The sequence below is a fragment of the Pinus tabuliformis genome, chromosome 8 (assembly GCF_031772625.1).
Source record: "Pinus tabuliformis cultivar Carrire ecotype Pingquan chromosome 8, CPIR1, whole genome shotgun sequence".
Classification (NCBI taxonomy): Eukaryota; Viridiplantae; Streptophyta; class Pinopsida; order Pinales; family Pinaceae; genus Pinus; species Pinus tabuliformis.
The window spans coordinates 1,897,294,096-1,897,366,184 of record NC_142294.1 but is presented as its reverse complement, the minus strand read 5'-3'; the positions used below and the strand labels follow the sequence as shown (position 1 = coordinate 1,897,366,184).

The 72,089-nt window shown below is 37.2% G+C and overlaps 1 protein-coding gene across 3 annotated transcripts; it reads right to left on the bottom strand.

The window, feature by feature from the left end:
- Positions 1-32,452: 32,452 nt before the first annotated feature.
- LOC149243973 (flowering time control protein FCA-like) lies at positions 32,453-66,873 on the bottom strand. 3 transcript variants are annotated; one of them, XM_089374692.1, is made up of 20 exons: positions 66,207-66,873; positions 59,087-59,157; positions 58,417-58,495; positions 47,624-47,706; positions 47,468-47,519; positions 47,092-47,159; positions 42,366-42,432; positions 42,192-42,271; positions 41,974-42,038; positions 41,816-41,878; positions 41,550-41,712; positions 41,334-41,417; positions 40,012-40,719; positions 39,830-39,868; positions 39,509-39,709; positions 39,136-39,411; positions 38,989-39,027; positions 33,299-33,367; positions 32,992-33,043; positions 32,453-32,898 (listed from the first exon to the last, which is right to left on the bottom strand). In XM_089374692.1, the coding sequence occupies exons 1-20, from the start codon at positions 66,478-66,480 to the stop codon at positions 32,891-32,893; spliced, it is 2,541 nt and encodes an 846-aa protein (XP_089230818.1). In that variant the 5' UTR covers positions 66,481-66,873; the 3' UTR covers positions 32,453-32,890. The 3 variants fall into 3 exon arrangements, with proteins under 3 accessions (XP_089230818.1, XP_089230817.1, XP_089230819.1); XM_089374691.1 differs by having other exon boundaries at positions 33,299-33,370; positions 66,207-66,872; XM_089374693.1 differs by having other exon boundaries at positions 33,299-33,370; positions 47,092-47,153; positions 66,207-66,869.
- Positions 66,874-72,089: the final 5,216 nt, after the last annotated feature.

Genomic DNA, 72,089 nt, shown 5'->3' with positions numbered 1-72,089 from the left:
AACTTGTCATGATTTTATTGATGAAACCATCCATTTTCACATCATTCCATTCACCCATTGTCATCATTTTTAACCACATTTCTTCATAAATGCACCAAATTCCCGCATACATGTTTACATGGTTTATTATTATTATTTCCATTATTTTTAATGAATTAAGAATAATTTTGCATGGTTTTACTAATGACAGTTTAGCAAGTTCAAGTTGTTGTAGTTTTTTCAAGTTTTTGTAGCTATCTCCATGGTTGAAATAGTAGCACCACTCTATAAGGAAATCTGAGACTTGGACTTGGTTTCTAGAAGCTTCAATATGGATTTTTATTGCTCAAATTCCACCCAGCTCGCATTTTCTAGGCAAATGAAAGCGAATTTCAGATTAAAAAAAAAAAAAAAAAACCAATGGGTTTTTTCAACACAGGCCCAATTAGGTTTTTAGTGGGTAGTTTTCTCAAATTTGTTACCATTTGAGATATTTTTGAAGTTCTTTGGAGCCTTATTTTGCAGATTACGTGGATATATGGTTTTTCAATTTTTCATTTAATGCACAATCAACAAAAAGGCCTGAACGAGTTGTTATTTAGAAAATTTGTGGCATAGAGATAAGTTTGATCAGATCTGGGTTGATATTTGATCCAAAAATCCATGAAATTTTATTTGATTTGATCTCATGACCAAAACTCAAGCAAGAAATTTCTGAGTTTGTTAATTGTCTCAAAATTCTATAAATTGTAGTCTCTTTGATGAGAGGGGGGATGATCATAGATGTTAAGGATGATCTTAATTTGTAATTGTTGTTGCTTATTGAAGGAGAAGAACTCTATTTGTTTTCATTGAATGTAATTTTTTTAATATGGCGCAGCTCTGAATGAAATTGGTGATTTAAATCTCTTCTCTTGATCTGATTTTTCAACACCTTGTAGTCCTCAGGAGGGCCCCCTGGAGATCTGTGAGAATAGTATAAATGTTTTCCATTTCTTTCATATTCTCATGAATGGTTTGTTTTACATAGATTAATTGTTTATGTTTATCATAAATTAAAAACTCATGCTTTCTATAGATTAAATGTTTATGCTTTGTATAGATTAAATGTTTATGCTTTCTTAGATTAAAATGTTCATGATTCCATAGATTAAGGTTTGTAAGTTTTAGAACAAAATATCCATGCTTTCATAGGATAATGTCTCATGTTTTCTTAGATCAATAATCTTTATGTTTTTTTCTAGTTTAACATTAATTTCCTTTCCAAAAACTTACCACTTTCATAGTTTATATTAAAGATTCTAATTTCCTTTTGAAGTTTCCAATTCACTTCGGTTATGCATAAATATTGAAAGCTAATCTCCTCGCACATATGGTGTAGTGTACTTCTCAAGCTCACGTACCCGGATTGACATATAAATGCAAGTAATTTAACAAACAATTAAATTACCCAACATTTATACTCATTCATTTGATTGATATGGTTAAGAAATTTAATAGCTTATTGGCTCACCTATAATATATTGTTTACTGGAGGGTCTGCAATTCCTCATGTATCATTACCAAACTTGTATGCTTGCACTGATGAACACATTATTTTGCACATGTTTAACTGACCTACAAGAGGTATGATCTAAAAATGCAGGAAAGCTCCTCCTATCAAAAATTGATCGTCCTCTAAGACTTTGCAAGTTAACGAAATGGGTCTTTAAAGGTAAAATAAGTTTCACAACCTCTTCAAGGTGGTGAGTTAAGTTTTCACATGAACTTAAAAGAGAAACAAATTCACATGTAACTCAAGATGATGAACATGAAGAGGAGAAGCCATCATTTGATAACGGAGTTCACCCCTCCTGAGCTATGTCTTCGGACCTTCTCCTGCTATATTAATTTCAGCAAAAAATGAGTACATTCAACTTGTTGACAGTAGAGTGGCTTGTTTCTCCTACAAAGAAACATTATCCTACAAATAATTATCACTCGGAAAGATGACTCCCTATAGCAAGTCATGAAAATGTCAACATAAAATGGACTCTCACACATTAGGTCCTTGAACTCCACCTAAAATCAAATGCATGAACATGCCACTCCTTCACAATGAAGAGTTAAAAAGGGGTTCCCTCCTGAACACATTGAGAAAAGACTGAAAATGGTTTCTCTACTAAAGTAACAGCTACTACAGATGAAACTGGAAGGTTGTAAAATCTCTAACTAGACTCTCTCCATGCTCAAATATGCCTCCAAACTACTTCAAAATTGTCTCTGCCTCTCTCACTAACATACTTAATTATACAAAAATTCCATCATAAGGTTCTCAAATCAAAAACTTTGAGGCTGCCATTGAGTCCAGGATGCTCAAAAACCCCCATCTAGGCTCTTCTTGAGATAAAAAAGGTTAACAATTAAGAAATATATGCTTCTCCAAGCCAAGCTCTGATATATGTCCTGTAAATTGGCAAAACTTGCTAACTGCATGAAAATTTCGCCTTTTACATAGTCTGTCGAGCAACAATTTCACCCAGGATCAGTGAGATTCCCTCTACAAAAAGTATAATTTTTTGCCTCATTAAATTTTCCAATAAGCCCTATGCACCAGATCATGGTCATGTGGCACCTATAGGGTCAAGGGTCGAGGCCAACTGCTTGCCCCTGCTGCCTTTGGCCTTCACTGCTTCGGGGATAAGATCGTATGGTATTGATGTGGCCAGGGGGTAGGGCCAACTACCCGCCCCCACCGCCGGAGCTCCTTGGTAATGATCACAACAGTCGATGAGAACCAAGGGTCAGGTCTTATCTCCCCATGCCTTCTGCCTATGCCTCCCTCCTGCGGTTACATGGGCTTCAATATGCCCAAGGTCGGAGCTTCGACTCTGCCTATCTCCCCTTCGTGGCATCGATGGTCTTATGGGTCAGTCGTGACCATAGCAAAGGCTTACAGCCTCGCCCTCTCCGCTAAGCGCCTCCACGTGGTCGTGTGGGTGTTAATGGGATTCGGGCTAGGGTCAAGTGCCTCACCCCTCCCACTAACTCTCTGATATGGTCCTGTGGAGTCCAATAGGTTCAAGGGCTAGGGCCAAGTGCTCAGGCCCACTCCTCTTCGCCTATGCCATGGGTTGTATGGTGGTAACGTGACCTGGGGGTCAGGGCTAGCTACCTGACCCCTCCTCCCAACCACCAAACAATATGACATTAAATATAAACAACGACCACTATATGTTAAGAACCAAAGTTGTGGTGTAACAGTAGAGCGCAAAGTTGTTGCACTATAGGTTGAGGGGTCGAACCCCTCCGAGACCTTCAGTCCTATATCTAAAAATTTTGGCTAATTATGGGGTGCCATGTGGTTCCCTCTCATTGGGCCATGTGGTAGCCTCTGATTGGGCCACTTAAAACTCAAAAACCAACCAAACTGTGCCACATGTACTCGTATGAAGATGCCATGTGTCAAGACCTAATTGTTCTTCCACCAACCATACCTTTCACAGTCAGTTGATGACGTCAATTGTATGGAATGCCCAGTCAACAGCCCAGTCAACCATGTTGTTAACTTTTTAGTTGTTGGTCAAAAACTTCAAAATGTCATAACTTCTTCATATGACATAGGATTGAGGTGATTCAAGCGTCGTTGGAATTAGGACGACGAATACTACGACTTGACACTAGTTTCGAAATATTTTGAGCACTTTCCTTTTTTGAGCCTAATTTTTATCTCTGGATCAAGGCAGGTAGAGTGGGAGTGGTTGGGGTAAAAATCCTTATGCAAATTTCCTTCCTACTTGGATTTGGAATTTGAGCCACGTCCCCCTTCCTTATTTCTAAAACAGATGTATTTTTGGGGCCCTAGCTTTGTTATTAACCCAAACTTTGTAGTGGAGGCTACAGGATTCAATCCCTTGTATCATGGACCATTGAATTTTGGCATTATCACCCTTACACCTTAACTCGCAATGGAATGGAAATTTTGGGAAGTATTTCCCTCCCCTATCTACTACATATTTTAATTGGAAATGGAGGTCTCGGGACCTCTGGCTCGTGGGCCTCAATACACAGAGAAGCGGCGAGGGGCAGTGGCACCTCTTTGTCTTGTGAACACCCTTAATGTGGTGTTTAGATCAATCCTTGGGACTGGTGTAACAAATTGGCATAATACCCACACTTATGGGAAAGTCCTAACAATGATGGTCCATTGGCAGAACATTGCCCAATGGAAACATTCCAAGAAGTCCCCGTGATGGCCATGAGCCATCATCCTATTGGACTGATTTGTAACTTAGTGCATGTGTGCAAGGAGGAAGTGGTTGGTCCAATGGTGGAACCTGGCCATCGAAAACTTGCCACTGGATCTTGAACAGAGTAAGAAAAAAATCTAGTGGAGAGGGTTGTTGAAAATGCAGCAAGAATATCTAGTTTTGACTTTTCCTTGGTCAAACTACACTAAAATTTGAATTTCTATTTCAATAGAATACTTGGAGGTACTTAATTGAGGTGACATGGCTCTTGTCACTCAGTTAACTTAGTAAATTCGAGTTGGGGAAGCTTGAGTTCAATTCCACATGATTGATTTCTAATTTGTAGCAATCTATTTCAGTTAATTTGAGTTATTATCAGTTTAATTAGTTCTAACTGTCATAAGAACTAGTGGAGGTCAAGTTGTGGAAGTGGAACTTCAACCACACTCAGTGGTCAACCATTTAACTGATCAATCAGCCCAAAATAATTGTTGCATGCAGAGAATTAGAGTTACCCAGTTGAGATGGAGATTCCAAGGAAGTGTATTATCAGTTGTAGCATATTGCAATGTGTACAGGTAGTGCATGCAGTCAGGTAATGAACTAAGGCTATTGCGCAATTACAAAGTGTGAAATTCCTAAAAAATAGGGGCAATTTCCCAAGGGAACGGCACAAGGAAATAGGAGCTTGGGAAGTCGTGAAATTAGCTAAGTGTTGGCCAGGTTCAGGTAGTCATGCAGAGCGATAGATTATACACTTGCAGGGTGTGCTCGGTCTTGAGAAAGCATTGTATTTCTTCTCTATTCTATGATTAATAGAATATAGATAGTAAGGGGTTTTGAGCAGCTGCTTTCCCCTACATAAATATTTTTGCATGTGTGATGTTTCCTTTTTCATGTCTATGATTCTTGTTTTAGATGTGAATTAACTTCCACATATCAGTAGAATAGCTTCAAGTCTTGTGATTTAAAAATTTCATGAGAATTATTGGATCTACACATTAATTTCTACATGATATCGGAGTTGGAATCACTGTATATTAGAGATTTCGAAGTTTTCATTGCATGAGATTCGAATTTGTAGATCAGGGTTGCAAGGTTTCTTTAGGGCTGAGAAGGTGGCTTTCAATTGAATAAGGATTGAGTATGCCATTGAGGGAAGATCGAATTATGTTGCATGGAAGGACCGTATGGAGGAAGTACTGGAGGATAATGGGTTGAAGGAATTCATTGATAATGATATTTTGAAACTGGTAGCATATGATGCAAAGGATCTAGCAGAATGAAATAAGTGTATTTCTAAGGCAAGTAGGATCATATTGGAGGGAGTACGATATGATATTGTCTCTAATATCCATGGGAAAGAGACTTTGTATGTAATGCGGCAAGCATTGATAGATTTGTTCTAGAATAGTAGTGACCACAGGAAATTGGAACTCAGGGAAAAGCTTCGAAATATCAAGTTGCAGAGGAATGAGACCATTCCATAGCACCTGAGCAGGTTCACACAGTGTCGTGATGAACTTGGTCAAGTTGGTGTTATTATAGAAAAGTATGATTTGGTGAGCCTAGCCCTTCTAGGCCTTCCCAAGAGCTAGCACAACTACCAAGATTCAATGAACAGGAGGGAGAAACTACCAAATTGGGAACGCTTGTCATCTGATTTGGTACAAAAGGAAATAAGGTGGAATACTAGAGATGGGACTTCATCCAAGGGAGAGGATGAGGAGAACTATGCCTTAGATGGAAAGGAGAAGAAAGGAAAAGGGAATAAATCACAATCCAAAGTAGAATCGATTCAAGGGGTAAGAAAAATACTTGTCCAAAATCAATTGCTTTCATTGTCATGAATTCGGGCACTATGCCACAGAATGTTCACATAAGAAGGCAAGCAATAAGACTACAGGAGGAGCAGCGAGTGAAGCTTTGGCTTCACAATTTGAGCTTTATTTTACTCTCATTGCATGCATGGCTAGCACGGGGATGGGAATCATGTGGTATCTCAACAAAGATGCCTCATTCCATATGATGGGAAATAGATATTTTTTCAATGATTTGGAGGAGAAGGATCTCCATATGCACATCAAGATGGGAGATGAAGGAAGGTAGAGTGCGACCAGGATTGGTACAGACACCTTTCAGAGGGATTCGGTCCCCCCTCTCAGGCTCAAGGATGTGATGTTTGTACCGCATCTAAAGAATAATCTTGTCTTCATTGCAATTTTGGAAGACTGTGGCTATGATGTGAACTTCGGTAAAGAAAAGGAATTCTTGAGACACATTGCCACAGGACAGGTGAAGCAGATCGGAGTTCGTGTGAAGAACCTCTACAAGCTAGATGTGGAGGCATTATGGGAATATTGAGGTCTAAAATGGGCCTCCTAAGGAAATTATAAAATAATAGTGGAAATAATCAAATAAGATAAGATTACATCATCAAATTTAAGAGGGAAAAAAGAAAAAAAATATTTTTCAGCTCATATTTTAACTTATCTCCATATATGTGTACTCAAATTTCGAGTGGAAACACTTGTTGGATGAAAAATTTGATTCTTAATCTAAGGAGTACCCATGTTTCATACTTTTGATGGACCCTACAACATGAAAAATGAGAAATACATGAAAAACGTGATTGTAATCACGTTTTTTCATGTATTTCTCATTTTTCGTGTAGCAAGGTCCATCGAAAGTATGCAACATGGGTACTCCTTGGATGAGGAATTAAATTTTGCATCCAATGAGTACTCCTGCTCAAAATTTTAGTAAAATATTAGGAAGATCAGATGAAAATACAAGTTGAAAAATTAGCTTTATTATTTTATTATTTTTTAATCTTTTTACATTTCTACTCCAAAAATGTTGAATCATCCCCCATGGTTGACATCATCATCTTGAATCCTATTAGTTCTTATAAAGTTTATTTTGGTTGTACATTTTTCTTAAGAGACCCATTTTAGACCTCAAATTCCCCTAATGCTTGTGCTACATTGAGCACAAAGGTATAGAATGTGCAGAGCCGCGATGTCAACGAACTTTGGTATAGAAGACTTGGCCATTTGCATCTGAGGCACTTTGAAAACCATGCAGAAGATTACCATAGACCTCCTCAAAGGAGCACTAGAGTAGAAAGACACATGCAAAGGGTGTACCTTGGGGAAGTACACAAAAACCACTTTCCATGATTGGGACAGAAAGGCACATGCATTCCTTGAAAGGATCCACTATGATGTTTGTGGACCTTTATCGACATCCTGCACTATCAGGCACAAGTATTTTGTCATCTTTATTATTGACTATTTTCATAAGTTCTAGATCTTATTCATGTGGAATAAGGATGAGACCTTCTCCAAGTTCTTAGAGTTCAAGGCACTGGTGGAGAAAGAAACGGGAAAGAACGTGAAGGCTCTCAAGAGTGATAATGGAGGTGAGTACATGTTGAATGAGTTTAAAAATTTCTGTGCAAAAGAACGACAACAAAATGGGGTGGCTGAGAGGAAGAACTAAAGCATTGTGGGAGCAACACGAACGATGATGCATAACAAAGTCCTACCTCTGCACTCATGGGATGAAGCATGCAACACAGTGGTCTATTTTTTGAACGAGAGTCCTCGTCAAATTCTTGGCATGATCACACGGAGGAGGCTTTCTCAGGGAGGAAGTCGGATGTGTCGTACTTAAGGATCTTTGGAGCCTATATCTATTGCCATGTCTCCAAAGAGGTAAGGAAGAAGTTGGAGCCGACATCAGAGTTTGGGATATTTGTGGGTTACACAGAAACTCCCCACAACTACCATGTGTATTTTCCATCCCTCGGATGACATTTGTGTGACGAGATGTCAAATTTGATGAAGAAAAATCCATGTGGTGCTCTCTTGAGAGGGAGCTACAGATCCCACTAGAGGAGGAGCTTTTAGCTCCAAACGAGAAGCCTAAAGATGATGCGGAGCAGCCACAAGTTGAGGAGCAGAGAGTGGAGACAACCACTCAAGAAGAATCATACAGAGAAGGCAAGAAGATAACCAAAGAAGTTGATATAATTTTGCACGATGCGAGGGAGAATGTTGGTGCTTCTTCAAATCAGCGCAGGCATAGGTCAGCAGATCGATACACTAGCTACATGGCTCTAATGACTAAGATAGTAGAGACTGAGCCATCCTCTTTCAAGGAAGCAGTAGAGAAACCAGTATGGATTGTTGCAATGGTAGAGGAGTGCAAATCCATTTTGAAGAACAATGTTTGGGAAGTGGTCCCAAGACCAGCAGACAAATAAATTTTGGGTTCGAGATGGATCTTCAAGGTGAAGCAGGCAGTGGGCGAAAGCATAGAAAAGTACAAGGCCATATTTGTGGCCAAGGGGTACTCTCAAGTGGAGGGGATTAACTATAAGGAGACTTTTCCTCTTACATTAAGGTACTCATCCATCAGATTGATCCTTTCTTTGGCTGCACAGATGGGGTGTAAGATCCACCAGATGGATGTGAAGCATTCCTCAATGGAATTTTTAAGGAGGAGGTGTATATCAAGCAACCAGAAGGGTTCGATACTTATGACTGAGAGTCTCATGTGTGAAGACTTAAGTGAGTGGTGTATGGTCTCAAGCAAGCACCTCGTGCTTGGTACACCATGATCGATAACTATCTCACTAGTTTGGGCTTCACCAAAAGTGGAGTAGAAGCAAACCTCCATCATCTTTGGTAGAAGGTAAATTGTTAATTATTATTTTATATGTTGATGAATTGATCCTTACTGGTGATGAGAAGTTGTTCATATCTTGCAAGGAGGACCTTGCAAGAGAGTCAAGATGAAGGACATGGGTCTCATGCACTACTTCCTTGGTTTGGAAGTATGGAAAGGTGATGGGGAATTGTTTGTCTCTCAGGGAAAGTATGTCTCTGAGGGACATGGGTCTCATGCACTACTTTCCTCTAGTGACCAAGTAGAGGAAAGAGGATGCCACTTCAGGTGAGGAAGTGGATGCGACTATTTGTCGGAAGTTTGTGGGTTCACTCATGTATATTATGAACACATGATGAGACATGTGTTATGCAATCAACCAGCTTAGTCAAGCTATGATTAGGCCAACCAAACTATTTTTTAAAGCAGCTAAACATGTTCTACCGTACCTCAGAGGCACTACCCAGTTTTGACTTCAGTACATACGGAAAGAGGGAGTGAAGTTGTGTGGTTTCACCAATGCACATTGGGCGTGGATTCCATAAGACCAAAAGAGTACATTAGGTGGAATTTTCAATGTTGGGTTTGTAGCGATTTCTTGGTACAATAGGAAGTATAGATCAGTGGCACTCAGCTCAGAAAAAGCAAAATACATGGTTGTAATTCAAGCAGCATGTGAAGTGATCTGGATGAGGAAGATACTTGTTGTCTTGTTCGGTCAGATGATGGATCCTACTGTGATTTACTATGATAATCAGAGTTGTATCAAACTCTCTAAGAATCATGTTTTTCACAATCGATCCAAGCATATTGATATATGATATAACCATCTACGGGATTATGTGTAGAGGAAGATTATGTTGTTGCAATACATTCTGACAAAGGAACAAGATGCAGATATTTTGACAAAGGCCTTGTCAAGAGGGGAGCTCGAGTTCCACAAGTGCAGGATAGGGGTGGTTAATAATCCCTTTCTTGTTGAGAGGGAGTGTTGAAAATGCAGCAAGAAAATCTAGTTTTGACTTTGCCTTGGTCAAACTAGATTAAAATTTGAATTTCTATTTCAGTAAAATACTTGGAGGTAGTTAACTGAGTTGACATGGCTCTTGTTACTCAGTTAACTCAGTAAATTCAAGTTGGGGAAGCTTGAGTTTAGTTCTACATGATTGATTGCTAATTTGTAGCAATCTATTTCAGTTAATTTGAGTTATTGTCAGTTTAACTAGTTCTAACTATCAAAAGAACTAGTGGAGGTCAAGTTGTGGAAGTGGAACTTCAACCACACTTAGTGATCAACCAATTAACTGATCAATCAGCCTAAAATAATTGTTGCATGCAGAGAATTCGAGTTACCCATTTGGGATGGATATTCCAAGGAAGTGTACTATTAGTTGTAGCATGTTCCAATGTGTACATGTGGTGCATGCAGTCAGAGAATGACCTAAGGCTATTGCATAATTCCAAAATGTGAAATTCCAAAACATAGGGGCAATTTCCCAAGCGAGCAGCACAAGGAAATAGGAGCTTGGGAAGGCTTGAAAGTGGCTAAGTGTTGGCCAGGTTTAGTCAGTCAAGCAGAGAGATAGACTATACACTTGAAGGGTGTGCTCAAGCTTGAGCAAGCATTGTATTTCTTCTCTATTCTCTGATTAATGAAATATAGATAGTAAGGGGTTTTGAGCAGTTTCTTTCCCCTAGATAAATCTTTGTGCATGTGTGATGTTTCCTTTTGCATGTTTATGATTCTTGTTTTAGATGGTGAATTAACTTCCGCAATTTAGTAGAGTAGCTTCAAGTCTTGTGATTTAGCAAATTTCATGAGTATTATTGAATCTACACATTAATTTCTACAAGGGTCGCCCCAACATATGTCAACCAATGGTGCTCGTTGAACCTTTGGGCCATTGGAATTCGCAAGAATCGCTTGGGAGATTCATGATCGATAGTCCCTAGTCTAACATGACATGGATCGGGGTAGGGCCTTTTAGGCTTTCGGCTGTCAAGTTTTTGGAATGATGTGTGGGGGAGCACAACCAGTGGAACCCAACCCGATACGACGTGGGCAAGCGTGGTCCCACCTAGATCATGGACATTTAGGTCATTGGGTTAACAAGAACATCACAATAGATGATTGGATCTGAGGGAACCCAATACTACTGGGTGGTGGGTGTCAACCATCGACTAGTTCTCGTGCTTGTGTTTCGAATCCTAGAGCAACCTAAACCATCATAACGTGAGAACTTATCGACCCTGCAATGATGGCATGGAAATTCCATTTGGGCCAAGGAGAGGCCATGTAGGTGCAACACAATGCCCTAGTGATGACACAACCCTTTTTAATAGGCCTAACTTTAATTCTGGGACTCAGATTGAGATAAAATTTATATCGTCATAAAGCTCTCAGTACGCTGAATGGAAGGGTGTTATCAGTTATAATTTCTAAGGAATTTGAAAAATGATGTTGTTGTAACCCCATCTTCATAACAAACCTTGGAGATTAGGTCAAATAAATAACCCTCCCACATCCCAAGATGGTCAAGGGGGTGGAGCCAATTCATAAATGATAGCGCTTTTGTCCCTACCCCATTTTCATTGCTAGAGTAGTTGTATCTCATGTTTAATTTCCTCTAAATTTTACAAACTTTTGAAATTATTTGTATTATTTTATCAATATTATTATGTTTTAAATTTTAATTACAAGATTTACTTGTGCATAATAATTTTGTTTCTTGTTTAATCATAGGATACAATATGAAGCTAAAATAACATTTTCACTACAATGTTTCAATGTCAAAATAACCTTTATAAATTCACTATGAGATCTCCCAGAATATTTCCAGTCTTAGGGATTCACAAGATGTAATAAATTAGCTACAAGAATTCACAATTACACCCTTGCTCCTTTATTTGAAAAGGATACAAAAGTAGACCTTTCATTTCTCTCATATATCTTTTCATCACATTTACAAGTACCAGAACTCAACGATAGACACCTTGTTAAATGCTGGATTAGATCTGGATGGAGGCCCATTTGAAGTCTCATGGGTCTAAGTGAATATCTCTTGTTATTTTTTGTAAAAATTTGTTTTGTAAACAAGTCTACTTGATGTAACAAGTTGGAAATATATATACTTAATATGTTTATTATGCTGAAATACAAACTCCACGATGGAGGAAAAAGGACCTACCTTACTAGATTTTGTAAAGGTTTTAGAGCTACTCTCTCCCTCATGATGGAAGGGATTGTATTTTTGCTTATAGGTCGTTGTTTTTTTATAGTGGCTATATAGTCATTAGAATGCCATGAGACATATATAAATTGTAATTTTGTTTGTCTTATAAATAAAATTATAGATTTTTTCCAAATAAAAAATAAAAAATCATTATGAATTCAACCTTTAAAAACTTTATAACTCATCTTCAGTGATATATCATTGAATCAATAGAGCATTAACATAATGATATTTTCTTACATAATTTAATAATTAGAGTCAATTAAAAACATTTTTTCATGGTTATAATTTATCTATCACTAGTATAATTGGTTCAATTCCAACAAACATAGTGATGGCTAGATTATTCCAATGAGATTCTAACAAAAGTCAATTAGTTTTCACTACAACCCATCATTAATTTTTCGAAGAGCTATGGAGCTTGCAACCAGCAATTTTAACTTTCCATTGAGATGTGGAAACATTTTTAAAACTAATTCTTAATCTAGTTCCTTCCAAATTCTACCATTACTGATATTAGTTTACATTCATAAGTACATTATCTTGGATGTGAAATGTTCATTGCCAAACTAAATATAATTTAAGTTATGAAATAGGGAACAAGAATCTGCCATGCTCATGTTTAAACATATAACCCAGTGACCAATTGTATGGTTTGACCTGACTTTTACAATAAATTATTAAAAAGTTATCACATTGGGCTTCTCTTATAAATCACTAGCACATTTTTTTACAAAATATGTTTGGATCACAATTAAATATATATATATATATGATCTCTCATATATATGTATATATGATCACAGTTAAATTCAAGTTAGTTTGATTAAATGACAAACCAGAAGCATTCTCAAACCTCATCATTAGATACGCTTATATGGACCACAAGTTGCTATCATGTATTCTATTTCTATTTTGATTGGAGATCATTTTTCACACGGGAAATAAAAATTTAATAGATTATATCAATCCAATTTAGATGTCGACAGCGTTACCAATAAAAAAACATGAAATTGCACAAACATACTATTGACATTTAACACAATCGAAACTAATAAGTCCATTAATCAATTTTCATATAAAAAATAAAGAGATTTTGTTATAAATTTTCAGATGATGTCAATTCAATTTAGATATCAACAATGTTACCAACGAAAAATATGAAATTGCACAAACATAGTATTAACATTTACACACAAGTGATTATTGAGGGATCAGCATTGGCTTGGTGGCTAGGGAACCCTAGCCACCTTTTCCTTATGGTTGATGTTGTGGCTTCCACTTGCCATGCTCATGTTTTCATAGCTTTCTCTTTTGTTATTCATTGGTCCGGTTTTTTTTGGCATATTTGTGTGGTTTATTATCGGGAATTTTAGTGGGTTTTTTGTCGTCGTCATTCCCTAATCCAAGTTTTTGTTCCTGGTTGCTTCGCATGTGAGGTTGTTTATGGTTTCTTTTCTCGTGACGCCACCCCTCTTCATTGGTTTGGTTTGTCATTTGCGATTGGAGTTTGATGTTGTTGTCGACCCATTGTGATGGGGCTATTTCTCGTTGGTCGATTTGCTTCGTGCTTGGGTCATGTGTTTCACTGTGGTTTTTGTGCTTCATTCTCCAGGGTTTTCAGTCATTGCCTCTCTTTCCTCTACAAGTTTTTATTTGTTTCCACCAACGCTACCTAATGTGTTGCTATGAGTTTCCTCCAATCAAGGTCTCCAAATACTTATCATGGAGTTTTTCTCAACTTCGATCTACAGTATTTTTCCGCCTATTGATTTGTTCACCACCCTATGCTCTTGCTCGCCTATGATTTTTGGGTTGGGTTTGTGGAAATTGTTGATTTTGTTGATTTTGTAGCTTGGGAAGTACTCCAAGCCCTAAGATTCGAGGTTTGGAGGGTGAAGCACCACAAAAGTCATTTGTGGGCTTGGAACCCAAGGTTGGGTTTTGCACTCATCAATGTTTGGGCCAAAACCATGGAGAATTTTAGACATGTGATTGATGGAGATGATAGAGGACGGAGAGGAGAATCTAACCCTTCGAGAATCATCGAAATTGGAGATGTCCTTGATGAGTTATGAATTTTTGAAGTTGAGAATGAATTTTGGGCATTCAAGTTATGTAGGCTTAAAGTGGAAATGTCCAAAAGAAGTGTGGTGGAGCCCTTATTATGCATATAAATAGAAGGTGTATGGATTTCATTTCAAGAAACAATGTGCATCCATTCATAGGAGATACACCTCTGAGGTAGCCGAGTTAGCTAAGGAGGCAGATCGAACTTGTTTGGGATTGTTTTTGTCAGTGTGTTTGTCTCTTACAGGGCCACAGTACTACAGGAGGCTACAACAATTGTTAGGGGAAGTTTTGTTGATGTTTTGGGACAGTTTGAGGTGGTATCTTCCTCCTAGAAGCAGGCAGCATTCCTCAGCAACACCTACAAGTAGGTCGCAGGGCTTATCTTCTTCAGATTGGGCACTAAAAGGCTGTTGTGATTACAAGAAGGGTCGCATGCCTAATTCCCTTGAAGCAGGTAGGTTGTGAGGCATAAAAGAGGGTTGGAAATAGCCCAAACAGCAAAAGAGTGTGGACATATTAGTGTAGAGGGAGGTCGTGCTCCAGGAAAGGGTTAGAGTAGTGAGAGGGTTGTTGCGGACTATCAAGAAGCCCTAACTAGAGCACCAAACCCACAACAGTGACATCAACCCTTCAGGAGTGCAGAGGTATGGTATTAGTGTTGAATTGGATGTTAGAGGACCGTTCCTAGTTTGGAGAATTGTTGTAGCCTGTGGGAGCCAATTGTTGAGGTTGACTTGGGTGATTGGAAAGCTCAGCAAGGAGAAAAACTTACAGTGGAAGGATTGGGTGCTATTGGACTAGTGGAGGGCAGCGTTTTGGCAAACCAATGTAGCCCTTGACTAGCATTCATAAAGGGAGTTTGACCACTAAAGTTATTGAGGCTATGTGTAGCTCTTCGAGGGACGAAAGAAGCTACTAGAAGGTAGATTGGAGCTCAGGTGTTGGCCAACCTATAAGCGCAGATTGGATCATCCTGTGTTCATTGTAGTAGAAGCGACTTGTAGAAGTGATAGGTGGCAGCCCTCGTGGAGACTCTATGTGTTGTCTCTTGATGGACTACGGGGCAACCAAAGAGTAGAACAGAAACGAAGGACCGGTAGGATGAGATATGACATAGAGGCTACAGTGAGATTGTCGTGATATCTTGTATTATTGCACTTGTGGATAATTGAGGGTCATTATCGCTTGTAAGGGATCCCTAGATTATTGGATTACTCAGTTAATTTAATATAATGAATATTGGGTTGGTGTACATATTTGTACAATATTTTTTAAAAAGTTGTATACACTTGTGCATGTGTGATTTATTGTTATTTATATTTCGTTGTGCAAATAGCTTTATTGAGATTCTTGGTTTGGTAGCGTCAGAGATTCTAAGATTGTATCCTTGACCCAAGATCGTAGAAATTCAACATGGTATCAGAGGGTGTCTGAGCCACTTTGGCAAAGAGTGAATCATCAAAGTGAACAGTGAAGCACATCTTAAGAGGAAGTTGGTCACATCGGAAGTGAAGGTCTCACTACAATGTCAAAGTTGTAGGTTGGTCTTCGGTATGAGGATATGTTGGAGGGGTTGTCCAACTATAGTCCGTGGAAGGAAAGGATCAAGTTGGTCTTGCGGGTCAATAGGATCTGGGAGTTCGTCGAGAAAGCCATCAAGAAGCCAACTGACCCAAAGGAGTTGGAAGTGTACGAGGGTTTGGATACGAGCGCGAGATTGATCATCCTTGATGGTATGAAGGATTCCCTAACACCTCATTTGTTTGGGAAAAACATTGCACATTAGATGTAGATGGCTCTTCAGAATTTGTTCCAGAATAAGAACGAGAACCACGTACTGATATTGGAGGATAAGTTGAAGTCCACCAAGATGATACGGGGTGAAGGAGTGACTTCGTATCTAATGATATTGTCTCAAGTCAAAGATGAGCTTGATGTCGTTGGTGTGACTATTTCATATTCGGATATGGTGAGGATTTCTTTGAAAGGGTTCATCGAGGGATGGAAGCCCTTCATCAAGTGGATCGTTGCCAAAAAGAAGTTGCTAGACCAGAATAAGTTGTGGGATGACTTCATTCAGGAAGAGTTGCGAGATGAGGATCTTCATCTAAAGAAGAGGGCTTCATATGATGACATGGCACTTGCAGCACGAATGAAGGGTAAGTAGAAGAAGGACTTGAGTAAATTCAAGTGTTTCAACTGTGGCGAGATGGGTCAATTTTCATCAAGATGTTCGATGAAGAAGGGAGATGATGAGAAGAAGAAGGGAAGCAGGTCACCAGTGTTGCCACCTCTGTAGATATAGGTGCTCTCACCAGGAGGTTGGAGGAGGAGGACTTTGCTATGATCTCTCATTTCGCGCAGGGTAATATCGATGAGGATGGATGGTACGTGGACGGTTATGCATCGAAACATATGGCAGGATCACAGGAGGTTTCCGAGACACTAGTTGAATGGGACTTGAAGTTGCACATGGTGTTGGGCGACAAGAGTCAAAAGAGATCTGAGGATTGGGAGTTGTGCCATTCAGGATGGAGACAGGATGTGTGATGCGGGTCTAGGATTTACTGTTTGTACCAGGACTCATATATAGGAAGATATTTGTTTGGATGATCGAGAAGAAGGGGTTTGAGGTCTTATTCCATGATTGGAAGGCAAGACTCAGACCCATAGGATCTCGCTCCGCGGGTATTATACTTGGAGTTAGAGAGCATGGTCTATACAGGCTGATGAGAAAGCCTATGGAGCATGGGAAGTAGGTACAAGTTTCAGAGAAGCAATTGTAAGTGCAAGCTTCAAAGGGGAAGGTACATGTTCCAGAGGCTCAAAGGGAGTCGAGTTCTAGCGGGAGCTTGCAGATTCAGAGGGAGACTTTACATCCCAAGAAGAGTGTGTGGTAAGTGGGGAGCAAGGGTGCTTCCACATCTGCCAAGAAGGAATCATGGAGGGATTGGAAAGTGATACAAGAGAAGAAGAAGTAGGATGCTTCCAATGATAGTGACACTTCCAAGAGAGACATAGTTCATACTACAGTGATTACTACAATGGTGAGCACCAAGAGTTGGGTGAGTGTTGCGAGTAGTGGTGATGATGATGAGTTACTTCCTAGTCTTGGAAGTACCTCCCTCGCTAAGAGGGAGTGTTGGATTTTGAGTAGCTTGGGAGGTACTCCAAGCCCTAGGGTTCGAGGTTTGGAGGGTGAAGTGTCACAAAAGTCATTTGTAGGCTTGGAACCCAAGGTTTGGGTTTTGCACCCATCAATTTTTTGGCCAAAACCATGGATAATTTTGGATGTGTGATGGATGGAGATGATAGAGGATGGTGAGGAGAATCCAACGCCTCAAGAATCATTGAAATCTGAGATGTTCTTAATGAGTTATGTATTTTTGAAGTTGACAATTAATTTTTGGGCATTCAAGTCATGTAGGCTTCAAGTGGAAATGTCCAAAAGATGTGTCTCTTCAAGAACTCGGTGGATCTTTTCTTATGCATATAAATAGAAGGTGTATGGATGTCGTTTCAACATCCAATGTGCATCCATTCATAGGAGATACACATCTGAGGTAACTGAGTTAGCTAAGGAGGCAGATTGAACTTGTTTGGGACTATTTTTGTGGATGTGTTTGTCTCTTACATGGTTGTAGTACTATAGGAGGCTACATTAGTTGTTAGGGGAAATTTTGTTGATGTTTTGAGACAGTTTAAGTTGGGATCTTCATCTTAGAAGCAAGCCGCATTCCTCAGTAGCACCTACAAGTGCATCACGGGCCTTATCTTCTTCAAAAAAGGGGTCGAAAGGCTGTTGTGATTACAAGAAGAGTCGCATGCCTAATTCCCTGTAAGCGGGTAGGTTGAGGCATAAAAGAGGGTTGGAAATATCCCAGACAACAAAGGAGTGTGGGCAGATTAGTGTGGAGTGAGGCCACAGTGCAGGAAATGGTTTTAAAGCAGTGAAAGAAGGTTGTTGCGGACTATAACAAGCCCTAACCAGAGCACCAAACCTACAGCAGTGACATCAGCCCTTAGGGAGTGCAGAGGTATGGTATTAGTGTTGGATTGGATGTTAGAGGATCATTCCTAGTTTGAACAGTTGTTGCAGCCTATGGGAGTCAATTGTTGAGGTTCATTTGGGTGGTTGCAAACCTCAACAAGGAGCAGATTTTACAGTGGAAGGATTGGGTGTTATTGGACGGGTGGAGGGCACCGTGTTGGCAACCCAAGGTAGCCCTTGAATAGAATTCATAAAGAGAGTTTGATCTCTAAAGTTTGGGTGAAGTTGTTGATCCTATGTGTAGCTCTTTGCAAGACGAAAGAAGCTACTAGAAAGTAGACTGGAGCTCAGGTGTTGGCCAGCCTAAAAGGGCAGATTGGATCATTACATGTTCATTGTAACATAAGCGAATTGCAGTAGTGATAGTTGGCAACCCTCCTGGAGACTCTATGTGTGTCACTTGATGGACTAAGGAATAGCTAGAGAGAAAAACGGAAGTGAAGGACCAGTAGGAAGAGATACGACATAGAGGCTGCAGCAAGATTGTCATGGTATCTTGTATTCTTTTACTTGTGGATAATTTAGGGTCATTATCCTTTGTATGGGAGCCCTAAACAGTTGTATTACTCAGTAGGTTTAATATAACGAAGGTTGGTTTGTTGTACATATTTGTACAATATTTTGTAAAAGATGTCTATACTTGTGCATGTGTGATTTACTGCTATTTATATTCCGTTGTGCAAAGTAGATTTGTTGAGATTCTTGGTTTGGTAGCATCAAAGATTCTAAGATTCTATCCTAGACCCAAGATCATGGAAATTCAACATGGTTTCAAAGGGTGTCTAAGCTACTTTGGAAGATATTGAATCATCAGAGTGCACATCGAAGCACATCTTAAAAGGGAGTTGGTCACATTTTAGGTGAAGGGCTCACTACAATGTTGAAGTTGCAGGCTAGTCCCCAGTATAAGGATAGGTTGGAAGGGTTGTCCAACTATAATCCATGGAAGGAAAGGATCAAGTTGGTCTTGCAGGTCAACAGGACCTAGGAGTTCACCAAGAAATCCATCAAGAAGCCAACTAACCCAATGGATTTGGAAGTGGACGAGGATTTGGATATGAGAGCGAGATTCATCATCCTTGATGGTGTGAAGGATTGCCTAATACCGCATTTGTCTGGAAAGAACACTGCACATGAGATGTGGATGACTCTTCAAAATTTGTTCCAGAATAAGAACGAGAACCAAGTATCGGTATTGGAGGATAAGTTGAAGTTCACCAAGATGATACAGGGTGAAGGAGTGACTTCATATCTGACGAGATTGTCTCGAGTCAAAGATGAGCTTGATGTTGTCGGTGTGACTATTTCATATTCAGATATGGTGAGGATTTCTTTGAAAGGGTTCACTGAGGAATGGGAGCCCTTCATCAAGAATATCGTTGCCAAAAAGAAGTTGTCAGACTGGAATAGGTTGTGGGATGAATCCATTCAGGAAGAGTTGCAAGAAGAGGATCTACATCCGAAGAAGAGGGCTTCAGATGATGACATGTCCTTTTCCGCACTAATGAAGTGTAAGCAAAAGAAGGACTTGAGTAAAGTCAAGTGTTTCAACTATGGCGAGATGGGACATCTTTTGTCGAGATGTCCGATGAAAAGGGAGATGACGAAAAGAAGGGAAGCAGGTCCCAAGTGTTCCCACCTTCGCTGAGATAGATGCTCTCACCAGGAGGTTGGACGAAGAGGACTTTTTTATGATCTCTTATGTCTTGTAGGGTACTATAGATGAGGATGGATGGTACGTGGACAATGGTGCGTCGAAACATATGACAGGGTCACAGGAGGTTTTCGAGACTCTAGCTGAATGGGACTTGAAGTTTCACATGGTGTTGGGCGACAAGAGTCAAAAGGATATCCGAGGATTAGGAGTTAAGCCATTTAGGAAGGAGGTAGGATACGTGATGCGGGTCCAGGATGTATTGTTTGTACCAAGACTCAGATACAGCGTGATATTTGTCTCGATGATCGAGAAGAAGGGGTTTGAGGTCTTGTTCCAAGATGGGAAGACAAGACTCAGACCCAAAGGCTCAATCTTCGCATGTATTGTACTTGGAGTTAGAGAGCATGGTTTATACATGCTGACAGGAAATCTTATGGATCATGGGAAGCATGTGCAGGCTCCAAAGAAGCAGGTGCAGGTGCAAGTTCCAAAGAAGCAGGTGTAGGTGCAAGCTTCAGAGGGGAAGGTACTAGTTCCAGATAAGAAGGTCCAAGTTCCAGAGGCTCAAAGGGAGTCGAGTTCTACCAGGGGCTTGCAGATTCAAAGGCATACTTTGTGGCCCAAGAAGAGCACGTGGTCAGTGGGGAGCAAGGGTGCTTCCACATCTGCCAAGAAGGAATCATGGAGGGATTGGAAAGCGATACAGGAGAAGAAGAAGTTGGATTCTTCCAATGATAGTGACACTTCCGAGAGAGGCATAGTTCATACTACAGCGATTGTTTCTTTGGTGAGCACCAAGAGTTGGGTGGGTGTTGCGAGCAGTGATAATGACGATGAGTTACTTCCTGTTCTTGGAAGAACCTCCCTCTCTGATAGAGTGTTGATTTTTGAGTAGCTTGGGAGGTACTACAAGCCCTAGGGTTTGAGGTTTGGAGGGTGAAACATCACAAAAGTCATTTGTGGGCTTGGAACCCAAGTTTGGGGTTTTGCACCCATCAATGTTTGGGCCAAAACCATGGATCATTTTGGAGATGTGATGGATGGAGATGATAGAGGACAACGAGGAGACTCGAACGCTTCGAGAATCATTGAATATGAGATGTCCTTGATGAGTTATGAATTTTTGAAGTTAACAATGAATTTTTGGGCATTCAAGTCATGTTGGCTTGAAGTGGAAATGTCCAAAAGATGTGTCTCTTCAATAATTCGGTGGTGTCCTTCTTATGCATATAAATATAAAGGTGTATGGATGTCATTTCAACATCCAATGTGCATCCCTTCATAGGAGATACACCTCTAAGGTAACCGAGTTAGCTAAGGAGGCAGTTCGAACTTGTTTAGGACTATTTTTGTGGGTATGTTTGTCTTTATAGGGTTGCAGTACTACAAGAGGCTACAGCAGTTGTTAGGGTCAGTTTTGTTGATGTTTTGGACATTTTGAGGTGGGATCTTCCTCCTAGAAGCAAGCCACATTCCTCAGCAGCTCCTACAAGTGGGCTACAAGCCTTATCTTCTTTAGATAGGGGGTCGAAACGCTGTTGTGATTACAGGAAGGGTTGTATGCCTAATTCCCTTGAAGAAGGTAGGTTGTGAGGCATAAAAGAGGGCAGGAAATAACCCAGACATCAAAGGAGTGTGTGCAAATTAGTGTGGAGGGAGGTCGTAGTGCAGGAAATGGTTTTAAAGCGGTGAAAGAAGGTTGTTGCGGACTGTTAACAAGCCCTAACCAAAGCACCAAACCTACAGCAGTGACATCAGCCCTTAAGGAGTGCAAAGGTATGGTATTAGTGTTGAATTGGATGCTATAGGATCGGTCATAGTTTGGACAGTTCTTGCAGCCTATGGGATCCAATTGTTGAGGTTAACTTGGGTGGTTGGAAACCTCAACAAGGAACATATCTTGGTGGAGGGCACCTTGTTGGCAACCCAAATTAACCCTTGACTAGCAGTCATAAAAGGAGATTGACCGCTGAAGTTTGGGTGAGGTGTTGTGCCTATGTGTAGCTCTTTGATGGACAAAAAAGCTACTAGACAGCAGACTAGAGCTCAAGTGTTGGCCATCCTAAAAGAGAAGATTTGATCAGCGCGTGTTCATTGTAGCAAAAGCGACTAAGGGATAGCTAGAGAGCATAATGGAAGTGAAGGACCGGCAGGATAAGATACAACATAGAGGTTGCAACAAAATTGTCATGGTATCTTGTATTCTTGTACTTATGGATAATTGAGGGCCAATATACCTTGTATGGGAGCCCTAGACTGTTGTATTACTCAGTTGGTTTAATATAACAAAGATTGAGTTGTTGTACATATTTGTACAATATTTTGTAAAAAGTTGTTTATACTTGTGGGTGTGATTTACTACTATTTATATTTCGTTGTGCAAAGTAGTTTTGTTGAGATTCTCTGTTTGGTAGCATTAGGGATTCTAAGATTCTATCCTAGACCCAAGCTCGTGGAAATTCAAAAAACATATTGTTGTTTGTTCTTGGGTTTTGGCCCAATTTATTTTTATAATATTTTATGATTTCTTATCAAAAGGTACTAAGATGTATCTCAATTCCTTTTTTGTTTTTTTTGTCCGGACCTCTAGGGTTAAGTTGTTAAGATGTGAGTCTTTTGTTGGGAGACTTGGCTTTCTTTGTGACACTACATGGATCTAGGAAATTTTGTTTGAATGCACACTCTATTTGTGTATTTAAAAAATGTAATTTTGTTTATTTCTGTCAGACCAGGAGTAACTACAGACTTGGCAGAAAAAGTGATTCATCTATTTCATTAGGTAGCTATTGTTATATACATGAATGTGACTGATCAGTTCATCTTCTTGATGACTGTTCACATTCCAAATTCACCCAATCGCAAAGGATTAGGTGTCAACATTCCCCCCTTAATCTGAAGGGATGTTGGTGAGTCCAAGCATCATTCTGAATCTTTCAAGCTTTTCTCTTCCAAGCGCTTTGGTGAAGATGTCTGCAATTTGCTCATTTGTGGAACAATGACGGAGATGGATTGTTTTGGCCTCAACATGATGTCGGATCAGATGATATTTAGTATTGATATGCTTTGTATGATCATGGAACTTTGGGTTCTTGGCCAACTTTATTGCAGAGGTGTTGTCAATCATGAGTGGAGTTGATTGTACTTGTTTTACCTGCAAATCTTCAAGAATTTTCCTGAGCCACACAATTTCTTTCGTTGCTTCAGCTGCTGCCACATATTTTGCTTCTGTTGTGGAATCTGCTGGAACTGATTGTTTGCGTGATCTCCAAGAGACAGCTCTTGATCCAAGACTCATAGCATATCCTGAAGTAGATACCCCTGTTTCTTTGTCTCCATCGAAGTCTGAATCAGAGTATCCAATCAAGCTGAAGTCCTCCACCTGTGTATACTTGATTCCAAGGTCTTGAGTTCCCTTCAAGTACCTTAGAACTCTTTTTGCAGCAGACCAATGTCCCTCACAAGGCTTTTGCATGAACCTGGAGAGGATTCCAACAGTAAATGAAATGTCTGGTCTGGTAGTAGTGAGGTAGATGAGACTTCCTACAAGCTGTCTATACCTTGTTGCATCCTCAAATTCCTTTCCTTCAATAGATGTGAGCTTTAAGTTTTGTTCCATTGGAGTAAAAAGAGGATTGCACTCTGTCATGCCAAATCTGTTTAACAAATCTCCAATGTATTTCTTTTGAGAAAGAAATATGGATTTTGAATGTTGGGTTACTTCAATGCCAAGATAGTAATGAACATAGCCCAAATCAGTCATTTCAAAACTTTTTCCTAATTCTTTCTTTATGGATGCAATATAGCTTTCATTGTTCCCTGTCATTAAAAGATCATCCACATATACCACAAGATATACAACTGTTTTGCCAACTTTCTTGACAAATAAAGTTGCATCATCAAGATCAAAATGATTGAAGTTGAGTTTCAGAAGATGCTTAGTTAGTTTTTCATACCAAGCTCGTGGTGCTTGTTTGAGGCCATACAAGGACTTCACAAGTTTGCATACTTTATGTTCATGTCCTTTCACAGCAAATCCTTCAAGCTGGGACATAAAAACATTCTCTTTTAGATCTCCATTCAAGAATGCAGTTTTTACATCCATTTGGACTTTCCAACCGTTCTGAGCAGCTAGTGCAAAGAGTGTCCGGATGGTGGCCCATTTTGTTGTGGGGGCAAAAGTTTCCTCATAATCGACCCCTTCCTTCTGTGCAAAGCCTTTTGCCACAAGCCTAGCTTTGTGCTTGTCAAGTGAGCCATCAGCTTTGTATTTGTTCTTGTAGACCCACTTGCAGCCAATTGGTTTGGTTCCAAATGGAGGATCAACCAGCTTCCAAGTGCCATTCTTTATGAGGGCATCATACTCCTTTTGCATCGCTTCTTTCCATTCATCATGAGAAGCAGCTTCTTTGAAGGAAGTTGGTTTAAAATCTATAGACAAGTTCAATTCACAATCATAAGTAACATCCATATCAACAGGTGAATTAGAGTCATCTACATCACCTCCATCTTGTCGGTTTGTATTTCTGGTTCCTGTTTTTCCAATTTCATCAGGATGAACACTTTCAAGTGTCTTTGTCACCCACTTTGGGGGACCTTTCTGAGATGGTCCAGGCTGCTCTGTTGATTGAGTTGGGACTGAATCAAGATTGAGTCTCCCAATTCTATCAATTACATCACGTAAAGCATCATCCGTTGTTGGAGTTTCATGCAGGGGAGATTGTTCTTCAGAAGAAGATTCCACATGTTGATCTAGTATAGGAATCCCCCCTTCAAGATGTAGAATCTGATTATCAAATTCTTGAAATGATTTTTTTTTTGCGAATCTATCCAAGCGATCAAGTTGCCGCTCAACAACATTGTCAGATTTGGATGATTCCAAAAAAATGACATCTCTAGATACAACAAACTTTTTATTTACTTCATCATAGAGGCGGTATGCTTTAGAGGTGTTTGAATGCCCAGGAAGATACACTTACGACTTCTAGCACCAAGTTTGTTTCTATGTACCTTTGGTATCAAAGCATAACAGGTGGAACCAAAGATCCTGAGATGTTTTACTGAAGGAACATGTCCATACCACAATATGAGATTGTGCATCATTTTCAATCCATTTATGAAAATTCTTGAATGTTTGAAAAGCATCAGATTTGTTTTTCAATAAATAAACCCAACACATTCTGGTGTAATCATCAATAAATGTCATGATATATTTATTTCCATTTGCAGAAGGAACAGGCATTGGACCACATAAATCTGAATGAATGAGTTCAAGCTTCCTATGTGCTCTTGAATGTGAACCATGAAAAGATTGTTTGCTATGCTTTCCTAGAATGCAAGCATCACATTGCTTATGTTTCCTAGGAATTGTAGGCAAACCAGCAACACCATTTTTCTTCAATAAGCGGAGATTGTCATAGTTTAAATGTCCAAATCTAGCATGCCATAATAAACTTGATGGAAGTGTACCTTCTTCATGATGAGAAATGTTGTGCATGAGCAGAGGTTCCTTGCAGTTTGAGAAGCCTTTCTTCTTCTATTCCCCTCATGACAAGTGAGTGGTCAGATGTTTTTCTTACCTCAAGCTTGCCATCAAACATATGAATGGAGTGACCTTGCTGGCGGATGTGGACCAAGGACATCAAGTTTCTCTTGAGCTGTGGGAGATATAGAACATGATCCAGAAGAAACTCTGGAAGACCAGGCAGTTTAAGCTTGATTGTGCCAAGCCCTGATGGCTTGATTTTTTACTGATCTGCAAAATACACTGCTCCATCAACATTGTCAGTGAAATCTTCAAAAAAATCCTTCCTATGAGTCATATGACAGGTTGCTCCTGAATCAAGCAACCAATCATTTTTCGAAGAAGCAAGTGAAGCATTAAACAAATCTTCATTTACTCCAATGTTACATTGTGCCTCAATATAGTGAGCGGATTCAGGTGCTTTACCTTTGTCTGTATCATCAGTTTTACCTTTCTGCTGGTTTCTTTTCTGCTCAATTTTGTCCCATGGTAGCTTGCATGTAGAAGCATCATGTGATCCATTTCGTTTGCAGCAAATGCAATGCAGATCTGCCTTTTCTCCTTGAGAATGTCTGCCCCCCTGCCTCTAAAATATCTTCCTCTTCCTCTTTGTCCACCTCTTCCTCTTGTAGAGTCTTGAGCATGATGCTTTTCTTTATGAGCAAGGCAAACAGTGTCTTCAGAAGATTCAGGGACTGTCTTCTTTCCAAAGGCTTTCTCTCTTTCAGCAAACTTTTTCACAAGAGAATCAAAGGTTATATCTTTAAGATTTCCATTTGCTTGTAGAGACTCAAGATAATTGGAGTAAGTAGGATAGAGTGCCTTGAGAAAAGCAATAAGAGGGATATCCAGCTCAACCTTAGTGGATTAACATCATGCATTATAGACTTTACTTCAGATGCAAGAGCAAGAGGATCATTATTTTTCAGTTCAAGAGTGAAGAGTTTAATCATGAGCTGAACAACTTCAAGTGTAGAATGTGAGTCATAGAGTTCTTTCAGCTTTTGTAAAGCTTCAAAGGCAGTTGAATATGATGAAATATGGCGACTTACTTCTTCATTTACAGATGTTGCGATTAATGCATAGGCTTTGTTGTTCTTGTTTTCCCAAATGACGAGCTCTTTGTCTGATGTAGGCTGCACTGGGTCATTTTCTCCTTCTCCGACACAGACTCCTTTCCACAACTCATTGAAGATGAGGGTGTGTTTTATCATCCGAGACCATTCAGGATAGTTCTCCTTACCAGTGAGAACTATTCCTACCATAGAGATGATTGAATGCATTCTGTAAAAAATTACTTCTGCTGATAGAATAATACTTCTAATGGCAAAAAGAATGTGCTTTTGAGGAAAAAAAACTTTTGCTGCTAAAAGAATGATTCTGATTCTGCTACACCATTTATATATTATTGACCATTGAAACAAATGCTGATAACATACTACCACTGTAACATATATCACCACATATATATCACCGCATAAACAATTTGAGTGCTTGTGTTAAATGCTGCCCAAACGTCCGCGGGACATGGTACTGGAACAAATAGATCGCAAACAATATGCTGTGATATTACCGTCGCTCTGGTTGATTAAAACTCAGATTGCCAACACAAGAAGCCGCATGACTGGTCCACATGTAATTACTGAAGAGACTTGGGGAGTGAAGTACAGAGCACTGAACGACTTATTTGAAATCTCTAAAAAGAGGACGGATGTATTCACGTATCAGGTTGGAGTTCAAATGATAGAGATATATAATGAGCAAGTGAGAGATCTTCTTGCCACGGACGGTTCCAACCGGAGACTAGAAATCCGCAACAATTCTCAGCAGAATGGATTAAATTTTTTATGGCGACGGGTGGCAGACACAAACACCGTCCAAGGCAAACACAAACAGCGTTGTATAGATTATAAATTCAATACAAGCAGCGTTGTATACATTATATATCCAATAGCTGAACCGACGGCATCCAAGGCATATACAAACAGCATTTTCAAAACATAAACAATGCATATACAAACACCTGATCTCAAAGAACTCCAGAAAGTGCAGCCCACAATGGAGAAGTTGACAGCGCCGTTAGAGTCGCAGCCTGATTATTCTCCACCACGTGATCGCCCTTATTCTTTGCAGGAGAAAATAACGCTGAGAGAAAAAATTGCAGAGAGCTTTAGATTCGAGCAACGGGGTGATGAAGTCGAGGCTACTCCGTGCCCTCAATATATCAGGCGAGGAAGGCAAGCACATGCATGTCGATTTTCGCTTTGATTTGTTATGTGACAATTGTCTTAGGAAGGTCCACAAATTCATAAATTGCGTCTTTCATCACAGCGGCCATGAAATGAGCAGCGGTGATAGCGATATTGATATTAGTATTATAAGTGAGTTGGGTGAAGAAACTACTGGTGGACGGTGAGAGCGTTAGGTGAGAGAACGTTAGGTGAGAGAGCGTCAGGGCAGCACAGGCTTGGCAGAGACGCAGGACAGAGGCAGTGGCAGGGAGTTACGACTATTTTAGGACTAGCTCTGATACCATGTCAGACCAGGAGTAACTCCAGACTTGGCAAAAAAAGTGATTCATCTATTTCATTAGGTAGCTATTGTTATATACATGAATGTGACTGATCAGTTCATCTTCTTGATGACTGTTCACATTCCAAATTCACCCAATCGCAGAGGATTAGGTGTCAACAATTTCCATAAATAAAGTTATAGTTTTTTATTTAAACATTTACACACAACTAAAGCTTTTCATGAATCCATGATAAAGAAATTTGGTTCCCAAATGCAACCAATGATTATACATTCTATTTTGGTTTAAGCTCATTTTTACACATCCAAATAGAAATTCAATAAATAGAAAAAATAGATCTCAATAATATTTCAACAGAAAACATGTGATTGAAGATATATTATTATATATATACAGTTGAAAACATGTAATTGGACATATATTATTATATATATACACTTGAATTAAGTATAACATCAGTGAAATACAATAACTTATAACAGAACATGAATGTTTAATTAAAAATCAATTGTAAGCAATTTATATAGTTCTTATTTTCCTATTTCTCCAAAAACACATTCATCAACATGAATGTTTAATTAAAAATCAATTGTAAGCAATTTATATAGTTCTTATTTTCCTATTTCTCCAAAAACACATTCATCAATCCCATTAGATACATCTACAAGAAATATTCAAAATCGTTGTGACAAATTTTACAGTGCTACAAATTGCCATCAAACACGTGTATTGTTGTGCATTCAATTTTCACACAGAAAATAAAAATTCAATAATTAATATTATTTCAATATACCTATAAACAATATGAAATTGCAAACATGGTATTGAGCATATTTCTTGAATCCATGATAAACAGAATTTGTTACAAACTGCAATAAAGCATTTTCTATTCTATTTTGATTCAAGATTATTTTTGAACATGAGGCATGAAAATTCAATAAGTGAAAATAGAAAAGTTTTCAAAGAAAAAAATATGATTGCACAGATATTATATATACAATTAAAACAAGTTAAATATAACATTAGCGAAAAACAATAATATATATAAAAACATAAATGTTCAAAATTGAAAGATAAAGAATCAATTGTAAGCAACTTAATTATTATGTAATTATTATTTACTTATTTCTCCAAAACCATATTCACCAACCCCAACAGATACATCTACATCCAATGGTCAAAATCCTTGTTAAACATAAATCAATGGACAAATTTTCCAGTACTACAAACTGCCATCAAAACATTGTGTTTTCTATTTTGATTGGAGATCATTTTCCCACATTGAATAGAGATTCAATAAGATGATATCAATTCAATTTAGGTATCAATAGTGTTATCAATTAAAAACATGAAACATGGCATCATTTACATTTGCACAACTAAAACTTACAACATAGAGGCTGCAACGAGATTGTCATGGTATCTTGGATTCTTGTACTTATGGATAATTGAGGGCCAATATCCCTTGTATGGGACCCCTAGACTGTTGTATTACTCGGTTTAATATAACAAAAATTGGGTTGTTGTACATATTTGTACAATATTTTGTAAAAAGTTGTTTATACTTATGCATGTGTGATTTACCACTATTTATATTTCGTTGTGCAAAGTAGCTTTGTTGAGATTCTTGGTTTGGTAGCATTAGAGATCCTACGATTCTATCCTCGACCCAAGATCGTGGAAATTCAAAAAACATATTGTTGTTTGTTCTTGGGTTTTCGCCCAATTTATTTTTGTAATATTTTATGGTTTCTCATCTCAATTCGTTTTTTTTTTTTTGTGCAGACCTCTGGGGTTAAGTTGTTAAGATGTGAGTCTTTGTTGGGAGACTAGGCTTTCTTTGTGACCACTACATGGATCTGGGAAATTTTGTTTGAATGCACACTCTATTTGTGTATTTAAAAATGTAATTTTTTTATTTCCATAAATAAAGTTATAGTTTTTTTTAAACATTTATACACAATTAAAGCTTTTCATGAATCCATGATAAAGAAATTTTGTTCCCAAATGCAACCAATCATTATACATTCTATTTTGGTTTAAAACCATTTTTACACATCAAAAATGGAAATTCAATAAATAAATAAATAGATCTCACTAATATTTCAATGGAATACATGTGATTGCACATATATTATTATATGTTGAATAAAGTATAACATCAGTAAAATACAATATATTATTATATGTTGAATTACGTAAAACATCAGTAAAATACAATAGCTTATATCAGAACATGAATGTTCAATTAATTTAAATAGTTCTTATTTCCCTATTTCTCCAAAACCACATTCATCAACCCCCTTGGATGCATCTATAAGAAATATTCAAAATCCTGTGACAAATTTTACAATACTACAAATTGCCATCAAATACGTGTATTGTTGTGCATTCAATTTTCACGCAGAAAATAGAAATTCAATAATTAATATTATTTCAATTTACCTATGAAAAATATGGAATTGCAAACATATATACAGTTGAATTAAGTATAGCATCAGTAAAATACAATAACTTATATAGGAACATGAATGTCTAATTAATAATCAATTGTAAGCAATTTATATATTTCTTATTTTCCTACTTCTCCAAAAGAACATTCATCAACCCCATTAGATACATCTATAAGAAATATTCAAAAATCCTGTGACAAATTTTACAGTGCTACAAATTGTCATCAAACGTGTATTGTTATGCATTCAATTTTCACACACAAAATAGAAATTCAATAATTAATATTATTTCAGCCTATGAAAAATATGAAATTGCAAACATGGTATTGACATTCACACAATCAAAACTTAAATCCATTGAGCAATTTTCTTGAATGGATAATAAACAGAATTTGAGCAATTTTCTTGAATGGATAATAAACAGAATTCGTTACAAACTGCAATAAAGCATTTTATATTCTATTTTGATTCAAGATTATTTTCACATGAAACATGAAAATTCAATAGGTGAAAATAACAATGTTTTCAAAGAAAAATATATGATTGCACATATGTTATATATACAATTAAAACAAGTTAAATATAACATTAGCGAAAAACAATAATACATATAAAAACATAAATATTCAAAATTGAAAGATTAAGAATCAATTGTAAGCAATTTAGTTATTATGTAATTATTATTTACTTATTTCCCCAAAACCACATTCACCAACCCCAACAGATACATCTACATCCAATGTCAAAATCCTTACTAAACATAAATCAATTGACAAATTTTCCAGTACTACAAACTGCCATCAAACATTGTGTTTTGTGTTTTCTATTTTGATGGGAGATCATTTTCGCACAGGAAATAGAAATTCAATAAGAATCAACAGTTACCAATTAAAAACATGAAACGTGACATTATCGACATGTACACAACTAAAACTTAAATCCATTGATATTTTTTGTGGATCAATAATAAACAAAAATTTTGCTCAAACTAAACTACCATCAACCATTGTGTATTCTATTCTATTTTGATTGAATATCATTTTCACCAGAAATGAATATATAATAAATGAAAAATATGGATATCAACAACATTTCCAGTGTTACGTTACTGCATAAATATGTTATTAACAAATGTACAAATTAAACTCGAATAGAATATAACGCTAACAAAACAGTAACACGTCAAAACATAAATGTCACAAATTGAAGAGTCGACAATATGTTATAAACAATTATATTGTTTTCTGGTAGTTATTTAAAAACCTTTCAAAAAACCCCTTTTAATAAATCTTCAAGGGAAAAATTTTAATTCTTTAACTTGAACCCATTGACAAACTTAACTTTTGATGGATCAGTAAAAATCTCTGATGTCAGGCGCATGATCATTAACAAAACAGCTTCTCACCTGTATCATATCTTCATTTCAAAATGAAGGAACCTACAAAGTTGATAACCTAATTGCTCTGTAAGATTTTTTATGTCTTTCCTGTACAAACGATGTACTGGATTTAAAACCCTGCAATATGCTAAACATAAAAGAAATATGCTATACTTCCTTTTTACTGAAAACAATGATACAGTCCCACGTGGAAAGCAACCAATTACATTTCAAAATCAGCCCTGTTGGAAGTCATAGGTGCAGCCCCTCGGCATGTGTTTCTAGGAATATTTTTCGAGAATGATAATAATAAAATAACTACAATTTATGACATCATATTTATTTTAAAAAACAATTATAATCCATTATTCCAACCAGCAATAAGAAACAATTTAAAACAGCAAAATAATTTAATACAAAACAAAACGGAACAGGAATGGTCACTTACAGAACATTTGTTTGCTCCAGGCAAAGACCAACTATATAACAAGTTTTGTGAAGCCACGCATGGATAAAGTATTTTTCCACCTTGGCAATATAAAGACATTGTACAAAAGCAGCATAACCCAATCTTTTATACCAAAAATAGATTAAAAAAAAAGTATTGAAAATATCCCTGAACCATATCAGTTGTGTTATTGATTGGACGGTCCATTCAGTTAAAACCAAACTAAAATTCATAATGGAGAAACCTAAATTTAAATTCATAACGGAGAAATCATGCATAGATAATTTCATAATCATCAAAATGCTAATTGCTTCCCTCGAAAACCACTTGTAAGAGAGATTAAGCAACGCATAATGAAACCCAACTCAAGTACATTTACAAGGCAACCTGGCCAGCTGGTTTCTCTTTTAACATTAATTCGTACAGATTGCCGATACACAGCTTCTTACTTCCAAGTTGCCAAAAATATTCTCGTCCTTACAAGGCATACATCATTGCAATTAATTTGTATATGTACCATCTGTATACCTCAATGCATGACTTGACCCAGACCATTGCAGCCCCAATTTTCAGTAAATTTAACCTGTGAAACCCAACAGATTTGACCTATTTCTTTAACGATGACACATATGTATGCCCGGTAGATGTAACAGGAGTCTGATTATGCACCTGCATCATTAAAATTATGTTAATTAACATTTTTCTCAGACCGAAAGAATTTTTAAAATAATACCATAATACAGGGAAGCAATACAACAATACCTGCAGGCTTTTGTTTCCACATATAATCCTGCATTGTTGGGATGCCTGAATGCTACACAAAGAAAGTGTTTGAAAAGTAAGAACAATTAGCTACTGACAAGTAACCAAAGTAAAATGACGTTCCATGCACCATTACGTATTTATTGACACACTCTATGGAATAAGGTATTTATTGAAACACTCTATGGAATTAGGTATGTTTTATGCAACAGAAATCTATTCTAAACTGCCAAACAGATCTTAGAAATCATTACACATCCTCGTAATTTGTAATTTTGTAATAAAATGTCATGGGTAGCTCAGACACCTGTTGCACTTGATGGCGGATTGGCTCAAGATTAGTATTTGCACCTTGCAGCTGCCCATAGCCAAGGTTCTGCTGAGAACCATCAGAATCTATGTTAGTCTATATTTAAAATCAGAATCCCTTCCAAATTCAGACATTGACCTGATGAAACAAGGAACTAACAAACTTTAAAATGAGGCTAGACTTCTCTTTTACCCAGAAAATTTTAATACCACTATTATTGAAAAGGTCCATTCCATTAAACATGCTTGATCATTTACCAGAATATCCAGAGGCATAGTGTTTTTGGGCTTCGAGCAGTCTAGTAGAAATTACAATTGGGGCATAATTCATCAACAATGACAACCAGAATATTTTTTAAGAATTCAAATATTATGCCTATGTATAGTATTTTAGGTGTCTATTCTGATTTGAAAAATCATACATATAATTTAACATTAAAATCTGTAAATTTTTGGCAAATATTATCAATTTAAAAAATAGACGACTTTTTAACCAAATGAGAGAATAATATTTTCAGAAAATGTCCAAAAAATAACCAATTGGCAAATTGTTGCCTCTTAAAGATTCCCTGATGATAGTGAATTGAACTATGTGAACTGTAGACGCTTACAACTACAGAAATTAGGCTAATAACAGGCCCTTTCCCTGGCTGGCAAAATCACATGTCCTAATATCCAAAGTCCACAATATTTTATACAGCTCTCATAATGTCTGAACCAAAAATATCCACAAAGATAACCTCCATTTTAAAAAAGATAACAAAAGAAGGAAGAGTCAACCGACTCAAAACCCTTTCCTGTTCCGCGAATACTCTTGTTTACCTTTCGCTCTTTTTGTCACTAATAAACAATCCAGTAACTGATGGGATGAGGAATCCACCTCAGACAGTAGATGACCAAACCAAGCAGTTTCCTACTCAAGGGTGCCAACAGCAAGAGCAAATACATGCCCCACTAGAGACCACTGTTAATGAATAGCCATTTTTTATTTGACCGCGAGGATTGTGTACATGTCACTAACCACTGCAACAAATAATAATTCAGAAAATGACAGACATACACTTACTGTTATGTGCCTACAACATAATCACCCTTCCAAGAATAAAGAAGATTAACTTCAGGACCCATGCTGACAAATACATAGTATTTACAAATACCACGCCATCTATGTAACCTTTTCATGGTGCAAAAACAGTTTAGACCCTTTATTATAGGCAAAGAATGCAAGCCGATGCAAGAAGATAAACTTCAGGAGCCATGCTGACAAAAACATAGTATTTAAAAATAACACACCATCTATGTTACCTTTTCATGGTGCAAAAACAGTTTAGACCCTTTATTATAGGCAAAGCATGCAAGCCGATGCTCCATGGTCAAATGAGTATGGAGAATCTCGGATCTAGCTTATCTAACTACTCAAATTTTAAGTGACTCTCTAGTCCTCGAGGTGTTGACTGATGAGGAATTGTGAAACCTTTAAACTGGATAACATAGGACAAGGAACTGAGCGGCCACAGAATGCTTGTAAATATATTCACCTAAATCTGAACTCTGGGTTGTGTGATATGTTGACCAACCGTCCTGGGTGTCCAATAATCATAGCAACTAAATTCCGTAAAAAATATGAGAGCAAATCCTTTGCCCCAACGAAAATCGAGATCCAATATGCTTGGGGTCTGGACGTTGCAACCAACAACCAAGCTAAATTTCTAGCTCTCTGGAAAAGCTTAGATCTAGCAATTGCAAGGAAAATCCTGAAAATTAAGGTATTTGGAGACTCACTTATTGCAATCTGACGAGTATGGCAAGCAAAAGGAATATATAACAGTAGTCTGCCCTCTCATATTGCAAAGAATTGTTATTCAGCTTCAGCAATTCAAACAAATTGAATTTTTCCATGTTCTGAGGCATCTGAATCCTAAAGCAAATTCATTGGCTAACAATGGGACTAGACTGGACCGAAGGTCCTTAGAATTGAACAATAAACCTCCAATAACTTCCCCATTGCCATGATCCACCCATATGGCATAGAAATATTAAATAAAGGCACAAAATGCCATTCAAGTGAATTTGATTATAAGAAGACAGTTGTGGGCGTATCTCTGGAATGTGAAGGCTCCAGACCGTCTATTGATGAAGTCACTCATGGATCGGCAGCACACAATAACTCACCAACTTTGGAAACCATCAACTCAGCACCCTTGTCCAAATCACAATTGCAAATGGCACACAATCCCTGCTCAGCACGTGCACAGGTGTCCAGAGCTCTTAACAATTTACAATGGCAAGTGAAAATTTGAAGTGCCGAAAACAGTGATACTAAGACCTCATTCAATTCGCCTAGGTTGGCGTTAATCCCTCTCCCTCTCCCCTCCATATCAATCTGCAATATTTACAAGCAAATCTGGAATGGACAATGTAGTTTTGCAATTAAATGCTACAAGGAGGACGAATGATGGCCTACGCGGATATGACAGGCTTGACATCGGGTCATCAGGGTTCATATAATGATGGGTAACCAACATTCTGTCCTGTGGCAACGACCACAGGAGGGTGTCAAGCCAGCATTGCCCTGGTTTTAAGCGCTTGCATCTGTGTGCCGAGAAGAACGCTCTCACCTGGGTGGCAAATTCCGTCACTGCGCAACCCCTCCATGGAGAATATAAGCTCTTCATCCAACGGAAATGAGCAAGTTTATACGAGCCAACTTCTGGACAGGTTCTTGGAAGCTATGGAAGGTCTATTGTACACATTGAATCAAAGGAATGAGGCAGAAGAGAGGGAGCAGAAATCTTTCCAGTTGCTCATAAACACCAAACTTGAGCTGATGCAGAGAAAAATTGAGAGGTTCCAAGGAGAAGTCAGGACAGAACTGAGAGTTATGAACTGTAAATTGACTGAGATGGAAGAAAACTATGCCAGTGTAGCACAGATTGCGTCAACAAAGGCCGAAGCCAGCGAAGGTCCAGCAAGGAAAAAAGGCAAGAAAGTTCAAGGTTTGGAGCAGCAAGTCTGATTTGATGAAACCATGCCTGAAGGAGAGCCTGCAGCAACAGGCTAGTCAATAGTCTGTTAAAAATTTTGTTTGATGCTATGTGGGTTCATTTTGCTTTTAGGAGTTCTTTTACAGGGAATATGTAAAGGATTTGGCCCGGAAACCAATCTCTCCTTTTAATAGAAAAATCTCAACTGCTCCTTTGGAAGAAAAAAACAAATGAGAGCAAATGCTTTTAACTGTTACGGTGAATATTATGCAACAAATAAAAGCAAGTACTTTTAACTGAGAGTCAAATATTGTGCAACAAATAAAGGCAAACATGATTTTCATGGAGCTTATTTTGGTTTTGTAGATTATCATCTTTCTTCAAGGACAAGCAAACACACACAATCAGAATGGCCAATAAATTTGTACCCCAAATCCTCATTTAACTCTTCTCTGAATCAGCAGTGTCTTATAATAGTCCTATATCCAAATTTTAAATCCCAACAAACTTAATTCATATTTATACAGCCAAAGCCTGTTTTTCAAAGGCAATATATGATTGAAGCTTGTGTTTCTGATTCCCCTGGGCTAAGTCTTGATATCAAACATGACTTCCAATTACCCCTTGCAAGAATTGTCACCATTAAAAAGGTAAATAGTATCAAAGCACTATCTGAAGTTGCAGACGAGCAAGTTTTCACACATCGCCACTTAGTTCTAAACCACCCTCAGTCTACTCTTGTCAAAAGCTTACATTATTTTAGACCTCTGACAACCAGCAGGGAAGTTGCAGACGAGCAAGTTTTCACACATCGCCACTTAGTTCTAAACCACCCTCAGTCTACTCTTGTCAAAAGCTTACATTATTTTAGACCTCTGACAACCAGCAGGGAAATTTATTGGGGCTATAATACACCACTTGGCTAGTTCGCTTCCAAAACTGATTCTCCCAATTCCATTCAATATACAAAAGTTATTCAACCAAATTTTATAGGATAAAATTATTTAAATTTGCCAAAATTTTCTAAAAACTATATAAAATCCTTAGATGTAAATATTTTTACGAAAATATCGCCCAACATTATATTGATGGAATTTTAATAGAAGGATTTTGACTCATTACCAAAACTATAAATTAGATTTTGTAATATAATAAATACCCCGCATCATATGTGATATATATAAAGGACTTCCCAAATTGGGCGATGCATTGCCGCCATGAGGTGACCAGTGATATTGACTGTCATACGGTGACCTCGAGCACCATTATACCCACACATGGATGGTAAGATGTAGTGGGGCGGGTGTGAGAGGTTTCTAGCAGTGTTCATGGTGAGGACTTAGGCTTTCATGGGTGATCAAGGCTGCAAGCACTCCTGGATGATGGTTGTGTGGGTGATGATGACTCTGGGTAGCAATGAGGTTTTTATGCAAGAGTGCATAGCAGGCTGGTTTGTTGCAGGGGTCACACAGAGCACTGCAATATCCCTTGTGTTCACAAGACCGGGACCCCCTTCTGGTCGAGCGTTGTTTTAACTTTTGTTGCTCGTGTGGTAGTAAGCTCTGGTTTGGGTCTGGTTGGCTTCTGTGTGGTTTTAGCTTCTGTGCTGTGTATACCAGTGCAAGGTTTTGGCTTCTATATGATCTGTGAACCCATTAACAGATCCCCCTCTGGTTTGGGAAACTGTGGTTCCCTGGTGAGACTCGTGCTGGCTGGAGTAAGCATGCTCTGGTGTCGGGCATTGCTGATAGCTCAGGGTTACTCTGATTTTAGCCAGCTCTTTTCAAGGGACTACAACCCTGACTTTCCCTCCAGATTCAGTCAAATGTCTGGTTATTATGGTGTTCAGTGCCAAAGGGGGTTTGTTATAAACGATTTTCTCACCTGGTGGGAGCCTCCATCCCTCCAGCATGTAACTTTCTTTCATCCATGGCAATCCTTGCAGCCAGGGATTGCCATGAATCAAGCAGAGGCGGACTAAACTGGAGGTAAAGAAATGCACCCTGACCTCCCAGACCTGCAAGGTCCTCTCACTTGAAAAGGACAGAAAAAGGGGCTCAACATGCTGAACAGCTTTTTCATGAGAATACCTCTTCAACAACTAAGAAAGAGGTGGAGGAACTGGAGAGGAAGGTTCAGTGAAAAAGAAGACGGGTTCCCAAAGAGCAGATTGAAGAGGAATTTCAAGGATGGACCTGTAATTCTGTCTTTTCAAGAACTAGCCCCCAAGCTGAGAGAGAGACTAATTTCTTTACTCAGAATATACATATATATATATATATATATATAGAGAGAGAGAGAGAGAAGTATAATCTCTCTCTCTCTCTCTCTCTCGCCATATATATATATATATATATATATATATATATATATATATATATATCGAGAGAGAGAGAGAGAGAGAGATGTATAATGCACACACAGAGAAAAGGGGAGGGGCACATTTTCCTTATCCCAGCATCTGAAAAAGACAATCCACAATTGGACAGTCTCTTCATGCTAATAGATAATAAACGAATGCAAAGCTTGACACATGAAACCTAACAATAACTTGTGCAGTCCTAGTATTCGGGATCAATCTTTTATAAGCTGCAAGAAGGTATATTGTAGTCCTAATAAATTAAAGTTTTTTTGCAATGCCATTTCATGTTTTTATCCTTAAAAAATAGCTGCAAATAAAATGGAAAAGGGAGAAGAATTTTACCTGCATAGGCTGATGTGCAACCATACCAGGAACAGTATACTGCAAACAAGAAATATGATTGTGAGGATTCACATACAACATAGACCTTACAAAAATTTAACAAAAATAATCTTCCACGTAAAAGGCTGAAAAAAGCCAGGAACTAACTGTCGTTGTCAATGCTGGTTGCTGAAGTTGTGTTTGCTGATGCCGTAGCTGAAGTTGTTGCAGCTGCTGTGCTTGGTTGATTGACTGAGTTTGAGGCTGAACCTGAGGTTGAACTTGCCCCTGTGGTTGATGCTGCACTTGGGATTGTGGTTGGGGTTGAGATTGCACCTGAGGCTGTGTTTGCACTTGTGGCTGTTGCTGTGGCTGTGGCTGAGGCTGTGGCTGTGCTTGCTGCAGCTGCTGTTCATATGCTGCAAATTCCTCAGGCTTTTCCCACTGCCATGCATGTAATAATTTAGTTATATTCATTCAAAAATAAAATCCACAAAAAATAGCACAAATAAATCACCACTGAAACCACAAACTATCTTACCTTGCTTTCTCCAGTGACACTGTTGTAATAGTACTTGTAACCCTCTGGAGATGTATGCTCTGACCAATTACAAGTTACAGGGGTAGGTGTTGGAGCACTGACAACAGGCACGACAGATGTAGCCGATGATGCCAGCGCGGCACTGACAATAGCAGGAGCACTAACTACTGTTTGGGACTGTGTTGGAAGAGCCCAGGAAGGCTGTAGATATTACAGAACAGTGATGTTATTAATATTATTAATTACAAGCATATCCACATTTTTACTACAAAATAATATAGTGGTGTATGTTGCAGCCATTACGATCCGCAAAGTACTGACCTGTTGTTGCACAGGTTGAGCAGCCATCTGATAATAGGTCTACACAAAATGAATACCAGACAATTAGCTAATTACTAACAAGCCTCTATTGGGTTGCATGGCTAGTGTATTATATCTGGTTAAAATATCAGATACAAGAAGGTTTAGCTACAAAGAAACACAACTAGAGTTTCAAACAGTACCTGTTGCTTTTGAGTTTGTACAGGCTGTGGCTGTTGCTGAGTATGAGCTACTGATTGCACCAGATGGAATTGATGCTGCTGCTGTAAATAAGGATACTGCTGAGATTGCAAACTAGGCTGGGCACTATGTCCCTGCTGTGGGATAGAAATATGTTGTGGCTGTTGTAACTGTTGCTGTGGCTGTTGCTGCTGCTGTAACTGCTGTTGTGGCTGCTGCTGTTGTAACTGCTGCTGTGGTTGCGGTTGTGGTTGCGGTTGTGGTTGCTGTGGCTGTGGCTGCACCTGTGGCTGAGGTTGTGATTGTGGCACCTGCTGCTGCTTCTGCTGCTGAAGAGCAGTTATTGGCAAGTGGTGCTGCTGCTGCTGCAAACTAGAAGGAACTTGCTGCAGTGCTGGGCTAACATGCGGCTGCATTTGAGGCTGAGAAACTGGTGGTTGGCCATATATTGGCAATGACTGTTGTGATGAGGATAACTGACCAAGCGAAGGTTGCTGCTGCACAGCTGGCTGTGGAGATTGCAAATGTTGCCCAAACTGTTGTATAGATTGCTGGGACTGTTGAACTTGTGAGTAAGACTGTTGAGGTTGCTGATGTTGTTGCTGCATAGATGGTGCCAACTGCTGCTGCATCTGAAGTGGTTTCTGCAACGATGTAGGCTGCTGCCCATATGTCTGTATTTGTTGATGTGCAAGAGGTGGATTGAAGCTCTGCAAAACGTCAGAATTCAAAACTCAGTGAAATGCACAAAATGCAATTATTGTGTTTCCTCAAATTTAATAAATGTTAGATTAAACCTTCAAATAGTTCATTTTCAAATTCAACATGTTACATGACATTACAAGATGCTTTTAGCATGGAAGTTAAGATCCCATACAATATATTTATCATACAATACAAACTACATATGGACATTAACATGTAAATCCATCTTACAGTACACAAACTCCAAATTTTAACAAAAAAACATGCATCGGAGACAAAGATTACAACATGACCAATCTTCACAGCTGGTAACAGCAATCATTCATGTCAATGATTCTAAAGCTGCACTTCAAAGTTTCAAACGCACCACTAAATAGAAAAACAAGTGTCACGTTGTCAACAGAACCACTTTTTAAGAAACAGCACGGTTAGAAATAAAAAGTTTATGCACATTACATACACAAGTACCAAAACTGTATAATGAGATGCCTAAAAACCAAAAAACAATAATTCACTCATGAAGATGAGCTAAAGATACTGTCAAGGTAATACAAAAAGAGGGTAGAACAATAATGTAATCGAGAAGGAATTATGTCCACCCACTTTAGAAACATATTACCTGCTGCTGAGAAGCCGGAGTTCCTATTCCGGACCCTTGGAGAGAACCATTCATAGGACCTCCAGGGCCACCCACTGTTCCAACCTACAGTTTTCAGTAACAATATAGTATAAGCATCAAATGGAAGAGCCAATATTTAATCCCTGAAAGATATTCCAACAGAATACTACCAGTTAGACTAGTGTCAAAACAACTGCGAGGATGAAAATCCCTTACCATTGCTGAAGGGGCCCCAGCAGTACCCCCTCTGGGAGTCAACGGGCTTCCATACGGACGAGCACTAACATGTGCTGGTGCCCCCATGTTTGGTGTTCCCATGGGACGCCAATTTGTAGGTGGACCACGTCCGCCCATTTGCCCTCCTGAACCAGAACCAGGCCTGAAATAAGAGCAAGGTGAATATCATGCAATTAAAATCCAATTCGAACAATTGAACATAAATGATAACTTCAATATATACTTAGCAACTTCACTGCCCCTACCTAGCCCCCAGTGGCCCCTGTGGTCGAGGACCAAAGCCTGGGCCTCCATAAGCAGGACCAGATCTGTTGACAACACAACCGCATAAGTATTTTACTTATAGGATCTTTGAAACAACATTTTGGCACTCAAATAAAGAAACAAGGATACATGGTCAGACCTTGTGTCTCCGGGTCTAGGTCTTTTAGGGTCAGCAAACCGTACAGTCAATGGCTGGTCACATCCCTGCAAGCATTAAGATAAAGATGTATCTTCATGGATGAGATATACAAACAAATGCCTAATTGTATTAGGATAAAATCCATATATTGACATCCAGCCCATGCATAAAAGTAGGACACAACTAAATACACGTCTTTTAAAAGTCAGTATATTTACCTTCATGGTAAATATCCCACTTAAAGCATTCACGGCTGCATTTGCCATATCCCTGGATGGGTACTTTACAAAAGCACAGCCTGTCGATGTAACATCGATAAATGGATAAGTTGATAGGTATAAATGAAGTCAAACATTCAACAAAAGCCCAATATAGAACCTCAAAATACACACCTCTACTCTGCTTTTGTTCATCTCTCATAATGTACACATCATCAACACGCCCATATGGGGCAAATATCTGTCATTAAAAACGACACAATTAGTGATTATCAATTTACTTGGTAGACTTGTTATCACATTAGGAAATTAAAACATTAAAACAAAAATTTATGCTGCGATATTTGTTTAAATTGTACAAAAACTAGAAGGGAATTTAATGTAGTTTTCACATTATACAGCCATTTACCAGATATTCAAAATATTAAATAAATGCTATGATGTTGGGAATTCAATGTAGTTTTCACATTATACAGCCATTTACCAGATATTCAAAATATTAAATAAATGCTATGATGTTCTGGGAACGGCCCAAGTTTTATATTATCCTCATAACCGACACTTAATTTTTCAATGGTCCTCATTTATTTATTTAATTTACTCTGTTTAATTTATTTATTTAATTTTTTCTACTTTTAACCCTCCTACAACGGCTATCAAGAATTTCTCCATTGAATCCAATCCCCCAGCACTCTCTTTTGATATCTAACTAAAGCTTCTATTGTCCCTCACAATGGGTGGAGTGTCTACTCAAAACATTCAAAATTCACTCCCGAACATAGTTTATCTCCAGAAATAGCATAAAGCTCACACCCTTGCCATTTGGACAAATGAAAGCCAGTAAGAGGTTCAGACTCCAGAGTACTAACACCACAGATTATTTTTTGGTTTAACAGTGCAATTTCATGACTATCAGACCAATAACAAATAGATGATATACCATCCACCAGAGATTCCCAAAGAACCAATTGAACTCCCTCTGCTTGCTCTGGAAAATAAAAATTGATATTGATATGCAGTGGACTTAGTGCAACAGCAAATATTAGTGGCCGTGTTAGGCAATTTTCAGAATTAAAACTTAAATTTGGCCGAACTTCAAACCTAAGAAAACAATTCACCAAATTTCAAGTTGAATTTATTTGCTTAACTTGATGTTAAATTTCAAGTCGAATTTAATCGCCCTGAACTTTAATTTATTTGAATTTCAACTTTTATCGATGATTTCTAAAATCTTACCTAACACCCCAAAACCCCCGGTTTGTACTCTCTTCTTATTCACGCTGTCTTTCATGCTCTTTCATTCACCCATGTTCCAATTCTGAATTCAATCCATTCATATCTTGCTCCAAGCCCCTGCTCTCTCAGAGACTACAGCACTAACTTATAGCCTGTATTCATTCTAATTTCTTCTGTGTTCATTCTCTAGAGTCTGGGCTCTCTCATCCTGAAGCAGCAGCGAAGTCATGCTGCTAAGAAAAGAAAAATCAAAACATAGTGTAAACAGAAACCATTCCCATCCTAAATGTGCTCCCTAACGCATGCATCTCACTCATCAATGAATATCCAAAATAAAGTTGACGAGAGGAACACCCTTATGACTCTATCAGTTGACCTAACAAATTCAAAGATTCTATGGAATGTGCCAAGCCACCCTATAATTGTCTCATTATCTCATGATAGTAATAGTGAGAGACTTGAAGATACCAATATCTCACAATCTCTATAAATATGACTCCCTCAAGGTAGAGTAAAAAGTCTTCCTCAAAATCACAATGAAATAAAAGACTTTAGATGAGTGATATCTTGCCTCCTCAATAATAGCTCAGAGAATAAAGATGTATCAAAGGGAAAATAATCTCTTCAAACACCTACCTACCCTTTATCTCTGAGTTTGTTCCTCTCATTCTGGCATAGATGTTAGCAAAGGTAGGTCAATCATTAAAATCATGTAATTATTTGGATCAAAAATAATCCTCAATTTGAAGATGAGGCAGATGATATAATGAGACCATGAAAAGGGAATGCCAATGCAAACAACATGATAAAAGAAATAGACAACATGATATGCAAGAGAACCAATACGATGCTTATGATATTTGAATTGCAAACCTTCATATCTACTGCTTTTCTCATGTTCTAGATAGAAACTATTCTTTTAGAATCTCGAGGTAAATCAGTGAGAAAAGGTGAGTACGAGGAATAAGGATTTATCCAACACATCATAAGAGCGAAATGGTATGCAAGAACAAGGAGCAATAACAAATATCTGATGCAAGAACAAATTTCATAAGTCATTAAGAAAACCTGAGCTCAATGTGACTCACAAGTCAACAAACAAGCTTTTTCAGAGCACAACCACACAATTCTCATCCAAACTCCTTTCCTCTCACTGCTCAAGCTTCAAACATACAATTGTTGATTTTTAATGTACCTTGGACAAGTAGTTTCCCATGGGTTAGTCTCTACCTAGGGAAAAGTGTCCAAAATAATTCTTTTCTTAAGTGACTTTATATATGTGGTAAAGTCAATGTTGAATTATAAAGTGAAAAGTGAGTTTAGACATAAAGTACAATGTGGGTATTTAATTTAATGGGTGAGTTAAAAAATAGAAAGTGAGAATTAAATGCACATTTATTCTCATCCCTTGATCTAAATGAATCTGAACCATTAGATCTTACGGTTGCCCAAAAGTCATTTAAGGAAACAAAAGAGGGAAAAGAAAAGAGAGACTGCATTCATTCTTCATGAGCAAATTGGAGAAAGGAGGTTGAAAGCTAAAAAAAGTTCTGAAGGAGAAATTTGTTGCAACAAGTTTAAGGACTGATTTTTGAGCAAAGCTGGGCACAGAAATCAAGGCATAGAAAACAACAGAAGGTACAATACATACAGCATTTAATATTGTGAGCTGCACACCATTCGAGAAAAGTTTTCTAAAAAAATGAAAAATCCGTACATTCCATGCAGAATATGTATATTGTAGTCCGTACAGTCTGTATCCTGGAGGAAATCCTTACATTCCATACAGAATCTGTATATTGCAGTCCATACAGTCCATATTCGCACAGTACATATTTTCATCTTCGAGTGGGCACGGAAATCAAGGCAAAGTGGGCACAGTTTTCCAGGAGTTTTGGGCTGAAGAGATAAGTTGTATTTTGCCGTTTTGTTTTGTCTGCAAATGTTATTTTCCTGAACTTGAAAGATAAATAAATTTGAAGAGCTGTCTAACAGGTTTTCCCCGGAGAAGATTGAAGGGGTTTTCCTTGGGTCTAAGTTGACCAAAAATCTGTGTATTTTTATGTGTCACTGGTCTGTTTATGTCCATATTTATTTTCAGCATGTGTTGACAGTCCCATGTGTTTTAATCTGGAAATTTCATTTCCAGAATTCTATACGTTGAATGTATGTTTATGGAAAAGGGAATTTATAACAATAGACATCCACAGGTCACATATATATATGTTTAATGTTGGCATGCAATTTTCATTTTTATCACATATGTTTAATGATTCCACAAAATTGTACTACATGTATTTTTTAATTTTGATTTCATAGTTTCTCAAACTTAATGCCAAATTTTATCGCATAGTTCTGCACTGTCTAATTTTTGTCCACCTTCAAGGTCATTCAACTCAAAAACCCAAACCAGGTGACTGAGGATGCGGGGGATAAAAGCCTGGCTGGCAAGAGATAATCTATGGGACTAGCATTGCCACTTGGAGGAAAACAAAATAGTATGTCAGAGTTCGTGTAGATAGAAAACTTGTTGAGAATCAGGAGGCCATGAGATTCTCCAAGTTGGAGAGAGAGTGTCACGCATATGCTATGATACGACTGGAAACAACCATTGAATACCTTTGTAAATCCATTGAAAGTACGTAAAAAGACTTGATAAGAGGCTTGCCCAAGGTAAAAATCAGCACCACATATGAGAACTTTTAGTTCAAATGTGCTTATACCCAATAGCACTGAAGGCAGTAAAAAGGCTGACTTATACTAAGGAAAGAACGAAAGTTAATGCACACAAAAAATTACCCAAAAAGCTGCTAGGAAGAGTTAAAATGGAGAAACACAAATGGGACGTACAAAACTCAAAATGATTCCATGTTTGAGGCATAGTAGAATACTTTTGACCAGCTGATAAGGGGCTGAAAATACACTTTAAAGTGTGCTACGGAAAGGATAATTGGAGAAGACACACCTCAAGAGAAAGTAACATCCCATGGTATGAAAAACAGGTGTTATCCCACCTACGAAACAACTCGCACAGATTGAGATCTAAAAGAGAGAGGTAGATGGAAAGAACCCAATGAAGAATGGGAAAAGAAGGGGGGGGGAATTAGACATTTCTTGTTGTCATGTGAGGCATACAACCACATCAGGAAGAGAACAAATCTATGAATCAAGAGTCGGGACACAATAATGCAAGAGGACAACTGAGGATAAGGCGCAGCAATGCAAGCCACAAGAATAACATGCATGAAGAACAAACACCTTAAAGTTGCTACCGCTGGGTAGGAGACTCTCAAAATACAGAGAGGAAACCTGAGTCTGACTAAGTACTCCAAAACTTCTTTGTACCATACCCTGGCCTCCTTGATCTTTTCTCCTTCGTTTTGATGAAATTGTCACATTGAATGTAAAAATATTTGTCCCGTAGGCCAGGTTGTCTCATGGACGTTTTGTGTTAGCAACAAAGCAGAAAACAATTGTTTGCATTTGTGACAACAGCATAGGCCTAAATGCAAAGGTCCCACACATAAATAGATACATAGAAGAAAGATGCCAAGAATGATATGGAGATCCCCATTGAACTGAATGCAGATGCTGTCATTTACCCCTACATATTGAGTTGGAAAATATTGTGTCAATATATGTAAAAATTGAAACGAAAAATCACCTCTTCAATTTCTTTTTCTGTAGCTTGCTTATTTAGCGAGCCAACAAACAATTTATACTCCACTGTACCTACCATAAACAGGGTCATTAAAAACAAACGTGAGTGCTGCACAAATGCATGATAAAATATCACAAGAGAACAAAATATATTCTGCAGAAATAAATTGCAAACAGCAACGCAACAGAGTAACATCCTGAGAGATTCATGTCATAATTACTTTCCACATTTTCAAATAACATGTATCATCAACAGAACTAACATGAAAGCAACTAAAAACATTTCAGCACAAGACACCATAAACGGAAACAGCAATAATAACAATTAGCCTATTAATATTTGGAACTGTCTTCATTTCATAGAGAACAAGGAAAATTACCAAGGCGTTCACGCTCTCCATCAGCATATCTAACTTGTATTGGACCTATACCCTGATAGAATGGAAATATAAAATCAAATGTTTGACCCGCAATGTGCAGCATAAAAGATGAACCCAACCAACTGGCATTTAACCTTTGACAGATTACACACATACCCCTGGTAATGTGCGCTGATTATGCAAAGCTCTTATTGCTCTGTCTGCTTCCTCAATAGTTGCATACTTGATAAAACAACATCCTGTAGCAAGGTAACAATTTGTGGATACAATATGCAATGAGCAATATATATTTCACACAATAATCAAATTCATTCTCGCTGGCAGTTTCAGTTAGATAGGACCACATTTCGCCAAGCAAAAAGCTAATCGTCAATGGATTATGTGCACAACTAAAACGTAACTAGCATGTACCCTTATACATTGAAAATAGAAATATAATTATACTCTATCAACTGCTTTAACCGTCCACAACAATAGAACATGGAAATTACCAATACTTGATTATGTTCATCAAACAACACTGCCACAAAGATATATGGTAGGAATAAATAGACAGTTTGCAGTGGGAAATAAGATGGGACAGTTATTTAATGAATTCTTTTTTCAATACAAATACCATTTAATACAAGCAAAATTACAAATCCAAATCAAGTCAACTCAAAAGAATAAAAGAATCAAAAATGCTATATTACTTAACATCATCACCAGTTATTCCAACCTAGATGTCGCTCTTAATCATTCAATGTTATGAGTTACTCAGAGCTTATCAATTTCAATCAATCAATAATTAAAACCATAGTCACACTAAGTTTTAAATGTACACCAACATTAACTACAGGAAAATACATTTCAACTTAAGCAAAAAAATATTGTATATCCACAGGTAATTTTCATTTTATCATAGTAAACCATGAATTTATAAATACATACAGTTGTATATGTTGCAAATATTATGAAGCTTGATAATTGATAACTCACACTTCAATCCACATCATCATTAACAGGAATTGTGTGCTTGATGTTACATTGTATTTTCATCTTAAAGCCAAATACTAAAGCAACAACCCATCTATGCCGAGAGCCAATACTAAATAGTAACAATCAAACACAACATTCCAATCTCTCCTTTAAGCTACAGCAGCAAATCGGAGGAATCAACCAAACAAAGAGAATATGTACAAGCATCCTTCTCTTGGCAAGCAATATGTAAGCAGTCTCTTTTCGATTAAAGACCATAAATATTTTGAATGTGGTTGTTTGAATACCACAATATAAGATTCACATTCCCAGATATGGCACTATCAGATGTGAAACAAAATCGTAATACCTGTTGTAATTTTGTAAAACATTACAGCTGAGATTGAATACAGCAAACAACTTTGCCCATAAGCATCGGTATTATAATGAATAGAATCACACCTTTTTATCTCACCCATGCCCCTCATTCAACTCAGCAATTCCAATCTTAACGAATCCTTTCTGGAAATATTCCAATGATAATATGCAAGTACAATCAATTTTTTTGGCAGCAGTTACTGAAACTAACCATATTCATTTACAACCTTGTACTACTAACCTGTACCAAGATGAATAAAATAAAAACGGACAGTCTCAGAATGTCCAGGTAGCATGCATTCACTCCAAAAATATCAAATCAATCACAACATGCCTACAGCAATGAAAACTCCAAACATTTCCTGAACCAATTTGTCTACCGTAAGCACAGACTTGCCATCATGATAGATCTAGCTTACGAGAATTACACAAACAAATACCAAATATTCAGCACATTCCTATCCTGACTATATTGATATATAGTACATACACAAGCATTTACGTTTTCAGATTCTTAATACCAAAAAATATATACTTCCATACATTCGAAATATATATGGTTTTATTAACATCATTTTAAAATTAGAACCACTATAATTTTGTATACTGCATCTTCCAAATACATAAAGGATATTTGATATCAGTATAAACACTCAGATAGCTTACGCTTAGGCTCTTGTAAAATTTATGTTAATCTCTACGTAGGAACAGGCACAGCAAAGTTTGTTGCTTAATAAAGTGGCAAGTTCACTCTGTAGATAAGAATGAATATAATTGGAAATAACAGCAAACTAACAAAATATAAAATCACGGGCCCACCAAAGTCAGATTGACTATGTGTACCATGTAGATATATAGTGATGAAATCTTATACACGCCATCAGGGAAAGCAAACAGAAAATTTGAAGCTACCAGAATTTGGTATTACACAAACACTACACAAAGATTCGCTCTTCCCTGGCAACTTTGAAACAGTGATCAATCAAGATATATAAATACCATTAACTTTCATGGCAAGACTCCACTCCATCGAAAACAATTCAATATTGAAAACCAGTGAATTTAAGGCATCAAAACACCAATGAGGGGAATAAGTTCAACCATTTCATAACGGTGTATATAAGGGCATTGCTTTATTCCATCCATTCCAACTCAACTTCGCACAAAGTCAACAGTGATTGTAAATTGGAGGAAATAGCAGAACAGATAAGACTCATTCATTAGCACACCATTCAGCCTCTGACTGAATTTTGTTGAGAGAGAAAATTACCAAGATTACACAGTTATTAATATGAAAGTTGAATCATAACATCCAAGACGATATAATATCACAAATCATCCATATCTTCTCTTAATCCAAATGTAATTATAAGATGGAGCATTCATTCACTGCTATTAAACAGCAGAATAGATCATATTAATCCACAACCACTATTAACGCGTTGGTAAGTTTTCAATATCAAGACACCATGATCACAACCTTTTTTTATTAAAATGAAAGCTCCTTTATATTATTTAAATAAGTTTACAAATTGAGAAATGACAGGATTGCCAATTGTTTAACCTGTCAATATTCAAGTTGAGTACAACTTCCCAACCCTGGAAAAGAAAAAAAACTACAACCGTAACTAATCCAACCACTAGCTGGAAGAGCTCTGTAGGTGTACCTACAGAACAAAAACAAATCAAAAAAGCTATAGCTAGAACATATCATATCTCCATTAACATTTACAGGCCAGCCTGCCAAAGCTGCAATTTGTCCCACCACTGTACTGCTTCCTAACCTGCACTACACTTTTAAGATCCACCTGCTTCATCTGGTTTCTTCTCATAGAAGCCAAGATGTCTTCTATTAGTACAGCCTTGTCCTAGCCATATGTCTCCAACTTCTCCAAATTTATCAACAGAACACACAACTCCAGCACCTTTTCAAAACTTCAGCATGGCAAATACACGAGTGACAGGAAATTTCATTGAAAACCCCTAAATAGTAAATTTCATATCAAATAACTAGGAACCACACATGCTCATGCTCATCCCTTATTAAGTATATATCTAAGTAAAGACCAATCCACAGCTACTTAATATTTTATTAGACAGAAGGTATTTGTAAATAAACATTCTAGTGTGAATAATGCAGTATTTCCCCAAATGCACAAGATGAGTTTCAAGCAGTGATGCCTTATCATCCTAACCATAAATCAATTTGTTTCTAAGATTCCAGGCCTGTAATAATAGCAAGTCCTATCCTAAAATCCTAACCATATAATGAATCTGCTCTCAAGATTCACAACTTGTAATAATAACAAGCTTTATGCTAACCATATACATCAATTCGTTTTTAAGATAGCTTGCTTGTAATAATACCAAGATTTATGCTAATCATATGCATCAATTTGATTTTAAGATAGCATGTTTGTAATAATACCAAGTCTTCTGACCATGAATATGGTAATCTCTTAGTAAGATTACAAATTGCCTAGACGCATTCCTTATTGATGTTATCTAAAACCAAAACTTTATTATTATTGGCATTTTTAAAATCAATCCATAACAACAATCAGAGGCATTCCCATTCAATTTATCAAGCAACAACATATATAGCATTGATATATTCTATGATATTATCATTGAAATCAAACGGAACATCTGAAACTGCCTAACCTCAGAATAAACCACACCATAACAACTCAATCCAACCTTTAATTCAAAATTTATGCATTTACAGTTGAAAGTACCAACAACATGGGTACCCCCCTATAACCTCAAAGTGGGTTACCAACAAAGAAATTCCAGCAGAAAAAGACTAACAGGAATTCTATTTAAAACATTCACATGCCAGCATAAGTAAAATAACAAGCACACAATTAACTGTATCAATTCATCTGTGCACTTAATCATATTTAATAGTTGAAATACCAATGTGCCAGACTGAATCATATGTAAGTCGCCTAACTACTAAATGTGCCAGAAGTCAAGCAATTAAGAAACTCCAAACCATGAAAGAGCATGCACATCACAAAATCCAAATGTCCAAAATAAATGGGTAATATGATGCAGTGGGCAACATTGATTCTATTCCCAGAATAGTGTTTTTGGCATTATCATAAACATGCAATAGTACCAAGTCCCGACTGTACTCGAAATGTTAATGTGATATGTACTACGAGAAAAATGCTACAAATGAATCATGTCCTTATCAGGTATGAGACCGTGTACACAAGGCATAACTAAACTTTGTAAACATGCCACCAATAAAATATTAGGAAAGGCCTTGTCCATTGCTACCAGACAGAAGTTTATACAAAATGGACACTACCATTGCCATTGATACTTGTCCATTGCTGCCAGACAGGAAGTTTATACAGAATGGACACTACCATTACCATTGATACACTACTACTACTAGTAGCATTATTATATGTCCAGCAGTTGCACTTCCACACTTATCACCATCAAATCAAACAGTATGATTTGAAAATTGCTAAATATCAACATGAAAATAGACCATTGCTATTGATACACTACTACTAGCATTATTATATGTTCAACAGTTGCGCTTCCACACTTATCACCATCAAATCAAACAGTATGATTTGAAAATTGCTAAATATCAATATGAAAATGGCAAATACCAGAAGGGATATATCTACTGAGCGAAAACTAGCTCTAACTTTCATGAAGCCACTGAAATTTAAAAGTATATCACAATCACTGATTGAATAATACGAACAACCAAATTTATTTACAAATGGCAAGTAAGACTAACAGCATCATCCTAACCATAGGTTTCAATCATTTTTTCTGCTGACTCAGGATTCAGAACTGACACATCAGTAAATCTCAACAAAAAGAATTGGCATAAATGCTACTCAGAAATCATTTAAATTTACAGATAGGAAAAATTATCTTATAACTTGGAAGATGGTCGCCAAAACATGGAATTCCGAATAGCCAACTAATGATGCCCCAGTTGATTTTCAAGTGCCATTTTGGCAAGAGACTTGAATTTCTGAAAAGCCACTATTTCTTGATGGAAATGTCTATCATGTACTAAACAACATCCATATGATCCAGACTGATTTGCAAGTAATAGTCAGATCGAATTGTACATATCCATGAATGCAATTATTCCCACTAAAAAATTCAGTGAAAGATATAGCAACTAAGACAGCCAACTGGGCATGCTGATTGCAATACATTGAATACAGAATATCCAACTAATGATGGCCTAGTTTATTTTAAGTGTATTTTTTGGCAACAGACTTGAATTTCTAAAAAGCCACTAGTTCTTAATGCAACTGTCTATTAGGTACATTAAAAACAGTTATATGATCCTGATTATGATTTTCGTATGCTTCCATTCCCGATAAAATTTTGAAAGTAAGTCAGTTTTGTAAGTAATAGTCAGATTGTACTATATGTATTCAAGCATGAAATTATTTCCACTAAAAAATCAATAAAAAATAACGTAAATAAGATAACAAGGTGGGATGGTCACGTCAATTCAACAAAGAACTAAATTAATGTGATAATGTAATTTTCTTAATCTCAGGCATTATGGGAGATATTTACTGCTCATTGAGAGTTTCTGAATTCAAATTTCTATGCAGGGGGATTTGGAAATTATCATTACAGGAAGATGGTCGATTGTCAAATTGCACCAACAGCTACATTAGAAGTCAAGGCCGATAAGATAACTTTATTCATGTCTCACAAATGACCAAAATAAGTCAATGGGACTGCTCAGTACATAAGTGTCAATACATAGTGCGAATGCATGGAAGTGGAATAGTCTCAATCATTTGAATGCTTTAAGAATATCAAGAGTGGCCTTTGATTGCACTGTGCAAGCTCCTCACATTTTAAAAGCACATTTTCATCCGGAAATTTTGCTTAGACTCCAATCTTTAATTACCAAACTTTTGATCAACAAAAGGATTCTTTAAATATTAAGAAGATGCCATAGGAGGAAAATATTTTACACTGGAAAGATTTAACACAACAAGACGAGTATAGAAAATAATTAAAATCTTACACCATAAGAGAATTGATCTAATGGTTTACCTTTATATCTATCAAGTGGCATTAAAATTAGTCAAAAGATTTATTTATACTGTTATAATAAAGAATTGTTTAATGAAGCATCTATCCTCTCATCTGTGCACCCATATTTTAATAGCTGAGATACCAAATGCACTAGGGTGTTCCAGCAATTATGAAAATCCAAACCATAAAGAGCATGCACATCACAAAAGTGAATCAAATATAAATAGTGAGTATGATGCACTGGACAAGCATTGATGTCATTCCAGGAGTAGTGGACACGGCATTATCATAAATATATAACATATATTGTACTAACTCAATTCAAAGAAATCCCAAAGTGAGAATAATGTTGTAAATGAATTAAGCTCTTTATTATTGAATGTTTAGAATAAATTGTGAATAAATGTTCTGTGATGAATTGTCAAAAGCTGTCTGTCCATACCAGAAAATAAGAATGCAATCGAAATACCATATTTATACGTAAAGATACGCGCGCAGATTGAAAGGATACATGGGTGTGTATGTGTTAATATGTCAAAGACAAGCAATTGATGGCAGTAAATACTAAAAATACATCATATGAACCTAACATCATAAATACGGTGTATGGCAGCTTCAGACCATACATTATTGAACAGAATGAAATTCCAAAGTTGGGTACAGAAGTAAACAAAAGCATGCTGTCTATATAAGTATATCAAGTGAGATAGAAGATGGAAATATATAACAAAAACAACCCAGAAATTGACAAGATGAAATATATAAAATTAGTCTGTGGCCATCATTTTATACCGATATTAAAGACTGAAATTTAAATTAACAAAAGAAAAAGAGAAAAAGAAAAAAAAAATAATTAAATTAAACTCATACTTCAACGAGACATAAAATTCAAAGACATCACAGATTAAAAATATTCATTTCTAAGCTAAATGCGCATTTGAAGACCCGATCCAATCATTTAAAACAACTGAATGTCATCCAAACAAGACTTGAAATCTGCATTTTGATGTGCTACAAGAAATCAACAGTCAAGTTCATCCAGACAATGCTTGAAATCTGAAAACATCTAGGCCATTTTGATGTGGCACAAGAAATCTACACTTAAGTTACTAGTACACGCCCATGAATTCAGGGAAATGATATAGACAACAGTTTATAGAAAATTTAGGATACAGTAACACTGAACGTGTCATATATGAAAAATAGATACAATATATACAGATTCCAGGAAGTCACACAGTTTATTGTCAACCTAATTCAAGACAAAAACGCAAAAAGGAATTTTCATGCATAAGCCATTATGCAGTTTATGTGATTTTAAATATTATTAGTTGAAAAAAGACAGACAAATCTACAGTTAATTAGATTGACGATAGAACTTACCCCCCATATCTCTTAAGTTACTAGTACACACATGAATTCAGGGAATGATACAGATACTACAGGTTATGGAAAATTTAGGATACAATAACATCCTAGAGAAACATCTTCTCTTTTGTGTTCTCAAACTTTGACCACTTTTTTTCTAATTTCAATGCTAGTTTCACAACTTGACAACTTTAAATAGATAATTCCATTACTCCATATTTTACTCATGAAACATTGTTTATAACCGCTACTATGACAACTAAGGTCCTCTTCTCAATTGACTCCTTATTAGTTCCATCCAATCCCCCCCCCAAAAAAACAATATACCCCAATTGCTTCCATATCCAAATAGAAGTCAATTGCCTTGGAGTCGCTTGTATAATGAGATAATGGTTGTGTTAGTGGCATTTCCTTAAGCAATGTTTGTTACTCAATCATTCTCTTCTTCTGGAAGACAAAGTTCACTTGTCCCATCTTCCTTCTATTTCTTTCGTTCTTCCTATGATAGCAAAATTATCTATCGTGTATAATTATGCCCCATGCCAACTTTGTATCTTCAACTCACGATTTTCTCAATTGCAATATTTGCTTCTCTTCTCATAAACAGTGCCAAGCAACATTTCATAACAACCTTGCTTATGCAATAATAGTTTCAACTTTCAACTCTGTTAGCTTAAACAATCGCTCACAGTACACACCCAACCTCAAAGCAACTCTAGATAAGATGCCACATATTACAAATGCTTCGCTCTCATGTATCATGCTTGGTTGTTTATAGCTAAGTCCCCTAGCTCGTGTTAGTGTCAAATCCTGTAACAATGAAATTTAGAAAAAGTTCGGCAAAGAAAGTTACATTTATCATCAAAGTTAAACACAGACACAGACACCAAAAAAAAAGAGCCTAAAGGGTTAGCTCAACCATTTGTCACCAGTGTTTTTGGCAAACCCCCAAGGAGAGATGCATTTGTTGATGATGATTGCTCAACAAGTATTCTACAGAGGTTAGGAGTGAAGCACGCAAAAGATGTCCATTTGCCTCTTTAGGTACTTGCTCATGTTCAGTAAGTGACTTTATTACTCTTTATTAAGTTTAACTTAGGAAGAGCACATTCATTAATTTATTAATTAATGTTCGCTATTGGGATAAGGTTTTCTAATGAAAAGTAATTTAATTTATTTTATAGTGTTAGATCTAATCTATATCGTTGATGTAAGTGGGTTAGGATTTAATCCTAGCCATCCATCACTTTGGAGATCTAGAGTTAGGGATATAAATCAATTAGAAATTATAAAAGAAGCCTAGGGAGAGGTAAAAGACACATTGAATGCTTGGGATAGTGATCTTCTCAAAGGAGTAAGAGACTCAAAAAACTAAAGAGACAAGAAAGGTGTGCAGCAAACAAGGATTCAAGGAGACGAGTTTGTGGTGGCAAAGGCCTAGACTTGTGAGGAAAGACAGTTTCCAGCTAAGCTTGCTTGTCTAGAAGGTCATTCTTCTCCAGTGCGCAAGGGGTCATACAAGACAAAGAAGAGAAGGCTTACTTACAGGTGGAGAAGTCGAGATTTTCCAAGGCCAAGAATTTCCAATGGGCTGAATTCTTCATGAGGCCGAAATTCCCCCAGGGGGGTGGGGGGGGCGCAAAAAGCCAAGTTCTATTGTGCTGTATTTTCTATGTATCCTCTGAGAGTCATTTTCCCTGTTAGGGGAGCCCTAATTTTCCTGAGTAATAGAAAGTGAAGGAAAATTTGGAGAGTAAATTTTGCTGTGTTTTGTGACTGATTTTTCTATTTAAATTTCTAATGCAATTATTTAAGTTAAATACCAGTGTATTTTTTACTCAGCAGTTTTCAGAAAAAAATAATTTACTGGGGTGAATACAATTTTCTGGGTATAAAATATATTGATGGGGATATTAAATTAGATCTAGTACTGGAAAATCAACAGCGTTAGTCTACATCGATAGGCCTACTAAGGATGCTATCGACAAATGTGGGGAAGCATCCCTTCAATTTCCCCACAAAGTTTTCCTTGAAAAACAAAAATTGTGCATGTGTGTCAGTTAGATCTAGCTTGAGCAGTTGGGAGTAAGAATTTTTATCCTCCCCTCCAGAATTCTATCCTTACAATGAGGGGAAATGCCCAAGGGTTTCCCAGTATATATATATATATATATATATATATATATATATATATATATAGATAGATATATATATTCCAAAATCTTGTCACTTGGGTGTAGCTTGAATGGTTGTGAGGAACCATTTTGTGACATGTTTTCTATAATGAGAAAATACATGAGTTGTTGACCTAGCCTTGTTCTCTAAATAATCCACGGTTTTCCTTGGGTGTCATCCTGGAATGAGGGGGCAGAGCATTCCTTTCAAAGAGAATATATGAAGTCCACCTCTAATGTTTTATTGCACGAATCAAATTGACATCTATTATCTATGTCGCAACCCTATTCAACAGTCAACATGTATGTAACTCATGTCAACCCTTCCACTCTAGCATCTACATTGTAACTGTGTGATCATCCTTTGACTTGCATGTAACTCATGTCTACCCTTCTCATGTCATCACTAGATTTGTTGCATGCACATCAAAGTCACCAGATTTGTTGGTTTTTGCAGGTGTGTAGCAACCTCCTTCCCCATTGAAACATCAGCAACTATGCTCTTTTCGTTGGACATTATAACATATCAATTTGCACATCAATCAAATTTATCTCTAGTGTGTGTGTTTTACTGTTAATGGAGTTTGTATAGAATATTACTCTGATCATCTGTATTAATATGTTGTATAATACTATAAATTTGCATAGGTCATACAAGATGCACCACCTTACCACCCTTGTAATCTTCTACATGCTTGTGGCTGATCCACATATCATATTTCTTAGTTCTTCAGAGAAAAAAAGGGCAAATCTATCAATTACAATGCCATTGTAATCCTCACTTCATCTTTTGCAAAGAGTTCCAAATGTTTCAATAACTTCACAAATCAATTCCAGGGATATCACAATTATGGAGTAAATTACTCGTATTTACTGAAAGACTGCACCACTAAATGATGAAACAAATAAACAAACATGACTGATTGCAGTTGAATTTTGTGCACCGACTAATAATACATGAAATCTTATTAGAAATAAAAACAAAACTAAAGCATATTTGTGAAAGAGAGATCAGGTGCGCACCTTGTTGTTGTCCAGTTCTTTTATCTTTGATCAAAGCAACTTCAAGGACATTTCCATGTTCATCAAACAGAGGACGTATCTGAAAACAAAAAAATTCAGTGTTATTTCACTGTGACTGAAACGTGAGTGTTTATTTAACTGAATAACTGAACAATCAGACAAGTTACAATAATACAGCATCAATCAAAGGACTTCAAAGACATTTCCATGTTAACCAAAAACGGATCATACATGACCAGAGAATGTTGCCATTATTCAGTGAAGTTTCAAACAATGCAAATTTGTTGGCAAGTAGACAAATTTTGAAGTTCTTAACAATGCAAATTCCTAAACAAACACAATAATAATTCACAAATCTGTAGGGAATGAATTGATTGCATCTATGGTTTCATTCTTCCCATGGGAGCATTAATACCCTAAAATAGATATTTTTAACAACTTTGTCCAATACATGTCACAGTTTCTCTTTGGACATCCATAGTGTAGAATCAATGCTGCAAGCAAACTCACATTCTTAACTGAAAACAGAAAAACATAATTGCCAGATATCCAAATAGAAATGAGGTATTTTAATCCTGAAAAAATAGCGATGGCAAATGCAATTGTTTCAACAGAAAGAATATCTCAGTGACAATTAGGCACTGTAAGTAATATTTGTAGTCAGACTTACATCATCTTCTGTAACTGTTCTGGGTACGGATCCCACAAAAAGTTTGGCAAAATTCCCACCATCTGATGAATCTGTTAAATTCAAAATAACTATAAGATTTACTTGCAAAAAAGTGCACAAAAACCAAATATACTGTTTAGAAAGAAAATGAATATGTCTATAATTAATACAGTACACAATTATGTTTAATAATCTTAAGGACACACCAAGCAAAACCATACGAAAACAACAGTGAGAAATGAGAGCTTAAAAAATTGTGGAAGTCATCTCAAAGGCATGCAACGAATCAATTCTTATAATAAGGATGAAAGACCACAATCCTCCTCACCAAATAATAGTTAAACTTCCTTGGAGTTGGATTCCAGAACTACAAAAATTATATCTTTCAGATTAACATGACTCCATCAGAGCCAAAGTTGTAGTACCAATGTTGCAAACATCTCGATAACATCCCAATTTTATCTCAAAAACATGTTTTTTTGGCCTACCCAACGTTTGCCAATTTTTACAGATATTTTTATGGTATCTTAATTTTGCTGATGTTTGCTGATTTTTAGTGATATTTTACCGATTTTTACTATATTATGGTTTCCTGGAACCTTGCCGATTTTATCTCAATGCCAATGTTCGCAACATTGCGTTGTACATCACCACCATATGACAACCCAATTTCCAAATAACACTGCACTTCAATTTCAAGCCTCAGAACTAATATGTACAGAATTAAAGAAATACTTTATATATCAATCTCATGGCTCGTAATTCTCAAAACCATAGGCTTAGCAACCCTTGTTTGTTAGAACAGTTAGAAATAAATGTCGAAACTGATAGACAGACCCCTTATAGGTGGGAAAAGATTAAGGAACCCAGTGATATAGTTTTCAAAACAATAAGAACAGCATCACTTTTTCAGTAGTTATTATAATATAATGTCAAAAGTTCAAATGGAGTTAGACCCCATCATGGGTTGGCACAACTGCATTTCCAAGCACTTCTTTGGGATCCATAGAATGTTGGCACGCTGCTTTTCTTCATACAGTTATGAATGTTGAGCTTTAGTGGCAAGCTCAAAGTATTGAGGCAACCAGTGATAAAATTTGGAGGCTTACAGGATGGGAACATTTTGAGTTCAACCAAAACAAAATGCAGAAATTTCATGAAACCCACTTGCATCCTTTTATAAAGCATAGTTGCTCAAAGCATTTTACAGTAAACCGAAAAAATATTCTGAACTAACATAGTTTACTTTAATAAATCCAATACATCAAAAAACATAATATGGATAACTCAAAGGCTCTTCCATGTTATTAAAATATTCAAACTTAAATTGCACATCTTGATATGACACTGAGATCTCAAAAAGGTTGGAGGGGAAGATGTGACATAGCTGTTAAGGTAAATAAAGAGTAATTCTCATGCATTCTCATGCCTAAACCTGGTAAAGAACATCCTGTGATTTTCATATCCTACATTGGTTTGTTACACTTCCTACAAGAAGAGGTCAAGAAATCCAGAAGTAAGAAGCAATATAAAGTCCCAATATATGTTACCACAGTGGACATTGATCCATCTCCTATCATTTCAAAATGGCTTGGCAGTTCTCTGCCCATTTCCGGAAGTGTTTCTGTGCTCACAATCAGTTTTATCAAGAAACACACTCCTCAACCAAGAAACAACCAAACAACAGCAGGACATTTAAATCTAGCAGGCACTTCTCAATTGTTTAGTTGCCCAAGGCACGTTTTTTAAAATACAATATTTTTAATAATAAATTAAATAACCAAAAAGAAACATATGGGGTTGATTCTTCACTCATAAGTTGCAAGAGTTAAGCATTGTTTTAGAGAGTGCACTTGTCCTGGGTTCGAAGACAACTCTGCACTGAAAGTGACTACATCTATGTGGCCTTCATGGAAATGATTGTCTAGAAACAGAATGGGAAGATGTACACCATCTCACCAACATAGTATAATTTGCATCCAATTCTGTGGAGTTGTCACGTGACTTGGCACCTCCAATAGTTCACATAAGTTGAGGGAAGAATGTGATCAACCTAATGGGGTGGAGGCTAGATAAATATAGTAAGATCTGTGCAAGTATAGACATAGACATATATTTCTCCCTCAAAACACATAATATACGGGATAACTAAGATGAAATGCTCCATCTCAAAGCAAGCAAATGTTGATTTTTAATGTAACAAGTGGTTTCCCATGGGTTAGTTTCTACCTAGGGAAAAGTGTCCAAAATAATTATTTTCCGAAGTGTGACTTTATAAAGTGAAAGTGACTTTATAAGTGGTAACGTCAATGTTAAATTATAAAGTGAAAAGTGACTTTAGACATAAAGTACAATGTGGGTACTTTATTTAATGGGTGAGTTAAAAAATAGAAAGTGAGAATTAAACGCAGATTTATTCTCATCCCTTCATCTAAATGAATGTGAGCCATTAGATCTTAGGGTTCCCAAAAAGTCATTTAGAGAAACAAAAAGGGGAAAAGAAAAGAGAGACTGCATTCATTTTTCATGGGCAGATTAGAGAAAGGAGGCTGAGAGCTGAAGAAAAGTTATGAATGAGAAATTTGTTGAAGCAAGCTGAAAGAGTGATTTCTGGCAAAGTTGGGCACGGAAATCAAAGCATAGAAGACAACAGAAGGTACAGTACGAACAGCATTTAATGTTGTGAACTGCACACAGTTTGAAATAAGTTTTTAACAAGAAAAATCGTACAGCAGTACAGAAATCTGTACATCCTGTAAGGAATCTGTACCATACAGTCAGTGTCCGTACAGTACATATTTTCAGCTTCAAGTGGGCACAGTTTTCAAGGAGTTTGGGCTGAAGAGATAAGTTGTATTTTTCTGTTTTGTTGTCTGCAAATGTATTTTTCCTGAACTTGAAAGATAAATAAATTTGAAGAGCTCTCTAATAGGTTTCCCCAAAGAAAATTTAAGGGGTTTTGCCTGGGTCTAAGTTGACCAAAAATCTGTGTATTTTTATGTGTTGCTGGTTGGTTTATGTCCATATTTATTTTCAGCATGTGTTGACATGTGTGTTGCTGGTCGGTTTATGTCCATATTTATTTTCAGCATGTGTTGACAGTCCCATATGGTTTAATCTGAAAATTTCATTTCCAGAATTCTATATGTTGAATGTATGTTTATGGGAAAGGGCATTTAACTGAATAGGAGTGATTAGGTGAAATTAAAACCAGGTTGGGATTGCAAGAAACTTTTTAGTCATCAAATTTCAACAGCAAAAAGAACTTCAAGAGGGCATAACGAGAATTTATCTTTAATCCCCGATTTTATCTTTTCTAGTTGCCATTTTGTCACTTGCAGGGTGGCAGTCTGCTACCACTTTGTCTATTTTTCTTTGTCAACATTAGATATTTTCCAACAGATTTTCAAAATTACAAAATGAAATTTTAATAATGCAGCAAGAAGTCAATATGAAGTTATCCTTGAAAATGGCCTCAAATCCCATTTTGATCAATACTGTCGAGAACAAAAAACTACCTGTCATATCTGGAAACCCCCAACAGAAGGATGGACAAAGCTGAGCTTCAATGAAGAGCAAAAAGCAACCCAAGGGAAGGAAGATCCTTTACAGACAAAAATTGTACAATCCTGAAGGTTTGCTACAACATCTGAGGATATACCTTAAATAACCAAGCAGAAGTCAAAACACCTCAGGAACGGATAAAAACTTAAGCCTCAATAATAGATTCAGAAATCTAGAGGAAGAAGGAAGGTGATTCAAAACTGCCAATTGATTTCCTATATATAAATGATGAATTACTAGTATCATTTTCCCATTTTGAAAAAGCATCAAACCTAATTGCTCACTGGTTGTCCAGCAACAGGGCAGTCAATATAAAATTGAAACTCTATCTAGGATCTAAGCAATTAAATCTTTGAACAAGAAAACCAGGACCCCTTAGGGAGCATATAGTCAAAATTTGAATCATAAAGCCCATGAGGAACACCTTAGACACAATACCCACATTTACAACATCGGTAAATGTGGGCCTTCCATATAATAAAGGTGCAATCATGGTCACCTTCATGAAAGAAAATCTCGTGTAAACTCTCAGAATTTGGGGCAGTCTGTAATATGTATTCCACAATTCATTCTCTCCTGATCATTTTCCTTCTCCATCCTCCCCTCCTTCAAGTACTCTCCAGACACTCCAGGTCACCTCTTACCATTTAAGAATGACCTAAACCATGTAATTAGAGATGATGTCTACAGCTGGATCCTAAGTTACCAGGATTCAGATATGGATACAGATCCGGATCCGCTAGTCTTTTGAAAATCTAGAATTCAAAAACAATTACAAATCACAACATTTAGAATGAAAACATTAGATATATTATAAGTATGAAGACTGAAACACTGAAATGATGCATCCTTTTCCTCCCTCATACAAAAAGGATAATATCATAAATGATAATAGTAAATAGTAAATACAAAACTGAGCGCCAATAAGGGGAACTCAGTTTTGTGTCAATTTGACACTTGGTGAGTTAACTATCTGAATAGATAGCTACAGGAAGAAAATAGGATCGGCCAGCCAGAGATGAGTGGGCGTGCATGGAGTTTTTAAGCAAGAGAGGAAAGATTAATTCCAAGCAATAGTGGCTTTTACTAGGTCAACTGAGCAATCAAGTTATCAACTAGTCGGGCTGACCAATAATGGTCTCAACCAAGTTGACTCTTATTCCAAAAATATATATGTAAACGGGCACCACTATACATGTAAAAAGGGAATGTTCCAAAACTATGAATGTATACGATCGGACTATACTAAGCTTGCAAGGCGAGAAGATGGACAGCAGCGAATGGGCCAGCTCAAGCGAAGCAACTGGTTCAAGGACGAAAGAACGCGCCGCTAATTCATTTCTGAACCAATACATTATACAACGAATACCGAAGGGTAATGAATAAGCAGTCACGCCAAAAATGAATACCAGAATACGACAGATGTCGAACGGTGATGAATAAGCATTCACGCCTTCCTCGCTTGTAGGGTGCACTGCCAACAAACAGGGACCACACTTTAACCTTTAACGAAAAGTCCAAAACCTAAACTCACTCGCGGCATTTGCTTTTCACGTTTTTTGCGGGTCCCGACAAACATAATCGGGATCCGTTTCCATAGATGAGGATCCGCTTCCGTAAACCAGAGATCCGCCATCTGCCATATTTGCCACGTATTTCCAGCAGATCCGGATCCGCAGATCTTGGCCCTCCCTTTGTCGGATCCGGTAACTTACCTTGGATCACACCTCTCAAAGGTCTTATAACCCAAGATGGCTTATTATTCTGAGTACTACATGCAGCTGCAAGATATAAGTATTGCCATAACTGCATATATTTGTAAGCACTAAATGCACGGCCTCAAGATCCTTCTTGGACACTTTCAGGTAGGCTTTCATCAACTTTGGATTCAGACTGATCACCACATCCCACACCGAACATCTCACCTTCATATGTCCTATCTATTATGAGATCAAAGGGGGATTTCACTGCCTTTACCATGACTCAGGTGGCTCCCTCTCCACATTCTTTCATTATCCAAACCAAAGATGCATCACTCTTTTAATGGAAAAGACTTCTAATCATGGATCTCAACGTTTCCATGAGCCCAATAAGAGAATCACCTTCTTCCCATCAACCTTGGATGGTTAACGGCCCCCTCTGACCTGGGAAATATGTATTGCATATATAAAGTGGATGAATTTTTAAGTCCCATTGACCTACTTATTATAGTCCTTTATTAGACATTAATAAAATTGTCTAATCTTATCTTATCACCCACAAATCGCATCAATAAAAGTCCAATCAAGGAAGTAAGCCACAAAAAAAATTATGTCAAGTTGACCACAAAGGATTGTTATTCAAGGCAAGAAATTGCGCTGTGCATCGTCTGAGCTTGCAAAGTACTTACTGTGGAAGGCAATTGGGCCTCGAAATCCTGCAAGGATATGGGGTAGATGCCCAAACACTCCTGTGACCACTGTAGAATAGATGGGGGGATGGGGGGAAATTGGGAATGTTTATGACAATATTGGGCAGATGCCGGAGGAACTTAAGTATAATTCTGGTGTTAACAACAATGAGTTGAAGATGGGCTGGAGATAGTTACAGATGAGCTCTAATTGCAGTTACAAAGAGATAGTTATAGATCAGATGCTAACTGTACTTTGGTAAAATGATCTGAAGCTTGAACTGTCAGGAAGACGAGAGAACACTGAAGATCTGACATCGCATATTGTTCCAGTGGAAGTCAGCTTTTACAGTAAAATTCCACCAGTCAAAAACTTGCACACAGATAAAATGGTTAATGATCACGGGGTCAATGTCTCAAACATTAGGAAACTTCATAGTGACCTCTTTAATATGAACAGCATTATATCAAGGAAGTTGTAGATGCTATCCACGGAAATATTAAATCGTCAACTACCAGTTCCGATAGAGGAGATCCCAAATCAAAATCCCGTGGCCCACAGCAGTCAACAGGGCCATCTAAGATGATGATTTTCATATGTTGTCCGCCTAATTGTGTAACCTCCTGTCTGATCCTGGATGAGATCCCACAGGAAATCCTATGGCCCTACAGCAGCTTAACACGGCCAGGTAGGGTAGTTTTATTTTCATATGTTGACAGCCTAGTTTTGCAATCTTCTGTCTGTTGGAATTGAAAGTATGAATTCCAATCGCATATCAAAAAACTCTTGGAACTTGCTAAAAGAGTTTTTTGTAAATTTGGGTAGCTGTTGCAAGGCCAGAGGCTTACGCTAAGTCGTCTGTTTTTGGTCTTTAATATTTAATTATTTTCATTTCTGAAATAGGGAACCTCGTTATGGTAGACTAATATGTTTGTGTACTATGTGCAGCACCATGAAGTTGATTAAATAATGATAAAAAGGAAGAATTTAAAACACAACAACACAATCTCTCAGTATGACGTGCGGATAACAAAATCTGAAAAAAATGCAATCTGAATAACGAGGCAACAAATTTCATTTACGAAGCAACAACTGAAAATAAACAGAGATCGAATTCAAAAAGGCGTGCAACCCCATAATGAAATGGGGCTAGAAATTTTTCTTACCTGGAGAACCTGCCGCTTGGCGGGGGCTTCCGTGATGGAAATTATGGCCGCTGCCACTGCCTCCCATTACAGAAAAACCGCTGCTGTCCCGTTTCTGCCCTATAGTAGTCGATGCGTTCCCCATACTTGAGGACCTCTGCCCCATGGACCGATTGCCAGGTCCATGAAATCCCCCGGACGAATGCATTTGCGCATTATGATTATTATTACTGTGATGAGAATGATTACTACTAGGTCCTTGTTGCTGCCCCCCTCCTCCTATAGGACCACGCATCACTGGATACCTCGAACTAGAAGGGGCCTCCAGTTTAGCCGCTGGGAACTGCGGCTTATTACTAAACCTACTAATTTGCTGGTCTCCGCGTACCCTCTCCAGCTTTAAAAGCCTGGTAAACCTCAAATATTGAAAGAAAATATATCTCGTAAAAACCCTAACGCCGAGGGCTTAACGGTGAAATTGTGGCCAAATCCTACAAAATGAAGATCTACGGAGAGCGGAGAAAGAGGCGAGCTCAAAGCTGTGAACAGATCCGAACGGCTAGAACGAATTTCCACAGTAACGAAGCTTCAAGTCCCCGACTAAGAAAAGCAGAGTAATGATCTTTTCACTGATGAGAAGATTTGAAGTCTTCACTCGGAGGAATTAAAAAGACTTTGGTTCAAAGTTCATGTGACCAATTCATTTAATACTTTTTTATAGCAATTTTAACATAATTGAAAATCTACCGGATTGGACGACGATGGTGATATTTCTATGCACACTTCTCTCTAACGTCTTTTGAAAAGGAAAAGGATCATTGTTGTATGGGAGCTGAGGGGGCAATTATAATTTTTTTGGGTCATTAATTTTATTTATTATGTTGAAGGTTTTTTTACCGTGAGGTTTATTTTTATGATATTTTCTAGATTTCGTTTTGTCACATAGTTTGCCACACTCCCCTATGTTTAAATTTGTCGTTTTCCATATAATGTTGTGGGCGTTTATTTACACGGTAATGTGAACATACTAGTTTATATATAATTTTTTATTGATTAAATAATATAAAAATAAAAGGTGAAAGGATGAGATTAAAGCAAGGCTAATTCATATTGATTATCATATGCATGAAGGGTATGGCTTTCTTATGTTCAGGAGAATAACTCAAATTCTGAACCCTCTTCATAAAATAAAATAGTTTTTATGAAATAAAATAGTTAAGGTTGATTGTGTTTTGGGTTTATGAGTTTTTCTATAATCTTGTTAGTTTGTTATTGTTTAACAAATGGTTTTATTTATTTATTAGGATTTTGCACTACTTTTTTGGCTAACAAATGATGGGAGTGAAATGAGGGTTTTTGTAAAGTATTTTGATGGACCAAAAAAAGGCTAAACGAAATATTTAAAAATTTGGAATATTTTAAAGATGCTAAGGAAAGGTGTCATGTGCATGTTGTTTTGGGAAGGTTTTATAGGTTGGTGTTTATTTATCTTTTTGTATGTTCTCATTTATCTTAAACATAAATGAATTGAGAGATAACAAGTTTATTGAGTTACTTTTAATATGAACGAGATAAGAAATAGTATAATGTATTGAAAATTTCATATATATTGTAATTATTTATGCATGTTTTTTTTGCACCTGGGTGCACGACTCACTTGGCTGGGGAATACGGTTTTCACACACCCCGCCAGTGATCAAATCTCTCTATTGTGTTGCTGCGCGGCAGTGAATGTATTCTGGTACATGTACGAATGATGTGACGGATGACAATTTGTGTATATATGTAAATATGATGTACATTAGGCCTAATATAGCTTCTACAGGGACTAGGCCCCCATTTTTTAATATTTATGCATGCTTTTGGTATACATGGGTTGTTGAGATAGAAAAAAATTGAGAAAGAAATTAAGGGAGAACAAAGCAAACTCACCACGATGGGACGTGCAACTGTAATAAGTTATTGGCTCTTAACTTAGCATTTCAAAAGAAGAGAAATAATTAGAGAATGGTGGTAGGAAAGTTGTCGCACTGAACATGGAGTTATAGAATGAGAGATGGAGTGAGCCACCGGAAAATGATAAAGAAAATCTATCATTTGCATTCAATTTGATCCATGTTACTACATAATTATTTGATTGTATGATTCTACTACTCATTATGTGTCAATATAACACTTGTTTTTGGACACTCAAATCTTTATTGAAGTTGTTAAATAGTTAAAACTTTATATTGATGTTTGTCAATAGGGTCCATTTCTTTTATATGTGTGTGTGCGCTTGTGGGTATTTAATATGTTGTCACCTTATTAATACCAAAGCATAAATTTGTTGCCCTCAAGCTAAGAACTTTGTTCATTGCCATATATGGCAACTTTGTGCATCCATAGCAAGCTAGACGGACTAACTTGTACTAGGGGGAATCAAACATGAGTGAGGGAATATCACCACCCTCACTTCACCAGTGATCAAGGCCCATTAACTATGTGTATATATTATCTATATTAATAGTTAAAGAAACAATTATATTAATACAAAATATAAAAACTAACTTAATCATTGTGTGTATTAACACTGAAGCAGATTTAGTACATGCACCATAATTCATACATTAGCATTGTACTCCACACTTGTGTTTAAGCAAATATCTCTACTTCATCATGATGGCAAATCATCATGCCAATAATCAAAGACTTATTAGTGCTCATAATGCATTGGGTTAACCCACACATGTGCCACATTATCTAATTGATTTTTGCTAAGATAATAATGGTCCTAAGCCAAAACCATTATTCAAAATTGACTTGATCACTAGGTGTTTTCCTCTTAAGCTAGTTGGTTCGTGGGCCAATATCGCTCGACCTCATGCTAGTTCTTGGGCTCAAAGTTGTAAGTACCACGACGAATAGAGAGACGATATTGAGCATAGACATATGCATTAGGCAATAAGTCCTAATGCATTCAAAATATATTGTTTTGGATTAAATATTCCTTTGCGTGTTTCACTATAGAAGTAGATATGTCCCTCCAATGTCAATTGAATGTCTACTGAAGTTGATCCTAATTCATGGAACAAGGTAGTAATCAACGATAAGTACAATGCTTAAGGTCAATTGTTAGGAATCACCTAAGACAATATACCCTAAGCAAATATATGAAACTCCTTAAGCTACAAAGAAATGACTTAACAAAATATACAAATTGAAATTTATATGAAATATTTAAGAAGCACATAAAATACATACAAAATTATCATTATTTGTATCCTCACTCCTTGGTCTAAAATACATACCCTTTCTAAATGTAGCTCAAAAGATCCTTTTCACATGCTTTTTCCCACACTTGTATTTTTTTCTACAATAAACACAAACTTCTCTTCTTCTTTTTTTGGGGGTCTTTTTGAGCTTCCATATTGTGTCATTTCTTTATTTTCCACCATCTTTTGTCTCCTTCAAAATTGTACACCTAAGAATCAGTACAAAACCACACACCTCAAAAATGTGCAACCAAACATTGCACATTCCTAAATTATGCACTCAAAGTAAACCATCAGGGTCACCCTATTTATATAACCAATATAAATCCATCTTAACTCTAGATCTATCATGCGTTAAGAGGGACCAAATCCCAAGATATTTTTCAATCTAAAATAGTTTTCACCTCAAGGACCTGACACCTCTCCATGCATAATAGGTCTAAAGTTTTCAAGATTCATCTTAACTTTATAAATGTGTGTGTGTGCATTGTTTTCAATTTACAATTAATATTCACCTCAAGGGACTTGATCCCTCTCCACACATGATAGATCTAAGTTAAGATGGATATACACTACTTTTATGTTTGTGTGTGTACAAAGAGAGAGGGGTTTTGTAACTATTATATAAAAAAAATGTAAGTATGGGAAGGAACATGTGAAAGGAACTTTTGAGCTACATTTAGAAAGGATATGGATTTAGAATTAAGGGGTGAGGAATGTGAGCAATGATAGCTTTATAATGTGTACATAGGGAGGGGCACAATATTCAATAAAACATGATAGGAGGGTGGGGATGCGGGAGCAAGAATATTGGGTAAGTGTAGGGGGGGAGCAATATTCGATAAAACATAATAAGAGGGTGGGGATTGGTGGCAGTATTCGGTAATATTAGGTAAAACATAACAAGGGCTATGTTGGGGGAGAATATTGGATAAAACATAAAGTGGGGATGGGTGGAATATTGGGTAAAACATAAGGTGGGCATGGGTTGACATCAAGAAAAACATGGGGAATATTATTGTGTTTTACTTGGGGGAGGAGGGGGATATTGGGTAAAACATAATAGGAGGGTGGGGATGGGGTGAATATTGGGTAAAACATATGGTTGGGGTGGAGGGGAATATTGGGTAAAACATAGGGTGGGGGTGAGGGGATATCGGGAAGAACATGGGGAATATTATTGTGTTTTACCCAATATTCCTCATGTTTTTCCCAATATCCCCCAAACCACACCCTATGTTTTACCTAATATTCCCCTCCACCCCCACCCTATGTTTTACCCAATATTCCCCTCCACACCAACCTTATAGTTTACCCAATATTCCCCCTAATCCCCACCCTCCTATTATGTTTAACCAAATATTCCCGCCCTTCCCCACGCCCAATAATGTTTTGCCCAATATTTCACCCCACTCGCTCACATGTATACACTACAAAATTATCGTTGTTCACATTCCTCCCTCCTTACTCTAAAATCCATACGCTTTCTAAATGTAGCTCAAAAGATCCTTTCACGTGCTTCTCCCCACTCTTGCATTCTTGTCTATGGTAGTTACAAAACTTTTCAAGTTGTTTTTCTCTTTTTGAGCTTTCATATGGTGTTGTCTTTTATTTTCCACCATGCTTTGTCTTCTTCAAAATTGTACACCTAAAAGAAATGAATCAGTGCAAAATTGTGCACCTCAAAATGTGCAACCAAACATTACACATCTTCAAATATGGACACAATGTGAATAAGTAAGGCCACCCTATTTATATAACCAACATAGATCTATCTTAACTCTGTATCTATCATGCGTCGAGAGAGACCAAATCCCAATAAATTTTTCAATCTAAAATAGTTTTCACCTTAAGGGACTTGATCTCACTACACACACACACACACATATATATATATACACACACACACACAGATATATATATACACGCACACACACACTATTTGGAATGAAAGCATGGGACACTCTCTATTTGGAATGTGTTTGGAATGAAAGCATGAGACACTCTCAAATAATTCCCCACATTTCATGGATAGTAAACTAGGTAAACCATTGACCCTAATTACAGGGCCTCACCCCAAGGGAATCAAAGAGAGTCGAACTCGTGATCAACAATAACTGGCAACAATATCAAAGAACTTCACATATGACTCTATACCATTCAATAGAAGATGATAGGAGGGTGGGGATGCGAGAGCAAAAATATTGGGTAAGGGCAGGGGGGGAAATATTCGATAAAACATAATAAGAGGGTGGGGTTCAGGGAGAGTATTGGGTAGTATTAGGTAAAACATAACAAGCGCTATGTTGGGGGAGAATATTGGATAAAACATAGAGTGGGGATGGGTGGAATATTAAGTAAAAAATAAGGTGGGCATGGGTTGATATCGAGAAAAACACGGGGAATATTATTGTGCTTTACTTAGGGTGGGAAGGGGAGGTAGGGGATATTGGGTAAAACATATGGTGGGGGTGGAGGGGAATATTGGGTAAAACATAAGGTGGGGGTGGACGGATATTGGGAAAAAATGGGGAATATTATTGTGTTTTACCCAATATTCCTCATGTTTTTCCCAATATCCCCCAACCACCGCCCAATGTTTTGCTTAATATTCCCTTCCACATCCACCTTATGTTTTACCCAATATTCC

Bases quoted from the DNA above. Each gene is read 5' to 3' on its own strand.
- LOC149243973 (XM_089374691.1), bottom strand. From the start codon at position 66,480: ATGCGTGGTCCTATAGGAGGAGGGGGGCAGCAACAAGGACCTAGTAGT. The intron at 47,160-47,467 runs GTAATTTTCCTT...TGTTTATGGTAG, and splicing joins TGGAGAGCGTGAACGCCTTG to GTACAGTGGAGTATAAATTG. The intron at 39,869-40,011 runs GTACTGTTTGAA...CATTTTGTGTAG, and splicing joins TACAAACTCAAAAGCAACAG to ACCTATTATCAGATGGCTGC.